General features: G+C 44.2%; 5 protein-coding genes across 5 annotated transcripts in view; 3 read left to right on the top strand and 2 right to left on the bottom strand.

Annotated features, from left to right (window-relative positions):
* Positions 1–4,939: 4,939 nt before the first annotated feature.
* On the top strand, positions 4,940–17,075 carry LOC134466098 (uncharacterized). The gene is made up of 6 exons (XM_063219997.1): positions 4,940–5,230; positions 5,819–5,873; positions 6,363–6,550; positions 7,446–7,613; positions 15,180–15,290; positions 16,794–17,075. The coding sequence occupies exons 1-6, from the start codon at positions 4,943–4,945 to the stop codon at positions 16,905–16,907; spliced, it is 924 nt and encodes a 307-aa protein (XP_063076067.1). The 5' UTR covers positions 4,940–4,942; the 3' UTR covers positions 16,908–17,075.
* Positions 17,076–19,870: 2,795 nt separating this feature from the next.
* On the top strand, positions 19,871–34,382 carry LOC134466090 (C-signal-like). The gene is made up of 6 exons (XM_063219989.1): positions 19,871–20,194; positions 21,329–21,383; positions 22,261–22,448; positions 28,965–29,132; positions 30,938–31,048; positions 33,616–34,382. Exons 1-6 carry the CDS (start codon positions 20,057–20,059, stop codon positions 33,727–33,729), a joined length of 774 nt encoding a protein of 257 aa, XP_063076059.1. The 5' UTR covers positions 19,871–20,056; the 3' UTR covers positions 33,730–34,382.
* A 3,007-nt stretch (positions 34,383–37,389) lies between these two features.
* On the top strand, positions 37,390–44,103 carry LOC134466081 (C-signal-like). Its single transcript, XM_063219981.1, has 6 exons — positions 37,390–37,690; positions 38,019–38,073; positions 38,867–39,054; positions 39,501–39,668; positions 42,622–42,732; positions 43,613–44,103. The coding sequence occupies exons 1-6, from the start codon at positions 37,553–37,555 to the stop codon at positions 43,724–43,726; spliced, it is 774 nt and encodes a 257-aa protein (XP_063076051.1). The 5' UTR covers positions 37,390–37,552; the 3' UTR covers positions 43,727–44,103.
* A 3,253-nt stretch (positions 44,104–47,356) lies between these two features.
* Positions 47,357–56,438, bottom strand: trim35-12 (tripartite motif containing 35-12). The gene is made up of 9 exons (XM_063193165.1): positions 56,007–56,438; positions 55,143–55,338; positions 54,588–54,751; positions 52,012–52,107; positions 50,851–51,081; positions 49,742–49,764; positions 49,379–49,500; positions 48,615–48,796; positions 47,357–47,815 (listed from the first exon to the last, which is right to left on the bottom strand). The coding sequence occupies exons 1-9, from the start codon at positions 56,268–56,270 to the stop codon at positions 47,447–47,449; spliced, it is 1,647 nt and encodes a 548-aa protein (XP_063049235.1). The 5' UTR covers positions 56,271–56,438; the 3' UTR covers positions 47,357–47,446.
* A 7,883-nt stretch (positions 56,439–64,321) lies between these two features.
* Positions 64,322–71,300, bottom strand: part of gipc1 (GIPC PDZ domain containing family, member 1) — an 18,431-nt gene continuing 11,452 nt past the window's right edge. The window contains exons 6-7 of the mRNA XM_063219972.1: positions 65,983–66,064; positions 64,322–65,459 (exon numbers count right to left, since the gene is read on the bottom strand). Coding sequence (XP_063076042.1) covers positions 65,308–65,459; positions 65,983–66,064 — 234 coding nt within the window. The 3' untranslated portion in view covers positions 64,322–65,307. The remainder of the gene's footprint in view (positions 65,460–65,982; positions 66,065–71,300) is intronic.

Genomic DNA, 71,300 nt, shown 5'->3' with positions numbered 1-71,300 from the left:
CACTCTCTTGAAACCACTTGTTCACAGCCGGTACCTCGGATGGTTCGCCTGTCCATGGAAACATGGGGGGCTGATGTCCTAGCACACATTGAAAGAGAGTCAGGCCTGTGGTGGGTTGGGCTGGAGTGAACTTTGAGCGTATTCGGCCCAGGGTAGGAATTGGCTCCAGCTCTCAGGGTGGTGATGGCAGTAGGTTCAGAGGAAGCGGCTAATCTCCTGGATCTTGCGTTCGGTTTGCCCATTTGTTTGAGGATGGTAACCAGACGGTAGACTCACAGTTACTCTCAGCAGGCGGAGAAAGGCTCTCCAGAACCGGGATATGAATTGCGGACCCCTATCAGACATAATATCTTCAGGCAGTCCAAAGTTCCAGAAGACATGGTTGAAGAGGGCCTCTGCGGTTTCCGGTGCTGTAGGGACTCCATGCATGGGTATTAATTTGCAGGCCTTGGAGAAGCAATCCACCACTACCAGTATGCTGGTGTTGCCATTCCAATTTCGATTGCATAATCAATGAGACCATGGTCGGCGTGGAATGGGAAGAGGTAGCAATTTCCCAGCGGGCAGATGACGGGGAGTCTTCGCCATGGCACAATCAATGCATTTACGGGTTAACTGTTGAACACAGGGCTCTACAGAGCGAGCATTTTGCTTGCTTGCATATGCCCCTAAAATAAATGATTGTGCGAACGAAATAATAGAAAGGGCGCACGTGTGCGAGTAGATATTTCAACCCTTTCAATCGTATTTTGCTCCTAAAATAAATACACCCCATAGAGAAACGCAGGAACATGTGAACGAGAGAAGGCGCAAAAGACAGCGTGCGCGCCGCGCACAGAGAGACAGAGGCAGACAGACAGACAGACAAATAGTCGGAGGAGTTTTGAAATAAGATAAGCGTCGGGAGTATCAGGCACTTCCAATGACGGAGAAGAGGTGGAGAGAAACTTCAGCGCTAGAATGGCTAATTCTCCGCTTAGCACAAATGCTCAACCTGTTAACTTTGTGAGAAGAAATAGCTTCGGTTTGTACATACACTTATCTTGTAAGTACGTGGCTTGTACTGTTTATGTTACTCCTCCTGAGACGTTGGCAAGGGAGGACACATAGCAGGCTCTCTCTGTGCGCTCACTTGCTCAACTGTCATCATCATCACGTCACGTCATGTGAAGTCAGTATTTTCTTGGACAGTCTCGGGGTGTAGCCTAGGGCACGTTTTTGATGTGCAAGCCTTCAATATTGTCAAATTGTTATTTAGAGGAAATGTATTTGGTCATCCACTCTTTTTTGTTTCATTTCTAAAATGCAAGTATAGAACAATTATATTTTCAAAGGGTAATGTTCAGATTACTGAGTTGCTGTTACTGTGGTACCAAATGCAATTTTAAAAAAAGTGTAACCCATGGGTAGGCTGATTATAGCCTCATAGGCTACATAGCATACCCATATGGAGTCATTGTATTTTCAGGACAGAAGTGTAATTGCCTCTCTGGTCTCTCTTGTAAAAAATCTGCCCCCCTGACCAATTTCATCCCAGCACCCTGCCAGATCCTGCTGTGTAGGCCTAAATTGAAGCACCAGCTCTGTATAGAAATGAATGCGATAGATATAAATGTGTAATATTTAGTGTATATATTTAGTTAAATGTGTATATATTTAGTCCTTTTACTGGGGGGAATTTGGAAAAGTGGCCCGAAGTGATTTTAATTGTAGGCCTACCCCTCTAGAATGTGTATTTGTGTGTGGAAAGAGTATATTCTCTGTATCTGTGTGTTAATAATGAAGCTGCGTCACAAAAACTGACTGTGCTCCTAAATTTTTATCTGTGCCCCTAATTTTTTTCACTTAGGGGCACAGGTGCAGAGCATGGCAACCCGACCGAAGCCCGACGGGCCTGGTCGGAACCCGACGGGCCGGGCCGGACTCGGACAAAAAAAATAGAATATCTGTCGGGCTCAGGTCAGACTAGGGCTCGAAGCAAACAGACAATGTGAAAATGATAAACAACCAGAGGGCACGTTTCATTTCTTGCAAACACCAGTTTTTGTGTTTTAAAAAAAGTAATTGAATATGCATAAATTAAAATATTGGTAGGCTATTTGTGCGAGTGATTATTATTAGCTGTATGCACGCGCCAGTTACCAGTGGCAACATGGACGTCGCTCACTCCCAGTCAGCCGAGCAGGAATGCAGAGTCAACTTGCTTTCTTAATAAGTGCCAAATCAACAGTTGTCAGTGAACGCGTGGTCTTTTGTTGTAGGCCTAGTGTAGGCCATGTTTTAGCATGCCTTCGATGCTGTCTTAAATGTTGAACATAAAATGACAAAGTTTGTCACTGCATTGTTCGCCAAGGATTACATTTCCAGCATGCGGTAGCAAGGAGCATAATATGGATAACTAAGAAGACGCACACGCTACGTGGAGTTGCCTAAGGTAGGGGCGGAGCGGTTTCCTGTTACTGTTTTGTCCGCTGTGACATTTCATGTCCTTCAAGTAGGTTCTTAATTGTTGTCACTTTTACTGTACAGTTGTAACTATGCGCGTGCAACCTTTCCTGATTTCATATTGACCGCATGGACATCAGGGGAAATGACATTCTCTTGGAGGGCCGAACAGGCTACTGTTCTTCGGGGTGAACTTCTAGCCTATCCTTCTTTACGACAAGGAGCGGCATCTTCACGGGGCTCGCGGGGATTTATTTGCACTAACAGTAACGTAACAAATGTTTCGATAGCCGCGCTGACTGCATCCAAAATGTATTTGTTAGTTTTTGCCTTTCTTATCCTCTCACGCCCCTCCCATGCATTTGATCACCGCACCCAACATCTCTGATTAGTCTAACCGAAAGAAACATAAGGTGCGATGTCACGTGTGTGTGTGTGTTTATACTTACTATGCGTGTGTAACTAAATTAGGCTACTGCAAATTGCCTCATCCTAACGTCTTTGCCTATCCTGGCTATTTATCACGTGCTATTTTGAGTATGGAGGAGCCCACATAGAAAATCTTGCTTGCGCACAGGTTCTGTTGCTATTACAGTGGTCTCGGGCTTCGGACGGGTTCGGACACAAACATTTTAATTACTCTTGGGCTCGGGTCGGGGTCGATCACTTTTCTGTCGGCTGAGGGCCAGTCTCGGACAGAAAAACCCGGCCCGAGCCACACTCTACACAGGTGCTCCTATTGAAAAAGCTAAGCGTAGAGCCCTGGTCGAACATCCATCCATCTTGGCGATGAAGAAGAACGATGATGCAGCAGGGGATTTTGAGGGGCCATTGCGAAGGGCTTCTTCGATGTATGTCTCCATGGCAGCTTGTTCTGAGAGAGAGAGAGAGAGAGAGAGAGAGAGAGAGAGAGAGAGAGAGTAGATCTTGCCCCTTGGTAGAGGTTGTTCAGGAATGAGGTCTATTGCACAGTCCCAAGGGCGATGAGGAGGAAGCTCGGTGGCACGCTGTGGGCTGAACACATCCTGGAAACTTGCATACTGAGGTGGAATGTGGACTTGGTGTTGGCTACTGGGACTCTCTACTGATGTGGCGCCTAGAGTGGCTACCCTCGTAAGTGGAAGTTGGGGAAAGCACTGGTTTCTGCAGGTCTCGCCCCAGCGTGTGATCTCTCCAGTGCTCCAGGAGATGACTGGAGAGTGTCTCATCAGCCAGGGTCTTCCCAACACTAGATCCACTAGAGTCTCTGAAGGCCGTGACAATCACGCACAACACTATTTTTTTGTGTAATTGTGAATACAACACACTGCATCATCCACAATTTCCAAATGATCAATACACTCCTAGACTTCTATAATTTCCTCATAATGACATGCTTTTTGAATAGAGAAACCAAGAGGCAAAGTGAGTTTTATTTTTTTTACCTCTAGTTGCTGCAATGTGTGTTAGTAATATAATGTGTGTGTTTAGGATTTGGGACAAAAACAGCTCATTTTACAACTGTGTGTAGAGTTAAGCAAACCCTGTTGGGTTTTCTTCACTCTGTTGGGTATTCTGTTCTCCTGATCTGGTGTGAAGTTCTGTTCGTTTGAAGAGTTCTGCAAAAAAAAGGTGTTTTAGCGGTTTTAGAAACAAGTTCGACAGGCGGACAAATATGCATCCGTCTATGCCAGGGTTGGGGAACCTTCATTCGAGGGCCACTTCAAATTCATCCGAGGGCCGTTAAAGTCCTCCAAGGGCCGTACTATGAACACAAACCAGGATTTCCCCCTGCACTTTAGGCCTACTGTATTGAAGGCAGCCACTTTTAGAACAGACCCCAGCTTCTCTGGGTCCCCTGAACATAACATGGCCTTCGAGACATAGGTTCCCCACTCCTGGTCTATGCAGATACTCTGCCGCCTTGTAGACACAGGAGGGAATTAAAATTTAAGAACGCGTTTCAGACGGACGGATGGACATACCCTCCTATGGAGATGCTAGGACACATCTAAATGACCAGGATCTCAGAAAAGGCTGAACAAAAAAAATGCTGCGTCATCGTCATTGGTAGTCGAGGCTTGTGTGTCAAGGGTGTGAGTACAACTTCATGTTGAAAGTGGAAACCCAACTGGGAAACTTATTGTGACAGTACTCCACATTACACATGTGAACGCTGCAAACAACAAAATTGCATTTATACCTCACTCGTGCAAGGAGGCAGCTCCCAATGGCGGCCCAAAGGGAGCAGAGTGGCTGGACGGTACCATGCTCCTCAGTCATGGAGGAGGATGGGGGAGAGCACTGGTTAAGTACCTGCCTACACCATTTCATGGCACAGAAAATGGCAATAATGAGAGGGAAAGGAAAAGATTAAATTGACAATATCCTTACTTGTACTCTAGGTACACCGGTTACATAACCTCCCTCTGTAGTATAATTCGCTTACATTGTAATAACTGCCCCACCACTAACTCCACCCCACTCCAACAATGGGAGACCAAAGTTGAATGAGTGCATGTGTGAGAGCATGCTTTTAGAAGGAGTGGTCCAGGACTATATCAACAGGCACTCCTTCATTTCAGAGCTGTTGAAGGATTTAAGCCACACACTCTCTTCTCCACACTGCACTACACTGCTGATCGTCCTAATAGTGAACGACCACGACATGGCAGGAAAGACTTGCAACATCCTGGTCACTGGGGCCAACCGTGGCCTGGGGCTGGAGTTTATTAAACAGCTGGCCGAGAAGCCATGTCCTGGACGCAGGATCTTCGCCGGCTGTCGGGACCCCAGTAAGGCAGAGGTGAGAAGGCAGGTCATTCAGTTAGGCCCCTACTTTCTTTCGGTAACAATGGTTCACTATTACCGGGGATCTATCATAATATTTAATACAATGTAATACCAGTGTAACACACCATGTACCAATTTTATACATCATGTATTTGTGTTACACTGGTAATACATTGTATTAAATATTGTTACACTGGTATTACACATTAAATATTGTTACACTGGTTATTACACTGTACCTAATGTGGTAGATCCACTGTAATGGTGAACCATTAAAATAAAGTGTTAAATTTCTTTCTTTCTTTCTTTCTTTCTTTCTTTCTTTCTTGAAGGGAAAGCTGCACACAAAGCAACAACTAAATAGATATTAGTCAGGTGTTTTTTTGTTTTCTATTGCATTCTTTTCTTTCTTTTGTTCTTTCTTTCTTTCTTGAAAGGCGAGCTGCACACAAAACTGCAACTAAGTTGAAATTAAGTCAGGTGTTTTTGTTTTCTATTGTATTCTTTTCTTTCCTTCTTTCTTTCTTTCTTGAAGGGAAATCTGTCAACCGCTACACTACAGTATGTGACAGTTCACATTTTTTCCTTCATGTGTGTGCAGGGTTTGGAGAAGCTGTCAAAGAAGCACCCAGGAGTCATCCACGCCATTCGCCTTGGTAAATAAGTAAATAAATGAAAAAAATATTACATTACATGAGTACATAAGTAACCAGGGCCTATACATTCCTCATTTTCCTACATTCCAGCATTTGGTGGTGCTTTCACACACAGTGTTGTACATGTAAACCATCACTTGTGGAAAAAATGTACGTTTTACTGCATTATTAGTTCATTGAATGCATTGTTTTTGACACACAAAAAAAGAAATGCTGCAACACTATTGCAGTATTACGGCATCCAGTTTTGTGCTGCAGTTTTTCCATACTGAAGGGCTCACAGAAAAACTGCAGTACAAATGCAACACGGGGTGGGTGGGTGCGTTGGTGACTGACTTTGTAATGCTACTGTTTCCCGTCCTGGGATCTTGTTTATATATAAATAATAAAAAACTGTGAATCCAAAACTAAAAAGAACTGCGACAGTAAGCTGGGACGAATGGATCTTTTGTACAAGGAAGAGAAAAACAAGTGACTTGTGGCTTGCAGATGTTGGAGACAGTGCCAGCGTGCTGGAGGCGGCCAAGCAGGTGAGCTCCATCGTGGGGGGCGATGGACTGAACCTGCTGGTCAACAACGCAGGCATGATGTACTACAGCAACATGAAGGAAACCGTTCCCTCAGAGATGGAGAACACCTTCAACATTAACGTCATGGGACCCATGAGGATGACAAAGGTAGCATTACACTACACTACATTACATGATACTACACTACACTACACTTGGCTGACACTTTCATCTAAAGCCATTTCAAGTCACTGATAGGCAATTTGGATTTGTTAGTTACAATCCTCATGTAATATTCCAAATGATCTTGTTTTACCTGTCCAATTAAACCAGGTGATTAACCAATGAGCCTTCAACCAGCCTGGCTGCAGTAGACTGGTAAAGCCAAGTCATTGTAAATATATGGCAATAGAGTGTACGGTCACTAATGAATTTGTTTTGCCCATCACTGCTTAAGGTACAGTAATAGGTACAAGGTGTAGGTTATAATCTGAGGATGTAGAATTGAGGTGCCTCAGTCAAGGGCAGGGCCACTGATGGCTTTCGCTGGGCTCAGGACAAAGTCACCTTAAAGGGCCCCCCTACCCAATACATACAATGTAATGGGGATCCAATTCTGGGCCCCCTATCTCCCTTGGCCCGGGACAACATACCCCTTAGTCCCCCTGCCGACAGGCCTGGTCAAGGGCATTTCAGGCATTCTTGTTTGGACACAGACCAGTGCCTTATGATCCCCAGGTACACTCCCTAACCATTCAGGTATAGATGCCATGGCCCGTGGCACATGTTGCTATAAAGGTGCTAGCAGTGGTAGGCCTACTGTACATAGCATATAGGCTACCTACGTACACTAATGACTGTGGCAGTTCTTGATACTGTTTGACATTATTTCATAGTGTCATAATAACCTAAAGTGCATGTGTCTGGCGTCCTCTTTTTCACATGCTAAGAAGATGGAATTGAAATCTCTCTCTCTCTCTCTCTCTCTCTCTCTCTCTCTCTCTCTCTCTCTCTCTCTCTCTCTCTCTCTCTCTCTCTCTCCCTCTCTCCTTTCTGCTATCAGGAGTTCCTGCCATTGCTTCAGAAGGCTGCCAAAAAGACTAATGAGTCTGGCATGTCCTGTGGAAAAGCTGCGGTTATCAACATTTCCACACTGCTGGCCTGCATCGCGCAAGTTTCTGCCACATACAGCTTCTTCCCTGTCCTCGCTCTCCCTTATCGCGTCAGCAAGGTACTCACGTGCTGTTCTATCTTTGAATAATTACGTTGATGACGGTTATTATTATCATTACATTAACAAGGTACTGAGGTTTTCATGCTGTGTTTTATGATGATGATGATGATGATGATGATGATGGTGACTGTGGTGGTGGTGGTGGTAATGGGGATTAATATTACTATTTTCTATTTTTATTTTATTTGTCCTCTATTTTACTAGAGTAGTCACATTGAGGCAATTGCCTCTTTTCCAAGTAAGCCCTACTATTATTACTATGTCTTTAACACATTTTTTAAAAATTAACTCTGCATATAGTATAACAATGGTGTTAGGGAGGCTTTGTTGTTTGTGGTCCATGAGTTCCTCCCCTGAAAATCTGAAAATACAGTTTTAAGTGTAATTTAAACACAAATATAGACCTGTAATTACGTGTTTTTCTGTAGTGCGGAGACTTGGTCTTCAGGGCCCCCTTGGCCTTTGGACCCCTAAGCCTGGGACCAGTAGACCTGTGTAGTAATCTGTCCTTGTTTAAAGGTGCACTGTGTAATATTTTAGTAGGTCATTTCCAGAATTCACAAAGTCCATTCACAAACCTTACCTTTTTAACAAACACTTACCACCACCATTAAATTCTTTTAATGAATTCATTGAATTCTTATTCATCATGGGAAAATTGCATTTTTCATACATAAAAAGGGGGATCTTCTCCATGGTCCGCCATTTTGAATTTCCAGAAATGGGCATTTTTAGCGGCAAAGCTCACCGTCCTTTGGTCATACTAGAAAATACTTTTTTCTTGTTTATTAATATTCATGTAAATATCAAATTTGGCAATAGGCTGGCACAGGAAGACAGATGCTGAGGCACTCAAGGTTGCAATTTGCTTTATTTTTTTATTTGGCTACAATGCCTACGCGTTTCGGCCCTTATGGCCTTCTTCAGGGCGTATCGTAGGCATTGTAGCCAAATAAAAAAGTAAAAAAATGCAATCTTGAGTGCCTCAGCATCTGTCTTCCTGGACCAAGTTTGAGAACCCCTACACTGATGAGCACCAAGGGAAAAAGGTGAAGACCCAGAAGCACTCCAATTACCTGCTTGTGTTTAATAGGCTGGCACAATTTCAATGAGGAGCATAGTTGCAATACCTACAGTACTCTGTCAACAATTTTACATGGTGCTCCTTTAAGAGACCCTCAACTTGATGTGAGATGATGTGGAGTTCACTGTCTAGCACTAGCGCCCATCTATCTGCTGCGACAGGCAGCAATGCCAAGCAGGAATTAAGATCTTCCTGTACAATCCTGAAGTTCTGGAAAACCCAGTGACTACTGTGAATAGGGCAGTTGGAGTCCAGGGAAGACTGGTGGACATCCAGGAAAGACTGAATGACGGCAGGGAAAGACCGCACCGGGCGTGGGCGGCTAGTTACCCAACCCACGGGTCTCTCACCAGAGAGACACCCAACTCTGACTACGAAGGACAAAAAGAAGCAACAACCCGTGGGCCCTCCGAGAGGCAGGATGAAAGATGGGCCCAACAGGACGGACTACACGGTGACGACGGCAATGGAAAAGGACAACGAGAAACCCAGAACACCAGGAAAAGAGGAAAAGATCCTCCGAAAGTGTGCATGCAGATGGGAGAAGGGGACCACGTTTAGGGGAGTACGGATCCACCAGGGGAAAGCAAAGTGTGGACAGAATGGCCAGCAGCAACCTTGTGTAACCGAGTGAATATTTTTGACATTATTATCCAAAATAAGATTTAACACTTTAGATAATCTTGCACGACTACGCCACTGGGGGACTTCCACCACCCAGAGTATTGAAACCAAGGCACCACAGGTCCGTCAAGGAACACAGAAACAGGGTTAAGGGAACAATGATTCTTCTTTTTTAATTTGCCAAAAGGGGGGGGGGGGGTTCACAATTTACACAATGTTTTAAAATAAAACCCAAGACATGGACAAGATGCTATTTACATGGAACCGCACTGGTAGGCTATGCCTATGGCCCACTGATTCTCAAGCTCATGTAGTTTCGGTTATTTAAAAGTTAACACGTTAGTAACATAAATACACAGCAAACACGTCTAGGTTAATAATAACATACAATAAACAACAATAAACATGCAAGGAAGATACAGCACACAATAGCACACTGGCACCATAGGCACCTTTACTCTGTAACACAGCAAACGTCTATGAAACTATTGGGCATGAGGTGATAGGCGTTGGACTGGCCCACTTACAAGTGCGGTGCGCACTGACAAAGAAAATACATACACGAGAAAAGAAACAAAACAGAGAACTCTCACTTTCTCAGATAACACTTCACGAACGAAAATAAAGGTGACCAACACACACACACTCGCACGCACTCCAACCACTATTACGCACACGGTCAATATAGCCTGAACAAAACAGCAACCCGCTGGCCTGACAGCCGCAGGTACGGGAGATGGCCAGGCTACCTACAGGCAGAAGTACAGAAAATACATGAGACACTTGTCGCTGTATAATTTAGGAGATAATAGGAGAAACGGGTGGCGACATACCAAGGGAAGCGTGGCGCCATCATCTCAAGCAGCAACAAGGAAGGGAAGGACACGCACACCGCAATTAAGGTACCTGGCGAGGTAATGAGCTAGTCGATATACTGCACGTATTATACAACATTATTTACTTTAGCGAGAAATTGTGCTACGTACCCAAGCACCATGTGGCACAAGACGCCCATAAGCAACGCAATCAGGTTCACGGCCAGGAGATGCGCCCCAGTCACGGATTACCCCACACAAACTGGCATATTCAGTGGAGTGCAGATTTACATGCACAAACTCCACACCAACACCTGGCGATTATGGCCACTAAGACCGCCCTGTGTGCCGCCCTGCTGTAGTCGGCAAAATGCCTTTTATAAGGAAATAAAATGCATATACTTACAGGGCTTGACACTGGCACCTGCCAACCGGCCAAATGCTGGTAAAACTTGGCTGTGGCTGGTAACAATTTCAGTGTCACTAGCCAATTTGGCCATTAGCTATGGTATTGCATATCAGAATGGCGAATATTCTGCACTTTGTCCCTTGTGTATAAATTGTTTGTATTCAAGTTCAAGTAAAAGCTCAGCCCTCGTCTTCTTTCTTTAAGCACCTCATCTTCTGAGCTTAGATGTACTACAGCAACATCATGATTTAAAAAAAAAAAAAAAAATTGTTGCTAATAGAATAGCTGGATGGCTAGTGACTCGGGAAAATCACTAGCCACAGTGGCCGGCAAGTGGAAAAGTTAATGTCAAGCCCTGTATACTTAGTGTGCGTCAGACCACCTGACAACCCCGGCCTGCTGTGCTTAAAGGCACATGCACCCATGCTACACTTGCACTGCAGCAGCAGGTGAGACAAGAGGGACCAAAAGCCAAGGCAAAAACCACAGAGCCAATGGACCCAACGTTGCTGAAGGCCAAGTTGAATCAGATGGGCGAGATCATATACCAGACCTGCAAAGACAGGTTTGGAGAGATCGCTTCAAGACAGAGGTCCATCCAAAGTGAGAAGGGGAGAAGAGAGAGGGAAATCCTCCAGCTGGTACAAAGGCGTCGCCAACTGGACAAAGGCCACTCTCGCAGAGAAAGAAGGTTTGAAAGCCCTGTGGGAGGAGGTCAGGAAAAGACTAGCCATGCTTCGCAGAGCTGAACGCATCCGAAAACGCAGCAAGCGGAAGCAGAAAGAGCGAGCCAGTTTCTTCCAGGATCCTTTCAAGCATGCCAGACAGCTGCTGGAGGAGAAGACGACTGGCAAGCTCGAAACCACCAGGGAGCAATTGGAACAGCATGTCAGAAAGCAGTACAGCGATCCACAAAGGAACGTCCCCTTAGGAACACCAGGATATGTACCGCGGCCGGCACTACCAACTGCTGAGTTTAACACCATGCCTCCCAAGCTCAGCGAGGTCAGGCAAGTCGTAGAGAAGGCAAGGTCTTCTTCTGCACCAGGCCCCAATGGAGTCCCCTACAAGCTCTATAAGAACTGCCCCAAGGTACTAGAGCTGCTATGGTACCTAATGAGAACTGTCTGGAAAAAACAACTTATTCCATCAGAGTGGCAAAGAGTGATTGCGGTTTTCATACCCAAGGAAACAAACTCCAAAGACATTGGGCAGTTCCGTAACATCGCCCTGCTGAATGTAGAAGGAAAGGTCTTTTTCTCAGTGCTAGCCAGAAGGATGACAAACTACCTTCTCCAGAACAGCTACATTGACACCAACTGCCAGAAGGCCGGAGTACCAGGGTTCCCAGGATGCGTGGAGCACTCCACAATGATCTGGGACCAGATCCAGAGGGCTAAGCGGGACAAGACGGACCTGCATGTCATCTGGCTTGACCTGGAGTGGCTTGGAGTTCTTCCACATGCCCACCTGCATCAGAAGCATGGTCGAAAGCTACTTCAACAACCTGCAGATGTGCTTCTCCGCCCAGGACTTCACTACTGGATGGCAGCGGCTTGAAGTCGGAATAGCGATGGGGTGTGCCATTTCGCCTACACTGTTCGTAGCAGCGTTTGAGATAATCCTCATTGGCGCAAGGCAAATGGCAGGGGGAATCAAACTACCAACTGGCCAGAGGCTTCCCCCTCTAAGGAGCTATATGGACGACGTCACCACCCTCCTTCAGACAGCAGCATGTACAGCAAGACTGCTGAGGAGGATTGATGAGCTGATGTCATGGGCAAGAATGAAAATCAAGTCACTCAGGAGAGGAGTCAGGAACGACAACACCACCTTCGTCGTTGGAGGAGAAAAAATCCCACTCCTTGCAGAGCATCCCATCAAAAGCCTGGGGAGGCAGTACATGGCCGAGCTCTCTGACAAGCAAATGGGGAAAATCGTCATGAAGCAGCTCTCTGACGGCCTGAAGAGAATCGATCAAAGCCAACTCCCGGGCAAATACAAGGTCTGGTGTTACCAATTCACACTCTACCAGAGACTGCTGTGGCCCCTGAAAATGAGCGAGATCCCCTCATTAACCGTGAGTAGGATGGATGGGAAAGCCAACTCATTCATTCGAAAGTGGTTGGGGCTGCCACGGTGCCTCTCTGAAGCCGGCCTTTTTGGGAAAAACATGCTCCAGCTACCTCTGAGATCGCTACAGCTGGGCTACATGCAAGAAAAGACCAGGTTGGTGCTCGAGCTTCGGGAGTCCACAGACGAGTCGGTTAGGAATGCTAACGCCAGGGTCCTGACTGGCCGCAAGTGGAACGCCCAGACCGAGGTCGACCAAGCTGTGAGCCGGCTGCAGCACAAGGAGATCGTGGGCAGAGTGCAAGTAGGAAGAGCAGGCCTAGGATGGGGAGAAGCACCACGCTTCTGGTCCAAGGCCCACCACAAGGAAAGAAAGGAGATGGTGGTGGCGGAGGTGACGAGGATGGAGGAAGACCGCTATAAGATCAAGGCCGTGTCTCAGGGACGGCAAGGAAGCTGGACAACTTGGCAGGGAATCTCAAACAGGAACATCAGTTGGTCAGACGTGTGGAAGATCCCACAGGCAAGACTCAGCTTCCTTATTCGCTCAACCTATGACACGCTTCCCTGTCCCCGGAACCTCCACCAGTGGTTTGGAAATGAGGAATGTTGTGCACTCTGCAATGCCCCAAACGTAAGCCTCCAGCACATCTTGTCAGGCTGCAAAGTCGCCCTCTCTCAGGGCCGCTATAGATGGCGCCATGACCAGGTTTTGAGAAAGCTAGCCGAAGTGCTGGAGGAGTGCAGACAGGGAAGCAGAACACCATCGCCGGCAGAGCAACCCACCACCTTTGTCAAGGAAGGAGGGATCAGAAGCATCAGGCAAAGAGAAACCGCAAGGCCCTTCACACCTGGCCAGGAGTGGAGCATGAAGGTTGACCTGGGCAAGAAGCTTCAGTTTCCCACAGAGATTACCACCACATCTCTCCGACCAGACATAGTGGCGTGGTCTGTAAAGGTTAGAGCGGTATCCCTCATAGAGCTCACTGTGCCAATGGAGGAAGGGATTGAGGCTGCCTTTGAGCGAAAGAAGGCCAAGTACTCTGAGCTGGCTGCTGAGTGCCGGGAGGCGGGCTGGAAGACTACCATCTACCCAGTGGAGGTCGGATGCCGAGGCTTCATGGGGTTGTCAACCATACGCCTCCTGAAGGATGTGGGAGTCAACGGAGGAAGGCTAAGGAAGGCAATAAAGGAACTGGCAGAGGAGGCGGAGAAAGGGAGCTTTTGGCTCTGGCTGCGGAGGAAGGACAGAACCTGGGGGAATAACACCTAACCCCCAGACAACAGTTGCAGGGAACAACACCTATCAGCTGCAGGGGGTGACAGGGAGACGTCCCTGTCGCTTCTCCGCCACATGCTAGACGTTTCAGGATTAAAGGAGCGAAACGTTGATAAAGCAGTGGTTCCTGACTGACGACCCTGCAGCTGACCCATGGGCACCGGAGGAGGTGCGACAGGCAGCAATGCCAAGCAGGAATTAACATCTTCATTGCTCCCCGGGCGCCGCTCAGCAGGCAGCCCACTGCTACGGACTAGTGTGTGTACTTCAATGTGATTCACTAGTCCAAATGGGATAAATGCAGAGAAAGAATTTCCCCTACCTAGGGGACCAAAATTGGCTCCAATCCAAATTGGCTCCAATTGGCTTCATTCATTCCTGTACAATCCTTTGATTCACCTGTGTGGACGAGCTGTCTCAAATTCTAGGTAGTAGGCAGTGAAAGACAGACTCAGCTCATTTCTGCCAGCTGGCTGATTTTCGAGCTGAGTCAAGCTGTGTCGTGCTCAATCGAAATGCAACAATTGGCGTCAGAGTCTTGCTGTGTCGAGCTGTACTGGGTAGAAAACGAGCAGTGGAAAAGAGCCTTCTGATGTGCCAGAATGCCCTCCCCACACGGACTGTGGAGGAGAGTAGAGGGGAAGTCAAACAAGCCATTGTTTTTAAAGATGGCTTGTTTGAGCTTTTTTTGATGGGACAGTCAAGAAATACAGGAAGTGAGTGGGGATAGAGAGACAGGGAAAGACTGGGTAAGGAGCCAGGTCAGAGTCGAACCCGGGTCACCGGTGTAGCAGTGTAGTGCAAACTGTTTGAGCCACGGCAAGGTCACAAGCTATTGTTATCGCCTATGTTGCCTCACCACTTGGCCCCAGATATACTATATTCACACAGGAAGTGGTTGGATCGAGTCAGACGTGAGTCAGCCGTAATATTGACAATATGGTTCTTTCACTTTGATAGCCCGCTTGTAGAGACTGCTGACTGGCAATAACTGTTCAAAAATCATCACCTTCAAACCTAGACCCATAGGTATAATTATGGTTTCCACTTGAGATAAAATTTCAGTTGCTTTTTAATCTAAGTGTATTTAGGGGGGTTCAAATTAATGATTAGGCTACTCCTAACTTATTCCGTGGTGCCTGCTTGACTCAGCTGAAGCTGCATGTGCGCACTGCATCACACCGGCCCTCGTTAACCTCCTTCAAAAAATGAAACATTTATCTTTCACGCTCACTCGCACATTCTCTCCCCCCCCCCCCCCTCTCTCTCTCTCTCTCAGGCAGCTCTGAACATGATGACGGTGTGTAACGCGGAGGAATTCAAGGGGGACGGGATCCTCTTCACTCTCCTGCACCCCGGATGGGTGCGCACAGACATGGGTGGAGCTGACGTAAGTACCGCTGCAAACTCCCTCTCCTTCTCCCCCTCCCTCTCCCTCTCCCTCTCCCTCTCCCAAACTGGTCCCTCTCCCTACCAAACTGGTCCCTCTCCAGGACCAGCTGCAGTTCTGACCATTTGGGGGCCCTAGGCAAACTACTGACATGAGGCCGCTTGAAATGTTCATGCTGGTATATTAACCATGGTGGGGCTGACCGTTGGGGGCCCTACAGGTGGCAGATTTGGATGGGCCCTGGTCAATTGCCTAGTCAGCCTATTGGTAAACCGACTCTGCCAGGAGACTGCCATGGGAGGGTGTGGGGCTGAAAGGGGATGGGTGTGGGGTGACTGATGGGAGTTATCGAGAACTGGGATCTCTCTAACACCAGGGCATGGGAAGGGGTATGCACGAGCATGGGGGGTGCTGACGGGACTAACAACCACAGGGCAATGATATGGGAGGCTGACGTGAGTCACTCACATTCTGCCCTCTCCAATACCCGGAGTGATACTGTGTCAAGTCAGGTCATGTCTGTGGCACACTTGGATAACCAACACTAACCAAAGTGCTGTAGGTAGCCTACATAAAAATTATCACTGCAGAATTCTGGCAAAGGATCGCAAAGAACATTTAGAAGCAAATAAGGAAGACATTCACAGCACTAAAACATACACTTAGGCCAGCAGCACACTGGCTCCGACAGCACTGCGGCGCACTTTTGCTTCCGACAGAATTCGGACCCCCAAACCCAATTTCACACGAACATTGCATTGATAGTCAATGGGCGGCGCAGACAAAATAGAACTTGTCTCTAATTGCTATCCGACATCGGCAATGTTCGCGGACATTGGCGCCAGTGTGCGTGGTTCTATTGAAAACAATGGAATCGAATTTTAGCTGAGCAGTGCTCAGCACTTTGTCGGAGCAGGTGTGCGGAAGCCCTTAGTTACAATAAGAACACAGTGTATATAATAAAGCAATTAATGAAAAAGAGAAGTACTGATTTTATTTTTATTTTGTATATTACTTGTAAGTACCTGCCATTGACAGTGTGGCAGTAGGCTATCTGTTGTAGGCTACTGTTTAATAATTTAGTGGCACACAAGGTTCTGATTGCATAGGCTACATAGTGTAACGGTAACAGCATGGACTGTAGGCCTACACTATATGATACTATATGATACCTGATTGACCTGTTAACAACATATAGCCACTTAAATTTGTTGTTCACTCATAAAAAATCAAAATACAGCCATTAATGTTTTACAACATCTAACAAAGGTGAGTACACCCCAAGTTAAAATCCTGTAATGAGTGTTTGAGAAGGGGCCGTGTTGGCCCGAAATGTCCTGAAATGAAAAGGGATTGAAAGGGTGTGCGTTACAACCTTGCTTTACATTGACCTTTTACATTTTAAGTCTGTGACTAAAATAGTTGGGTGTGAGAAAGCCTAGTATAAAATACACCTGTAATGGCATGTAAGGCTCTGACTGTGTTTCTTTTATTGTCCACAAGGGGGAGATAGATGCTGCTGAGAGTGTGAGTGGCATGCTGGGAGTCATGGAGACGCTGACAGAGAAGCACAACGGAGCCTTCCTGGACTACAAAGGACAACCTATGTCCTGGTGAAACACTAATGAAGAAGAAGAAGAAGACGAACAAAGCACCTATCAACCTGTCTTAAATATTTAGTGGCAACCTCACAGCCTCCATTTATTTTGTTGGCTTGTTGCTGCTGTTTTGTTACATTAGGATGCATTACATGTTATCATAATAAAGATGATGAGTCACTGGAAATTCTGCACGTTTTTTTAGTATTTTTAGAATTCTTGCACACCTCCTTTTGCCAGGTGCATAGGAGTGGAACCACTGGGTCACAAACATTGAGACATAAAAGCTCCCGCTGCCTGTTCACATTTGCATATTTTTTTACTTGCGACATTTCGGTCTATGACCTTCTTCAAGCAATTCTTTCAAGTAGTATTATTTTGAAATGCATTATAACATGATTATAGATACAGAATTACAATCTGACTTCATTTAGACCATTGATTTACTGATGTGTTCTGTCTGATTTTCTGGGCAGTTTAAAGATAGTATGCACTTGCATTGCTCACGCTAAGCTTGACCTAGGCCTATAAGTACCCGACAACACTGCATTTTTTCCTTCAGCCCTACAACAGACACCTTACAACACAGCAATAACTATTAGGATAAGATGGGGGGGGGAAGAAAAAGAAAGAAAGAAAGAAAGAAAGAATAAAGCTGTAAACTAACCCATGCCCATGTACAGTTTCTTGCCCATTTACAATTTTTGTAACTTTGACTGCTTTTTCACACAGATGCACAACCCTATAACCAAATTAGCCAAACCATAGCATAAAAACAATAGGACATGAACATGTCCCCGGTTCTTTGAGTACGATGAGGGAGCCATCTCTATGGCTAGACGCTCATTGGCTGTCGACCTGACGAAGACAATATAAAACCTATCCTGATTGGGCCAGTTGCGATGGGGCGGGACGCCATTTGCCAAAACTCCATCGCTCAGGCGTTTTCCCTCATTTTCAAGTCACACTCTCTTCGGATGAAGCAAGAAGGGTGCAGTAGAGAAATGGCTCCCTCATCTCACTCAAAGAAACGGTTACATATTTATGTCCTATTGTTCTTTTGTGTAAGAATCAGTTCACCATCTCCATGGGAGCCTACAAAGAAATTATGCGGTAGGGATGAAGGTGTCGGAATTGCGACGTGTCAGAATAGCGGCATATCGGTACAGTTGGATGTCGGAATAGCGGTATGTCGGAATGGCACTTGCCCCCCCCCCCCAGGGGCTGGCCCAGCCTAGCCAGCACACCTCCGAAAAAGGCGGCACCTCTGAAGAGGGCCCAGGATGTGAAAACCGTGTGCGTAGAGTGCGCCCTGACCTGAGTAGGGGGTGGAAGGGCGCACTCTACGTGCACGGTTTTCACATCCTTAACTCATAAGCATGTATAATGGCTTGAACCAGCCATTTAGATAGCCTCTGTTTAGACAATGCAAGCCCTTTGGAGGGGTTAGCAAAGCACACAAACAGCTGCTTAGTCTTTCTGAAAGAGTGAGTCCTATCCATGTAAATGCATAATGCGCACACAGGGCACAGGTTGTGCTTGTGCTGCTGCACTGCAGACAGGAGGAGCGCGAAAGGCTTGACATGCCTTTCTTGAAGCGACACACCGGTGAGTGACATCCCAGAGTGTTATGGTGCATTCCCCAGAGGTAGGAGCTTCCTAGTAGGCAATCAGAAGGCAGCTACCTCCCACTTGAAAGCGTTCCAACCTGCAAGCCAACCAAACTACAAACATGGAGGGACAAAAATACATATCCACTTCTCTAAGATGTCAGCAATGTAAACAATGAGGTGTAAACAACACCATGCGTTCTATCCACATGTAGCCGCATTTCATCTTTGAAAGAGGCCATGCCAATAACTAGGCCTACACCTTAAGCCGGGCATACACTGTGCGATATTTTCACTCGTGGGTCTTAAGCTTCTGCTCACACTGCACGACGGAATTTCACAGTTTAAAAGTTCACAACTCACGACGCACGTCCTCACACTACACGAGCCGACAGTCGGGTGCGAGCGAAATGCTTCCACCATACGACGCGACAGGCATGTTTCCCCGGTCTGCAGAGGAGGGAACATGCGCACCTGAGGTGGAGATGAGGTCGCGCTCAACAGCGAATCGCACGGCCCTATTCATTTGTGCATGTGAAGTGTCAATTCGGGTCGTAGCACTGCTTTAACTGTGCGATTTACGCACGAGCCACGACCAGAATTTCAAACCGTTTTGATTTTCTTGCGACCCTGCGATTGCACGATCGTGAGGCGAAATCGCTTGTCGTTACCCCATGTACACTGCACGATGCGAGACTCACGATTGACCTGCGATTGAGCAAGAAATCGGCCCGACTCTCAAAAAGTCGTGCGAGTGCCAAATCCGGGCAAAATTGGGGCAAAAGTCGCACAGTGTAAGCCCAGCTTTAGAAAGGTTCATGGGCGGTTTTGCAACTGTTAACCTGTCCAAATCAACTCTATTTGTCCATAGAATGGTGATTGCTGAGTAATGTGCAACATAAACTATTCCTAATACTGTGCGCTGCCATTGCTGTGATGACATCACGATTGTCAATCGGAAGCAAAGTCGGTTTGCTTGGCTTTTGCCCCAGCTCGTGACTTGAACATTCCGCTTCAACTGGCGTTCCAAATGCAGTTCAGCAAGTAGGAGGTCAGAAACATCCCATCTCCCAATCCTGGGGAACGCACCATTAGTACCGAGCCCCACATGGCATGCAGAAATCGTGGCCAGGTAAAGCTTGAGGGTAGAGAAGGCTTTGCCTTCATTCAATTGCTCTTGTAGGAATGCCAAAACCGAAAGCGAAATGTTGGGAGGTAACAAAGAAATACTTGTTTAACCCGTTTGTCCACTACTGCACACAGCTGATGTAGGACAAAATTCCGGTAAATGACATAAAATGACGTTTCATGCTCTGTGCATGCGCAGTGGGGCTTTGTAGGATGAAATTACATGTAGGATTAGTTTCCCCTTGCCTGATTATCATGACTTTCATTTCTGAGTGTAGCTGAGTCGAAGGTGTCACTGTGAGGGCGGAGCCTGGGTACATTTCCCTAGAACACCTGTTCGATCAAGACCAGAGCAGACAGTAGTTGGTGAGCCTGGATAGATGTGCAAGTGCCTGCACTGCTGATTGTCCTAATAGTGAACGACCACAACATGGCAGGAAAGACTTGCAACATCCTGGTCACTGGGGCCAACCGTGGCCTGGGGCTGGAGATTATTAAACAGCTGGCCGAGAAGCCATGTCCTGGACGCAGGATCTTCGCCGGCTGTCGGGACCCCAGTAAGGCAGAGGTGAGAAGGCAGCTCATTCAGTTAGGCCCCTACTATCTTTCTTTGTTTCTTTCTTTCTTTCTTTCTTTCTTTCTTGGAGGAAAAGGTGCACACAAAACTGCTTGCTAAATTGATATTAGTCAGGTGTTTTTGTTTTCTATTGTATTCTTTTCTTTCCCTCTTTCTGTCTTTCTTTCTTTCTTTCTTTCTTTCTTGAAGGGAGAGCTGCGCACAAAGCTGCAAATAAATTGATGTTGTTGATATATGAGTCATAATTTAGCATTGAAATCAATTTAATGACGTAATTAATTACTCAATTGAAAATATTTTACTAGTAAATAATTTCACTGAATATGTATGTGTAATAGTCAAAATATTTTAGAAGTATTATTCGGGAAACAGAATACTTTGTATTGGACTAAGGAGTATGGTCTTAAACACGATATGAATTTAAGAGAAATGTAATGCATCGAGTGTGTGAGAGAAGAGAGTGTGTTCTTATCTGTGTGCTAGAGTGTGTCCAGAGTTCCCTACCCCCACACTGACCACCTCAAAGGTCAGAAAGGTCACAAGGAGCTGTCAAGGTCTACATTGTGAATACTCAATTGGTCTGAGAGGTTTGGGCATCACCTTAGTATGTGTAAACGTTAACCAGGAAGATGGACCAAGAACCAGACCCCACCAAGTAAACATCACTCATGCACACCCAAGAAAACCGTTTTAAGCAAGAACACAGGGAAAGATAGTCAGTTCTGATCTGTTGGTGGTTAAGGTAAGATGGATGCTACAGAACTCTGGCAATGCTTTAATCATTTAACCTGAACTTGTATTTTTGATATATTGGATAAATAAACCGGCTTAATTCGAGAATTGGACACCGCGTTCTCCAACTCTTTTTTAAAAACACACAGGATTCCAGTTAACACATAGTAAGTCTTAAGGATGGTTTATAAACTGATATTCAGGATTTTGAGTAGAATAGCTGGAATCCAACAATATCTGTAAGATGTTTTTGTTTTCTATTGTATTCTTTTTCTTTCTTTCTTTCTTTCTTTCTTTCTTTCTTTCTTTCTTTCTTTCTGTCTTGAAGGGAAATCTGCCAACCTCTACATACAGTATGTGACGATTCACATTCTTTCCTTTGTGTGTGTGCAGGGTTTGGAGAAGTTGTCAAAGAAGCACTCTGGAGTCATCCACATCATTCGCCTTGGTAAGAAAAACAAAAAAAAAACCCATAGATATTACAGTAGCCCCATAATGCACGCCGTACCATCTGGGGCACGTTGTAATAGTCATTGAATAGACATTCCCTTAGTATTACTCAGGGCTCCAAATTCACTTTTTTCATCACCAGCCAAAATGGCTGGTAGATGTCAATCTTACTAGCCAAACAGACACTCACCACTGGGACAGAGGGGCCTGTAAGTTGGTCTTTTCTACTAACAAACTGAAATTTCACCAGTATTTGGGTGGTTGGCTGGTGTTAATTTAGAGCCCTGGTACTACTCTGCTTCTATGACGTAACACATGGCCTCTAGTAAAGCACTGTGAGTATTTACCAGGTTAAATGAGTAATTGAGTAATCAGGGCCTACATTCCTCTGAGCATTTGGTGGTGCTTTCACGTACCTGAAACCATCCCTTTTTTACTGCAATATTAGTGCATTGAATGCAGTGTTTTGTCCATAAGAAATGAAATACTGCAACAGCTTGGGATGATGTTTATAACTAGCAAAAAACAGTGTCCCTTGAGTCACCTCTGGCAAAGAGCACAGGAAAGACAGTTGACTTCCAAAAAGGAAGGAAAAAGCAGAGGCACTCTGAGATTTGGGGGAAATATTTTAAAAAACCTTTAATTTAAAAAAACAAATCTGTTTACAAAACACATGGCCTGACGGTAGGGCACTGGGTTACTACGCCTTTCCCATCTCTCTCTGTCCACTCATTGTCTGTCTGTCCTCCACTGTCCTGTCAGAAATAAAGGTCCGGGCATAGACAAAGAAAATAGGTCAAAACAAAGTTAAAATGGCACCCATAGGTGCCAAAATTGACTTGTTCACCGCAGGCGATGCTGCATGTGGCTTACAGATGTTGGAGACAATGCCAGCGTGCTGGAGGCGGCCAAGCAGGTGAGCTCCATCGTGGGGGGCGATGGACTGAACCTGCTGGTCAACAACGCAGCCATGATGTACTACAGCAACATGAAGGAAAGCGTTCCCTCAGAGATGGAGAACACCTTCAACGTAAACGTCATGGGACCCATGAGGATGACAAAGGTATAACCTACATTACATTACACTGCACTGGCAGACACTTTTAACTAAAGCCTGAAGTCAGTGACAGGCTAAATGGATTCATTAGTTCCAATCCAGTGCCACTTACCGTATTCCAAATGATCTTGCTTTACCTGTTTTACCTGTTTTACCTGTCCAGCATTCAACCAGCCTGGCTGAAGTGGACTGGAAAAGCCAAGTCATTATATGGTAATAGAGTGTAACCAATGAGTCCATTTTGCCCATCACTGCTTAACCCTTCTGTTGAGTTCGGGTCATTTTTGTGTCAAGTTTTAGTGTGAAAAAACACACTTTCCTTTATTTTCTTGGAATGAGGGTTCATGAGGGTTGGGTTGGTTTGGACCCAAACACCACAAATGTCACTATTGATGATATTTTTCAATATTAGAGAAAAACTAATAAAAGAAATTTGGGGGTTGTTGTACTCTCATATCAGCTGTAATACATGGACAACATAATCACTAATTGTATCACTTTAGGAGGTATTAATAGTGAATTTATGCAGGTTTTGATAGTTTTGGTCATCAAAAACGATTTGCATAATGTAAGATAAAAGACCTGTGAAGTCAAAAAGATGAATAAATAAAGTAGTATTTCCATGGATATGAATACATACCTAGTTAGCTATGAGAGGAAAAACAATATTTGATGAGAACTAGTGTTTTTAGGTATTTTGTGGCTGAGTTTTAATATCACGGGTCAAAACTGACCCGAACACTACAGGTGTATGCAGCTTATGAACACAACACAAGGGTTAAAGTGCTATACTGTAGGTACAGGGTGTACATTATAATCTGAGGATTGAGGTACCTTAGTCAAGGGCACTTTATACAGTCTTATTTTGGATACAAACAGGGCTGCGTCTCCCAAAAAGTCTTAAGTAGTTAAAGGACCAGTTCAGTCAATTTCAATATGCTGTTGTATTGCTCACGCTACCCTTGATTTGTCAGTACCCGGTGATGCCCTTTCCGAGATATGAGCTATTCTAATGGGGGAAGCGTTTGTTTACATTTTTTTTTAAATCCTTTCGGATGTTTTTGGCAATAAATGTAAACAAAGCCCTGCCCAATGACCAAGATCTCGGAAAAGGCTGAAGAAGAAGGGGAAAAAACGGAGGTAGGCCTACTGACAAGTCCAGGGTACTGTGAGCATTACAACTGCATGTTGAAGTTGACGGAACTGGTCCTTAAAGTATGAGGTGCCCCATTTGCAATATAGGAGAAATAGGTCTCACATCCTCACTAAAAGTTTATACATACACTATGTTACCTTGCACATGCACTTTGCACAAACATTTTATTTGCGTATGTGAGAAAAAAAATATTGTATGTAGGCTAGGCCTATAAAATTATTGTGTAGGCCTATGTATTCACTTTTAGTGACGTGATATACCTCATACTTACTCTATTCAGACATACCGCTATTCCGACATCCGACATACCGTAGGCGTAGGGTTAGGGTCAGGGGTTTAGGGTTAGGGTAACTGTATGCACTATCCCATGTTAGAAACATGTTAGAAATAGGAAGCGTTGTGTTCTGCTTTTGTAGAGTAGAGTAGAGTAGAGTAGAGTACTTTTATTAACCCAGAAGGAAATTAAGGTGAATATCATCTTACATAAATACACAAATTCAAAACATACACAAAGACCTTATACACATAATTATACATTACAGTAAAAGTATAGCACACTCTTGAGTAGGTGGTAGGTCCAAGGCCGTGGTAGGTATCATGATGCATACACACATACTCACAGAAGTAAAAATAAACATGTTCAGTGGACATATAAAGCCAAATTAGTATTGCCCGTGCAAGAAGTCCCTCAGTTCAATAAGAGTAAACATGCAAAAGCAAAGTAGTTCAAGGCAGCTATTCCAGGGGGTGAGGTGAGGTAGCTGAGCTGGGGTGTAGTGGGTTATTGTCCTGTGTTATGTCAGCAAAAAACACTCACACTCACACGCGTTCTCTCCCTTTCTTTGTTGATAGTCTGTCAATGGTATTTCAATGACAAGATGAGCTTAACAAGAACGCAATATCATGCCGAGAACGTGGTTCACAAGTGGCAGGATGTCCTGGTAGTGCAAACTGGTAGCGAAATTACCGTCACATGAACGAAATATCGCCCACTTTACAATTAATGCACATTTTAAAGCATGTCAGTTTATATATTTTTTCATAGCTCAATGTAGTAAACTCTGATGCCCTTTCCCTCTCCCTTAAGGAAGAAAAATCCGCACTCACAAACTGCGTCTATTTTATCGCGCACCCAAAGATGTTTTTCCATGAAGTTGAGCGCGTCCTTTGCCTAAACTTTCCCTCTCCCTTCCCTGCCAGGGAGGCATAGGCACAAACATGCATTGGTGCACACTCTCTTTCTCTGTCAACAGTCCGTTAATGATATTTATGTGATTAGAAAATATGAAGTATTTTATAAGTTAAGTGACTGTTCAGAGGGGGGCGGCAGGTCCGCGTTTCTTCGGATACCAAGCGTTAGATCAGATCTGTGCTGGAGTGAATACGTGGGCTCTGGAATCTTCAAATCATTCCCCACGTGTACTCATTTTTCAGTATTTTAGTGTAGCTAAATGAACAGTGCATTTGCGATTGATATGATATAGACACAAATCAGTGTAAATTGGCCCTTGGGCAACCCTTAAAGTGCCTGAGGTAGTGCAGGGCAGGGCACTTGTGCCATGGTGTGGGGTGGGATGAAGTGTAGCTGCTCCATAGAGAAAAAGAATCAGGGGCTACAGATTGAGTGTGCACGTGTGGGGGAGTTTTTTATGCAGTCCAGTCACCAATGACAATGGCTGTGTCTCAAATCACGCACTTGTGCACTTTGGACACTGATTTTAAGTGCCTAGGGCGCTCATGCTGAAAATTTCAGTTGAGCCAGTGCGCTGAAAGTGCCAGGATGATCCCCTAACAATGGCGGACAAATGCAGTGCTTGAATGATGGACACTGCACGCACTAAACGGCGGCCAAGTTGACTATGACACGGAGGAAATGTCAGTTCAGTAGAAGAGTTTGGTCAACAGTCTCCTAATTCTGTAAGTAATGTTGATGGGACACCAACCTTTTCATGCAAACCAAAGTATTGTATGTGTGATTGTTGTCCTTTGGGGTGAAGGACATGGAAATACAAGCACCAGACGCTGTGCATTGTAAACAGTAGCCAACTCATATTTTGGCAAGCTAATGCCATGCTCAGCCGTCACTTCCAGCGAGGGCACAGTGCATAGTGCTCAAATTTTTCCACGACACTATGCACAAAAGACCTCAGTACACTGTGTACACTGTGCACTGACTGTCAGTGCACTGACACAAGTGTGTGGTTTGAGACATAGCCTCACTCTTTCATTGTACCTTTCTGTTTGGTGTTGAAGAGCTGGATGGCCCTGGGAACAAAAGACTTTCGGGTAACACTTTATAATACCTACTCCTTGTTAAGCATTAGTTATGCATTTGTTAAGCATTATTCAAACCTTAGATAAGCCTTTGTAAAACATTTGTTAACCATTATCTCTATCATTTCCCATTACTTAATCATTAACATACACTGTTAATGGTTTTTGATACTGATGCATGTGTGTGAGAGAGTCAGGGAAGGATTGGCAAATGATGAATGGTTTCTGTATCATTTGCCAGGTTTCTGTATCATTTGCCAGGATCCCAGTAAGGTAGTCAGTTATCCAGGTCACCAGTCCTGTTTCCACTCCCATCTGCAGCAGTATGTCCCTCAGCATGAGTGGCTGGATGGTGTTGAAGGCACTTGAGAAATCAAAGAACATGATTCTCACAGCCCTGTCTCTCTTGTCCAGGTGAGAATGCACCCTGTGTAGCAGATACAGGATAGCATCCTCAACTCCCACATTCTCCTGGTAGGCAAACTGTAAGGGATCTAGTGCATGGCGAAACTGGGACTTCAGTAAGTTGAGCAGCACACGTTCAAAAGTCTTCACTACATGAGAGGTTAGGGCAACTGGTCTGAAATCATTCAGTTCTTTGGGGTGTGGCTTTCTGGGAACTGGGATGAGACAGGACGTCTTCCACTGTGTTGCTACTTTCCCCTCGTGTAGGGTTCTGTTGAAAATGAATTGTAGTGGCAGAGCTAGCTCCTCAGCACAGGTTTTCAGTAGTTTGGCACAGACACCATCAGGCCCAGAAGCCTTCAGTTTGAGCCTCTTAAGTGTGCCTCTGACCTGATCAGCTGTGACACTGGGGGGTTGCTGAGTTTGCTGAGAGTGGTAGGAGAGCCCATGGCAGGGTCAAAGTCTAATGGAGTAGGGGGGTGCTGTGCTGTGCTGTGGAGTGAAGTTTTCCGTGGTAGGTGTGTAGGGTGAGCTGGAGGTGTTATTAATAGGTGCGATCGAGATGTTGTCAACGCATACATGCGCATGTAGACAGCAATGAATGCACCCTGGATGAAAATGCTGCATGACGGTTAGATTTTCTGTCAAACTTTGAAATTTGCGTTGCGTTGACTAGGTGACATGTCACATGGTGTCAAACTATCGCGGGATGAATGCGGCTGCAGTCAGATCTTGCAACCTCTGCAGTTGCTTATCCCCTTCAACGCTCGTCTGCGGACTGCCTCCGAGGTCACGCGCCCATGAACTGGTTGGTCAACAACTCACTCACGTGTGTATATGGGTCTTGTCTCACACCTCTACACAAGTTTGCGCAGGTCCCCACTTCAGCTCCTCCTCACTGCCTGTCCCCCCACTCCTCACACGTGGTGTGTTAGTAGAGCAAATCGGTGCGAGCTCATCGTCTCGTTCATATTTGTGGCCGACTGTAAATGCGCTGTATTTAATAACACCCACATCGTGACAACAAGTTCTCGCTCACATGCTTCGTCAATGTTGGTCGACAGCAACACAAGTCGTATGGGCCTATTGTCTGTCCCATTGCTGCCAGCATTCACAATATCCCCCACCTCCTCACCCACCAGGACAATTAAAGTGATTATAGAAGTTATTGAGATCGTCTGCCCTGCTCTTGTCGCCGTCTGCTCCTCGACTCTTGGCTCCACACCCGGTCATTGTTTTTAGGCCCTGCCACAGTTCTTTTGGATTGTTGTCCATCTTCTTCTCCACCTTCCTGCCATATGCATCCTTGGCCTCCTTCAGTCTTTTCTTGAGATCCTTCTGCACATGTTTGAGCTCTACTGTGTTGCCATTTCTAAAGGCCTTTTCCTTTCTGTCCAGCAGCTCTTTCACATCTCGTGTCACCCAGGGTTAATGGTTAGGGACGGGTAGCAGCACACAGTCTTGGTGGGTACTGCAACATCCCTAAAGAATTTGAGGTAGTCAGTTGTGTATTCTGTGATCTCTTCCAGGTTTCCATGGTCTTGCTACACTCCAGTCAGTTGACCCAAAGCAGACTCTCAATACCTCCTCTGCTTCTGGTATCCACATCCTGACAGTGGTGATGGGTAGACTTTGTACTTTTGAAAGTGAAAGCCCATTGGGAAACTCCAACTCGTATTGTCATTGTGACACAGCACTCCACAGCACCCAAGTGAACACTGCACACAATGAAATTGCATTTATGACTCACCAGTGTAAGGGGGAAGCCCTCAGTGACGCCACTAGGGAGCAGTGCGGCGGGACGGTACCATGCTCAAGGTATCTCAGTCATGGAGGAGGATGGGGGAGAGCACTGGTTGATTACTTCCCCCCACCAACCTGGCGGGTCGGGAGTCGAACCGGCAACCTTTGGGCTACAACTCTGACGCCCTAACCGCTTATCCATGACTGCCCTTGGCTTGTACACAGGCTTCAGATGTATGAGGTTGTGGTCAGAGCAGCCCAGTGGGGGGAGAGGACTAAGTTGCTAGACCAAGTGAGAGTCAAGATCGGTTTGCTATGAGACAGAGCTTGCTGTCTCTCTCCCTATGTCCAAAGTTTAAAATCTTACTTTTTTTGTCCGTGTCTGTTTATTGGTAATTGTACACAAAATAGTCTAATTTTCCTGACAGAAACGCAGCCAAGGCTCGTGACACATGCAGCTTTAAAGGTGCTAGCACCAGTAGGCCTACTGTAGGCCTACATACTGTACTTGCAGTAATGATTGTGGCATGTTCTTGATGCTGGTTGCGCTTTTTAGATGTGTCCTAGCATCTCTATAAGAGGTTCTGTCCGTCAGACTGTCCGTCTGAAACACATTCTTAAAATAGTCCAAAACACGATCTTCACCACCATTTTTCGCGTTACTCTCTCTTCATATTTGTGCTTTTCTTCTACTACGGGATCGTGATAAGGAACAAGTGGACGCATATTTGTCTGCCTGTCGGACTTGTTTGACATTGCTTCATTGCTGATTCAACTGTGTGCCCCTCCAATAGCCTACAAACTCACTTTATTACCTATCGCCATGGTCCTGCCCCCCCCTCTCATTTCCTTAGAGTTAACAGGAGTTCCAGTCTAAATATTTTATAGTATTAACTCTCTCTCTCTCTCTGTCTCTCTTTCTCTGCCTCTCTCTCTCTCACCAGGAGTTCCTGCCGTTGCTTCAGATGGCGGTCAAGAAGAGCAGTGAATCCAGCATGTCCTGTAGGAGAGCTGCGGTCATCAACATTTCTGGGATGATGGGATGCATCGAGCAAGTACCCGCCACATACGGCCTCTTCCCTTTCGTCGGTCTCCCTTATCGCGTTAGCAAGGTACCTGATGTGCTGTTCTGTTTCACTCAAGAAAGGTTGCCAGATGCCTATCCCAAAGGGCTGGAATATAATCCGTGCATGTGCGAGTTCTGAGGTAGGCCTACACTCTGACCATTTCCTAATGTCAAGTGTTCTTGCCTTGGTAGTGCGTGAAACGCATAGTGATTGGAAACTCTTTGGTAAGCTCCACGGAGTATCCAATCACTAGGCGTTTCACACACTACCAAGGCTAGTGTGACGGAGGTCATCTTGCACCTGTTCATCCCCCTCGAGGATCAAACCTGCAACCTCCTCAACTACAACGGTCTGGCAATGGGAGGCACAGTACGATACCGCTGGACCAAGAGACCAGTCTCCCAGTCCAACGGCATCAACACTGTATAAGGCTTTGGGAGGGAGGTTTACTAACGTTCCACGCCAACTCTGCTAGTTAGCCTCCGTTACACTAGAACACTTGACATTGGGAAATAGTGTGTCAAAACATCATCGTGCGAGTGTGCCGTGCTACTGTATACAGAATGTAAGCCCCAGCGCGGCGCACTTCATCTTCTTTAATCCCTCACGCGATCTGATAAGGTGGTACTAGGCCTACTGGTAACGAGGTGCCTACTGACAGTTAGCTGTCCAAGAGTTGGTGACTATTGTTGCCCCCCTCCAGGCTATTGTTATCAGATTATTATTATCTCCACCACCTTACAAGTGTGCTATCGCCACTTATTGATTAAGTTGCTTTCTCCCTCATCCTCGTGGCTTGTTGTGCTACCTGCATGTGAAGCTACTCTTATGGAATCTCCAATGCTCAAATCCACCTGAAGTTCAGCTGAAGATAAATAATTTTATTTTTTTAAAGGGACACTGTGTGAGATTTTTAGTTGTTTATTTCCAGAATTCATGCTGCCTATTCACTAATGTTACCTTTTTCATGAATACTTACCACCACTGTCAAATTCTAAGTATTCATTATGACTGGAAAATTTGCTCTTTTCATACATGAAAAGGAGGATCTTCTCCATGGTCCGCCATTGTGAATTTCAAAAAATAGCCATTTTTAGCTGCAAAAATGACTCTACTTGGACCATACTAGAAAATATTTGTTAATTACTTAGTAAACTCTCATGTAAAGATCAAATTTGGCAATAGGCAGCCCAGTTTCAATGAGCAGCATAGCTGCAGTACCTTTTTTGACCATTTCCTGCACAGTGTCCCTTTAAGTATTTTTGGGGATCTTTTTGGCCTTTACTATTACAGGAATATGTGAGAGTAGACAGGAAATGACTGGGAGAGAGAGATGTGATAAACCATGTTTTTTTTAATATATATATTGTTTGGGTGGGTGTGTGGGTGGATGGGATGCAGAGGGCATGCATGAGTGATATGGGTTTTTTTGTTGTGTGTATTTTCATATTTTTTTTGATTGCTTTACTTTATTATTCTATTGTATCTTATTTTATCTTAATGGCAGGGCCTACAGATGCAAATTAGCCTAAGGCTAACTGGTACAGTTAGTGCATGAAATGGAAACATTTATGTTTTAATTGTACATGGTCCTAAACTGAATTGAATTGAATTGAATTGAATTGAATTGACTCAACTGGATGCTGCATGCGTGCGCCGCAAATTATTTCATCACACCTGTCCTTCAAGCTCCTTCGAGATGAAACATTGATCTTTCACACTCAGTCACTCACACATTCTCTCTCTCTCTCTCTCTCTCTCTCTCTCTCTCTCTCTCTCTCTCTCTCTCTTCTTTCTCTCTCTCTCTCTCTCTCTCTCTCTCTCTCTCTCTCTCTCGTCTCTCCTCTCAGGCAGCTCTGAACATGATGACAGTGTGTAACGCGGAGGAATTCAAGGGGGACGGGATCCTCTTCACTCTCCTGCACCCCGGATGGGTGCGCACAGACATGGGTGGACCTGACGTGAGTACCGCTGCAAACTCCCTCTCCCTCTCCCAAACTGGTCCCTCTCCATAACACTAATATGGGAGGGTGTTATGTTGAAGGGGGATGCGTCTGGGGTGACTGATAGGAGTTATCGAAAACTGAGATCTCTTTAACAGCAGGCCACTGACATGGGGAGGGGTATGCACCGGACTCACAACCACAGGCCAATGGCATGGGAGGCTGACGGGAGTACAATCAGGCGATACTGTGTCAGCAGTCAGGTCATGTCTGTAGCACACATGCCAACCAAAATGCTGTAGGTAAAAGAAAATTACCCCTGCAGAATTCTGGCAAAGGATCACAAAGAACATTTAGAAGCAATTAAGGAAGACATTTACGGTAGTAAAACATACACTTAGTTACAATAATAACACAGTATATAATATACACAATATAATGGCATGCAAGACTCTGAGAGCTTGTACTGTATACAGCAGTGGTCTCCAAATGGCGGCACGTGAGCCAAATCCGGCCCGGGCATGGCAAGCATTTGGCCAGGCGCGTAACTATAGGCGGTGCAGCCGGTGCAGCCGCACCGGGGCCCGCGACCACTGGGGGGCCCGCGAACGGGTCCTCCGAAGTGGATCGCGGGCCCCCCCATATAGCTCTATAACCGTTGGTTACGAGTTAAAATATGGATAGGTATTGTATCCTACGCGCTACATTGACCTAACGTCCAGACACTATTTATAGACCGTGTCAGACTCCCACAAGACGGTGGGGATTTACAGCATTAAATAAATTGCAAATTGACACTTTTAGTTATTGCTACAGGTCATTACATGGGCAGTGAAATTGTTCAGACAAATGTTTCAAATAGCAATAAAGGTAACACATGAACGCTATATGTGTGCATTTTATTTTTTACATTGCGGCCAGGGATTGTGGGATATATATTTTCATACACTATCATTGGCTGTATGTAAACAGGGAGCGCGAGTCGCCAGTGGTAACGTTCTGTTTGGAATTACCACATGATTGATTCCCTTACCAAATTAAATGCATGCTGGTCAGTCGAACGTGGACTCTTTTGTTCTCATCTTATCCATGTTGTAGTAGTAGGCTATGCGTTGTTGGCTTGAAGGCGGAATATAAAATGAGTTTAGTCACTTCATTCGCCAAGAATAGAGATGGCTACTGGCTAGCAAGAACATCCTATGGATATTAGACCTCCTTGGATATTATCTGAGAAGATTTCAAAGACGCTACGAAGAAGGTAAGGACAGGTTTCCCTATGTCCGCCGTGACATTATATTGATTTCATATCACTCATCTCCTTCAGGTATTTTCCAATTGTTGTCACATTTCTAGTCCAGTAGTCTGGGTTCGGCAGGGTCTGGCTAAACGAAAGAGACGAGGCACATTTTTAACGGTGTCCATTCTAGTTTGTAATCTGTGACAGCGGTATTGCTGTAGTTATTCCCAGCGTTGTAACATGGTTGTGTGTTCTCCAATTGACAACTAGTTGTGCTGACTTGCTAACAGCACCTCCACTCCATGTTGATTTTATCATCTAGCGTTTCTCCTGTTAGCATTATATAAGTTAAGTTCTTCTGTTAGCTTGGCTATGTTACGAAGTGGACTCTGGAGTTGTCAGCTAGGGGAGGGGAGAAAGAAATCTAAATAAGTGGACGATTCTGTGTGCGTGTGTAGAGCTCTATCTGCGTATGTTTTACTGGTGGGCTGTCACCAATGTGTTGTCATGGTTGTCTTGGATGTTGTGTATTCACTCCTTGGTATCCACCCATGCACCGTCTCCATCTTTTTTCCCATGTTTTTGGTAGCCGGGACCGTCTCCCATAACCAGCGTTGCATATGGTGCCGTTATTTGATGATGCCAAAGGACGCAAAACTACTTTGCAATGGCACCTTGTGTATGTGGGGTAGTGGAATATTGAAATCATTATGAAGGCATATTCTGTTGATTGTGCCATCTATCTTTTAAGTCCTTAGTGTTATTTTTTTGATGAAGTTTAAACTGGGGTGCTTAAGATCAGCATGGTTGACTCCCTCGTCTGTGTAGCCTGCTGTCAGCAGGCACCGTGCGCTTGCAAGCACACACGCAGCCCCCTGTCCCTGTCTCAACCGGTCTCTCTAGACACATATTCCGAAAGCCTTTCTTTGCGTTTGTTTTGGCACAGATAACTTAAATACTCTATGATGTACAGTAAATATGCACATCGTTGCAGCATTCACAATGCTGTTGCAATTGCAAAGAAAATAGCCCACCCTTTCACCCGTAATGGCTAGATAAAATATCCTAAAATTAGCACAACCTCCGGGGGCCCGTGCTGGATACTCGCACCGGGGCCCGTGACCGAGTTGTTACGCCGCTGCATTTGGCCCACCATTAGGTTGGAAAAAATGAAAACATGGATGCGTGTTATCTGTGACCACACAGCCAGGCGATTTGTTTGGCTCTCAGCCTGATTTGTGCAACATAATTTGGCCCTTGAGGAAAATTAATTTGACGCCACTGATATACAGTATTAAAACATAATTGCATGCAAGGTTCTGACTGCGTTTCCTTTATCGTCCACAAGGGGAAGATAGAGGCTGCTGAGAGTGTGAGTGGCATGCTGGGCGTCATTGAGAAGCTGACAGAGGAGCACAACGGAGCCTTCCTGAACTACAAAGGACAACCTATGTCCTGGTGAAACACTAATGAAGAAGAAGAAGAAGAAGAACGAAGCACCTATCAACCTGTCTTAAATATTTAGTGGCAACCTCACAGCCTCCATTTATTTTGTTGGCTTGTTGCTGCTTTTTTGTTACATTAGGATAGCCTGATTATCATCGACGTTCAAATCTCTTCGAGACTTGGTCTGACCAAGAGCATAACAATTATTTTCCCAAATTTCCTTAACGGCATGGCTGACCCGCCTCCCTTGGTTTGCTTGTTTAAATACCAACAAAGTGGGAGGAGTTCCCATATTTTCAGGAACTCAGAAAGTACTTGCTCTTGACCTGATTAGTTGCAACGCTAAAAGTGTTGCGTCACTAGGAAGGCATTAGGATGCATTGCATGTTATAATATTAAAAATGATGAGTCACTGGAAATTCTGCACGTTTTTTAAGTTACTAATAACAGTTGTATTATTTTGCAATGCATGTATAATAATGTGATTATAGATACAGAATTACAAACTGACCTCATTTAGACCATTGGACTGACACCGATCCAACATCACACTGAGCGCCTAACTGCAGTCAAGTAATTTTATTCGGCCCGTGAGATCATTTCAAATGTGTATGATAGTTGACATTTGGTGTCACAGGAATATGATTGGGCCCAGGCTAATGAATCAGCTCACACTCATATGCAACACAGTAGGCCTAGGCTATGTGCAGGCAGATGCACGCACAGTGTTAGTCTATTTTTTAAATAGGCCTATATCTTGCCCGACTTCATTCCAGATTTTGATTTTGGCCCTCAGTCAATTTGAGTTTGACACAGGCCAACTGCGTACTGAAACACAAAGAAAGATTTCCGTAAATAGTCACTCTGCCACTATCCTGAGCTGTCACTGGCTCTCTCTGATGTTGTTTTACCTGATTGTCCCAGATTTAATAGTCCATCCCGGGAAATGTATATATTTTCCTAGGGCAGTAAATGAAGGATGGTATTGCTTACAAGCAAACTGGGCAATTTGGATCAAAATGCCTAGTTTTTTGTTAGACAGAGGTGGTTATCATAGGCTTAAGTGTTGAATTAAATTGCAACTAATTGTAGAATTAATATGGGGAGTGTAGCTGAGTGTATGTTCTCTCTCTCTCTCTCTCTCTCTCTCTCTCTCTCTCTCTCTCTCTCTCTCTCTCTCTCTCTCTCTCCTGACAATATCACCTCTGTAACGTTTGTCCGTTTTCCCATAGCGTCCTTTCCTGTGAGATTAGTTCCTGCTGTGAGCTACATCACTGCCAAGCAGGCAGAACACTGAGTGGGCAGCAGGGTTGCCAGATGAGACTGAGCCCAAAAAAATGGCTGGAAGCACTAAATCCCACCCATTTTTTATTGATTTCTATGGCCACAAATCTGCAGAAAAACCTGCCTAAATGTCCTTTTTTAACCCGTTTTTACCCGCAGACGGGCATCCTAACCAATCTGGCAACAATGGTGGGCAGTGGCCATACATGTCCTTCATCATTGAGCAGTCATGTCCCTCAGCAGTGGCCAGACATGTCCTTTAGCAAGGCTGTGGTGGTGACCCATGCCTCCCCCACTGTAAACATCAGGTCAGGAGTTAGGCCTGTAGGGCGGGGAAAGGTGCTAGTTACAATTATATTGTATATATAATATGTATGCTATTTTCAAAAAACTATTTAAACATCTGTTTTATCTGTGTAAACACATGTGAATAAAAATAAAAACTTCATTGTTGCACTTGCACAGGTGTATTTTTGTCTCCTCAATGGGATATTTTTTTATAACCAGGGCATTCTAAAACTATGTTTGTGTAACCAAGAGGCCAAAACCGTTTGCGTTTTCAAAGTCATCATATATAAGCTTTTCAGACTATACGGGTCCAGCATTAATAGGAGCCTATTAGAATACGATTTTGAACACGAGTGACCCACACAGGGCTGTTTGAAATGAGTAGAATATTGGCCGTGGTGGAAATGAAAGAGAGCATCCACAGTCCACACAAACAGTTGTCTGATGATGCGATTGTGCATGGAATGAATGTTGTGTGCAGTGGTCACTGCCATGTGGCTGTGACGCAGATGTAAACAAATCCGTTTTGGCTTGAACAATGGCAATGCGAACGACTGCGTTCCTAGATTCTCCCACTCTGGAACCCATTCTCCAAAAAGATTGTTCTAGGCTACCCAGAACGACGGCATCATATAGCTAGGACAGGAGAACGAGTCGTAAATCTATTGTTAGCTTAGAAAAACATTTCCGTATAACCAGGGCTTTTGAACTTGAGACTTGTTTGTGCAGAGGGCATTACAAATTGCTCATGTTTGAGGGCTGCAACATTCAGAGAGCGAAATATGCCTTTACAATTGAACAAAGGCAAAACACACTCCGCACTTCTAAAGTAACAATCCAGTGAAACCAGAGCAGGACTTGATCATACATAAAAAGGAAGAAAAATCGGGTGCAACACGGATGTCTATCCGTTGTTTACTTTTTCAGTGCAATCAGTCTAACGTTTTGACATGCGTCTTCATCAGAGTCTGTATGGCACCAGATTGGTTCATTTTTATTTATGACTTTATTATTGTTGCCTTCAGATAAGCAGGGGTAGACCCTGGACTTATTGATTATCGGGGTATATTAATTTACAACATACAACAACGGTTGGGTTCCTTCACTCATGCATTACTAAGATGCAGAGTAGCTAGGCCTGTGTGAATGTGACGGAGGTCATCTTGCACCTGTTCACCCCCCTCGGGGATCGAACGTGCGACCTCGTCAACTACAACGGTTCGGCAATGGAAGACACAGTACGATACCGCTGGGCCAAGAGACTAGTCTCTCGGCCCAACGGCACGAGACTGTATGAGGCTTTTGGAGGGAGGTTTGCTAATGTTCCACGCCAACTCTGCTAGTTAGCCTCCGTTACACTCTCCCCCTAAAACCTCACTCCTATCCGGGTCATGGCACCACTGCGACGGAGGTCATCTTGCACCTGTTCGTCCCCCTAGGGGATCTCACTTGCAACCTCGTCAACTACAACGGTTCGGCAATGGGAGACACAGTACGATACCGCTGGACCAAGAGACTAGTCTCCCGGCCCAACGGCACGAGACTCTATGAGGCTATCGGAGGGAGGTTTACCAACGTTCCACGCCAACTCTGTGCTAGTTAGCCTCCGTTACATGAGGAGCATCTTTTAGTCTCTGGTCTGTCCAGGCACAGGGTCCAAGTCGAACAAGTAGGCTACCTCCTGTCCTTGTTCTGCTGATTAGGTGTGAAGTGTGAAGAGCTCGGCAAAAAAGTGTAAGTTACAAAAAAAATGTGGTTTAGTGGTTTTAGTGGAGTTAAAAAAAATGCTGTCATCATCAAAGGTAGTCAAGGGCAGTGTGTCAAGAGTGTGAGTAATACAACTGCATGTTGAAACTGGAAGACATTCTCCTTTACGTGTACAAGGAATTCTCCTTTTTTCTGCACACACCATTCTATGCCACAGAAAATAACATAATGAGAGGAAAAGGAAAAGATTAAATTGACAATATCCTTACTTGCATTCTAGGTACACCGGTTACATAAACTCCCCTAGAGATTGTATCATTACATTGTAATAACTTCCTGTCCCACCACTAACTCCACCCCACCCCCAACAGCGGGAGACCAAACTTGTGTGAGTGCGTGCGTGGGAGCATGCTTTTAGAAATATGAAGGAGTGGTCCAGGACTATGTAAAAACAGGCACTCCTTCGTGTCAGAGCTGTTGAGGGAGTGAGGCAACACACTGTCTTCTTCACACTGCACTGCACTGCACTGCTGATCGTCCTAATAGTGAACGACCACAACATGGCAGGAAAGACTTGCAACATCCTGGTCACTGGGGCCAACCGTGGCCTGGGGCTGGAGTTTATTAAACAGCTGGCCGAGAAGCCATGTCCTGGACGCAGGATCTTTGCAGGCTGTCGGGACCCCAGTAAGGCAGAGGTGAGAAGGCAGCTCATTCAGTTTGGCCCCTACTTCCATTCTGTTTTTCTTTCTTTCTTGAAGGGAGAGCTGCACACAAAACTGAAACTAGGGATATCAGTGAGTGTGTTTTTGTATTATATTGTATTCTTTTCTTTCCTTCTATCTTTCTTTCTTTCTTTTTTTCTTTCTTGAAAGGCCAGCTGCACGCAAAACTGCAACTAAGTTGAAATCAGTAAGGTGTTTTTATTTTCTATTGTATTCTTTTCTTTCCTTCTTGAAGGGAAATCTGTCAACCTCTACACTACAGTATGTGACAGTTCCCCTTTTTTCCCTCATGTGTCTGCAGGGTTTGGAGAAGCTGTCAAAGAAACACCCAGGAGTCATCCACATCATTCGCCTTGGTAAAAAACATTTTTATTAAATAAAGAAAATAAGCATTACATTAAAAATAAGTAATCTAGGCCTACATTCCTCTGAGCATTTGGGGGTGTTCTCACACAATATGTTGTACATGTAAACCATCCCTTGTGAAAAATGTTTTTAATTTTGCTGCAATATTAGAACTGCAGTGAATGCAGTGTTTTTTACACAAAAAAAATTAATACTCCAACACTATTGCACAGGGCTGGACTGGGTGTGAAAGACGGGCTGGGCATTTTGTGTGATTATCGGTTCACTGGGCATTGAGAAAGACAACATTTTGGTAATCTAATATCTATCTAATATCTAATAATATCTTTTGACCACAACACCCAAAATGCTTCATTTCTCTCTGTTTAGGATAGACCTGCTGTAGCAGCATGAGGACTGATACGTTTGAGGATAGGGTCAGGCCAAAATGATCAACAGTCCACTGGGCAAATGCTCTGTATGCCTTATGGCCAATCCAACCATGCTATTGCAGTATAATGTGGCATGCAGTTGTGTGCTGCAGTTTTTCCATACTGAAGGGCTTGCAGAAAAACTGCAGTATATGCAACAGTAGGGGGTGTGCGGGTGTGTTGGTGACTGACTTTGAAATGTTACTATTTCCCATCTTAGACCTTGTTTATAATTAACAAAAACAACTGTGAATCCAAAACGAAAAATGAAATACAACGGTAGTAAGCATGGGATGAGTGGGTGTTTTGTGCAAGGAGGACAAGAAAGACAATTGACTTGTTCACCGTGGGCGGTGCTACATGTGACTTACAGATGTTGGAGACAGTGCCAGCGTGCTGGAGGCGGCCAAGCAGGTGAGCTCCATCGTGGGGGGCGATGGACTGAACCTGCTGGTCAACAACGCAGGCATGGCCTACCACAGCAACATGAAGGAAGCCGTTCCCTCAGAGATGGAGAACACCTTCAACGTAAACGTCATGGGACCCATGAGGATGACAAAGGTAGCACTACACTACACTAGGCTGACACTTCAATTAAAGCCATGTAGCCTCTTAGTGTAGACGGGGTTGTCGGCCCGGCAGGCCTTTTCACTATTTGCTGACAATGCTAAACTGCATTATAACAACATTTCTATGACATTGCTGAGAGCCTAAGTAACAGATTAAGACATATGCATTACACTTTTGGTGACAGTAAGGTTATAACATTGGCTCTGCGCACAGGGGTTAACGTCAGTCGGCAACTTGGATTCATTAGTTCAAATCCAGTGGCACTTACCGTATTCCAAATGATCTTGTTTTACATGTCCAATTAAACCAGGTTATCATTCAACCAGCATTCAACCAGCCTGGCTGGAGTGGACAGCTAAAGCCAAGTCATTATGTGGTAATAGAGTGTAACTAATTATCCGTTTTGCTCTCTCTCTCTCTCTCCTTTCTGCTATCAGGAGTTCCTGCCGTTGCTTCAGGCGGCGGCCAAGAAGAGTAGTGAGTCTGGCATGTCCTGCAGGAGAGCTGCGGTCATCAACATTTCCACTCTGCTGGGATGCATCGAGAAAGTGCCCGCCACATACGGCTTCTTCCCTGTCCTCGCTCTCCCTTATCGCGTTAGCAAGGTACACACATGCTGTTTTTTATGATGATGATGATGATGATGATGATTATTTTAATTATTATTATCATTGTGTTACAAATGTGCTAAGGTCTACACTACCTGCTGAGTTTCCTTTCATGATGATCATGATGATGATGGTAATGTTGGTGACCCATTGATGCCTAAGGCACCTGCAAAAAAAGGGTGCTGAATGCCTGAGCCTTTTTAAAGAAAAGCTGCCCTCAGCCTATAAAAACCTAAATATGTCAGCTTCTGTAGCACATTAAAATGTGCACTAAGTTGCATTTAAACGCTAAGACTCTCATCTCTTAGAAGGAATGTGTTCATACATCTCAAGCAAACAGAGATTTTTAATAAAGTTGTGCATACCATTTTATTAGACTCTCAACGTGATGTGACGATCACCATCCCAGTTAAATTCGGAATAAACTTCAAAATCCTGCTTCACACCTTCAAGGCTATCCACAACATTGCACCTCCATACCTGTCTGATCTTCTCCACATAGGTACCCCCTCCTGCTCCCTCAGATCCTCCTCCTCCTCTATCATCCTCAATTTCCCCTCTGCTTGCCTCTCTACATTGTGGAGAAGAGCTTTCGGTTCTCCCCAGCTCTTATCTGGAACTCTCTTCCCCCTGACGTCCTTAACATCAACCCTTTTTCCCTCTTTAAATCCAGACTGAAAACCCATCTGTTCCAGTTAGCCTATTATCTAGTATGATTGCAATGTTCATTTCCAGGGCAATTTTCCCTCCTCTTTCTTTACTTTTATGTGCTATTGTGTCTGCTTTTACCGATATTTTAATGTTGTACAGTGACCTTGAGTGTTCAGAAAGGCACTTCCAAATAAAAGTGGGATGATGTGGAGTTCACTAACCCCCAGTCACTAGCGCCCATATGGCCGAGGGATGGCAGCTTTGATGTGCCAGAATGCCCTCCGCACACAGACTACAGGGGAAGTCAAACAAGCTATTGTTGTCGCCTGTGTGCCTCACTACTTGGCCACAGACAGGCCTGCCGACAGGGGGGACAAACGGGTATGTTGTCCCGGGTGTAAGTGAGATAGGGGGCCCAGAATTGGGTCCCCATTACATTGTATGTATTGCATTGGTGTCCCTTTCATGTGACTTTGTCCTAGGGCCAGCAAAAGCTGCCAGCGACCCTGGCCCCAGATATAATACAATTCACACTCACTGTAAGGGAGTGGTTGGATCGAGTCAGACGTAATATTGACAATATGGGCCTTTCACTTTGATAGCCGACTTGTACAAACCCCAACTCCGATGAAGTTGGGACGTTTGGTAAACAGTGAATAAAATCAAAATGCTATCATTTTCAAACCATTCAATCTATTCATTAGATGGAGAATAGTGAAAAGACAACATATTAAGTGTTAAAACCGAGAAAAAATATTGTTTTGGGGGACATATGTACTCATTTCTAATTTGATAAATCCAACACGTCTCAAAAGAGTTGGGACGGGGACAATAAATGGCAGCAAATGTCGAGGAAGACTAAAAACAAAACAAAAGACAACACTTAACAGTTAAATACATTAAACGATGAGATGATTTTATATAAAAAACAGTGTTAATTCCTATCTTGGACATGATTTCACCAGCTTAAATGGTGGGTGTATTCCTTGTCATGTTTTGCAATGTTTTCCTTTCTGTAGTGCTTACAGTGTGACAGGTCTTGACCAAAAACCCACCATTTTATCACCTGCTGGTCCTTATGATGGAGCCAAACTGTTAAAACATAGTAGAGAATGCAATTTGACCTTACTATGTGGCAGTAATCGAAGATCTCCCTTCAAAATATAATACATGAGTGGCTTTTCATGCTGTTTAAAACCCATTTATACCATTCAGCACTGTATTTAACTCTACAGATGAGTGAGAACATCTTAACCAATGCACTACTGCATCCGCATGCCATCATGGAGGCTGACTTTTGAAGCTAGCACTAACACAAGTTGGATGGTCCATTTTCACTGTAGCACAGGATGTGCAATGCTCTATTATTGTCAAAAAGAATGGACTTCTACAACTTCTGCTGACTTCTGTAAGCAAAGGACAGTTTCCCATGTCTTCTGGGTCTATTTCAAGTGAGCTCAGGTGTTTAGGAGAATGTTAAACCCCTGTATCATTTTCATGCATTAAGCATTCTTAATATGGTCAATTTTCAATAGCTCTAGCACTCCAGGAATTAGAGTGAGACTACAGCCAATATATATTTCATGATGTCATGAACCTATACAATGATTTTATTAACAAAAATATGTCTTATATACACTCAATCGTGGTAAATCAAAGGGAATTCAAAAATGTATGTAATAACTATGGTAATTATTCCCTTTGCAGCTTTAATTCTGAGTGACTCAGCCTCTCTGTGATGATCTTATACCTGGACACCTATATTGTCCGTCAGTACAATTCATTTTGAAATGTTCTTCTTTGTTGTTTTATCTTATTTGGATGTTTACTAAATTTCACTGATCCCCGTCCCAACTCTTTTGAGACATGTTGGATTTATCAAATTAGAAATGAGTACATATGTCCCCCAAAACAATATTTTTTCTCGGTTTTAACACTTAATATGTTGTCTTTTCACTATTCTCCAACTAATGAATAGATTGAATGTTTTGAAAATGATAGCATTTTGATTTTATTCACTGTTTACCAAACGTCCCAACTTCATCGGAGTTGGGGTTTGTAGACACTGCTGACTGGAAATTACTGTGGGGCATTTAAATTAATTATTACTCTTAACTTCTTCCTTCATGCCTGTATGACTCAACTGGAACCTGCATGCTTGAGCTCCCCATGATTTCATCACACCTGCCCTTATCGACCTCCTTCAAAATGAAACATTGATCTTTCACGCTCACTCGCACATTCTCTCTCATTCTCTCTCTCTCTCTCTCTCTCTCTCTCTCTCGTCTCTCTCTCTCAGGCAGGTCTGAACATGATGACAGTGTGTAACGCGGAGGAATTCAAGGGGGACAGGATCCTCTTCACTCTCCTGCACCCCGGATGGGTGCGCACAGACATGGGTGGACCTGACGTAAGTACTACAAACTGGTCCCTCTCCCCCTCCCCCCCTCCCAAACTGGTCCCTCTCCCCATCTCCCCCTTCCTCCCTCTCCAGGACCAGTAGCAGTTCTAACCATTTGTAGGCCCTAAGCAAAATATGGGGCCTTGGGGTTGGTGACTGATGGTAGTTATCCAAACTTCTCTCTAACACCAGGGCGCGGACATGGGGAGGGGTATGCACAGGCATGGGGGGTGCTGACGGGACTAACAACCACAGGGCAATGATATGGGAGGCTGACATGAGTCACTCACATTCGGCCCTCTCCAATACCCGGAGTGATACTGTGTCAAGTCAGGTCATGTCTGTGGCACACTTGGATAACCAACACTAACCAAAGTGCTGTAGGTACATGAAAATTATCACTGCAGAATTCTGGAAAAGGATCACAATTTTTATTTTTATTTTATTATATGTATAGGCCTACAGTATATGATATGGCAAAGGATGTGTATGAAATTTAACTGAGTATTAAGTGCATGCACACACAATGTTAGTCCTGTTTTAAAGTGTTTATGGCGTTTTGGAACCAAACTCGATACTGTATGATATGATGCCATACAAGGCCCTGACTGCTTGGACTGCATAGTATAATGTTGCATGCAAGGCTGTGACATGCTTGTACTGTATACAGTATTAAAATATAATGCCATGCAAGGCCCTGACAGCTTGAACTGTACACAGTGTTATAATATAATGTCACACAAGGCTCTGTTTGCACTGGATATTATGACATGATGTCATACAAGGCCTTCACTGCTTGGATTGTATAGTATAATAAAGTGGGCTGCAAGGCCCTGGGTTTTTGTACTGTTAAAAAGGCCCTGACTGCGTTTCCTTGATTGTCCACAAGGGGGAGATAGAGGCTGCTGAGAGTGTGAGTGGCATGCTGAGTGTCATGGAGACACTGACAGAGAAGCACAACGGAGCCTTCCTGGACTACAAAGGACAACCCCTGTCCTGGTGAAACACTAATGAAGAAGAAGAAGACGAAGTACGAAGCACCTATCAACCTGTCTTAAATATTTAGTAGCAGCCACAGCCTCCATTTATTTTGTTGGCTTGGTGCTGCTGTTGTGTTACATTAGAATGCATTATGCCTCCATATGTTATAATAAAAAACGATGAGTCACTGGAAATTCTGCATGTTTTTAATAGGCCTAACATAAGAGTGGTGGTATTATTTTGCAATACAGTACATGACCAAGTGCATGCACACATAATGTTGGTCCTTCTTAAAAAAATAAATCTTGAGTCCAGCTGGTTTCATTCCTATTTTTGATTTTGGCTCTCAGTCACTTTGAGGTCCTTGGGCACTAAATGAAAGATGCTATTGCTTACAAGGGAAAAGGGCAATTTGGTTCAAAATGTCTAGCTTTTTGTCAGAAGTGGAGTGTAGCCTACGCAATCTAGATCTACAATAGAAGTATTAGGTCTACATACAGTAATTGTTGCATTTCAATTCACAGTTCTCTGTCTCTGTCTCTGTCTCTGTCTCTGTCTCTCTCTCTCTCTCTCTCTCTCCCTCTCCCTCTCCCTCTCTCTCTCTCTCTCTCCTGACAATATCACCTCTGTAACCTTAATCCGTTTTCCCATAGTGTCCTTTCCTGTGAGATTAGGAGTTCCTGCTGTGGGCTACATCACTGCCAAGCAGGCAGAGAAGTGAGTGGGCAGGAGGGTTGCCAAATGAGACTGATGATGTCCAGCCCAAAAAAATGCTCAAAACCCGCCTGGAAGCACTAAGTCCTGCCCAAATTGAACTAAATTCATAAAAGTAAATACATAAATCTGCTGAAAAACTCGCCGAAATTTGGGCAGGTTTTTACCTGCAAACGGCATTCAAAGCAGCCCAATTGGACAGGAAAACGCCCACTCTGGCAACACTGGCACTGGGCAGTGGCTAGGCATGTCCCTCATCAGTGAGTCCCTCAGCAGTGGCCAGTCATGTCCTTTAGCAAGGCTGTGGTGGTGACCCATGCCTCCCCCACTGCAAACATCAGGTCAGGAGTTAGGCCTGTAGGGCGGGGAAAAGTGCTGTTTACACATAAGCAGATATTTTAAATTGCGGACATTTTTAAAATCTATTTAAACATCTGTTTTATCTGACATCTAACATGGATATAAGTAAATCTTTATTGTTACAGGTGCGTTTTATCCCCTTAAATGGGATATTTTTTATAACCAGAGATTTTTTATGTGCATTCTAAAACTCAGTTTGTGTAAATGAGAGGCAAAAAAAAATGAGTTTTCAAAAATATCCATTTACGTGTAACAGCTTCTGACACTAGAGGTCCAGCATTAACAGGGGCCAATGACGATATGTTAATTTTTATTTTTATTTTTATTTTAATCAATATTACACTTAGCAGAACCCTTTTCTCCAAGATGACTTTAACCCTCTGGTTGTGTTAGAAACATGGTTACGTGCATGGTGTTAACGGTCAAAATTGACCGCCTACACAAAAAAGGTAATAATACATTGATTAAAAATCTGATTTGCATATTTTGTGATTAATTCCTTTTAGACATCCTTTTGAAACATTTCCAATGTGATTTAAATGTTATTCTGCTTTGTTTTAGTGATTTGTAGGCTTTTTTTCTTATCTTGCACCAATTCGTTTTATTAGTATTTCAACTAACTGTAAACATCTATACTTATGTGGCACATATGGTTGTATTCTGAAAAGCCTAACAAAAAAGAATATGAGAGTAAAGTGAATGTTATATAGGCCTAACTGTATATAACTTTGGGATATGTAAATTTATCTTCCACAATTCTTTAAGAATTTCATTATATTTCATTTTGACCATTTGAATAGGTTAGCTGGAGGATATCATGAAGTGTCATTTGTGTATGATGAAAAATAGAGAAGTTATTTAAGAATGAAGTTTCAAAACGGTCATTTTTGACCGTAACACAACCAGAGGGTTAAAGGGAGGAGGTAAACCGGCTACAGTCATGTTATGAAGTAAGCAAAGTGGAGTGGAGATTAAGTTTGTTATGAGTGGAAGAATCTGGTGCCACATGAATGTCTCTTTTCTGTTGTTTATTTTTTCAACGATTCAACATGTGTCTTCATCAGAGTTCGTGTGGCACCAGATGTCTTCATTTTTATATATGCCTTTACTATTGTTGCCTTCAGATAAGCATGGTAGACCCTGGACTTATTGATGATCGGGGCATGTTACAACAACAGTAGGGTTCCTTCACGCATGCAGTACTAAAATCCACAGTAGCTATGTGACGTATGTGTCGTAAAATAATCCATTTCATTTCATTCAATATAATCAATCACATTAACTGAACACTACTTATGGACAGTACCATATACCTATACTGATTAGATAAATCAGCAACTCACCCTCATATTAAAGGTGAAAACAATATACAAAGAATGGAATTGGTGTAGCCTAAGAATACAATACACAGTGACACTTTATTTGAATAGCATAGTTGATTACATCTTTCTACAGAACCTGAGACAGTTCAGACACCATGTTTTGAAACTGTGTGCTGATGGTTAGTGATTTGGCTTGGTTATGACAATAAGTCAGTCTCATCATGAACAATGATGACCAAAAAGGAAATGAAATGAGAACATGTGTAAGTCTCTGTGGTCTGTCCAGGTAAGGTGTCCAAGTCAAACTAGTACATAACTAACCTGACTCTCGCGCAGGTGCGAGCTCACGAAGTGTAACGAAGATGCACGAAGCACTCGGGGTCTCGCGAGAGCCAGGCTAGTACATAACATCCTTTGCTTTTGCTTATGGTCTCTTGCCTCAGGGTTGCCCCACCTCCGTGGAGAAGACAATAAAGTGTCCTCGCTGTCAACTCGGCAGAGCAACATTTGGGGGTGTGGGGGGGTTTCTCCATTCATTATCCTCATTGCAAATAGGAGTATGACATTTGAATTATAATTTTACAAGATATTTAATAAAAACGTCAACAACACAGAGCCTTGTATTATGAAGCTACAAGCAACAGGAAAGAATGGGAGGTACCCACTGACATGTACTGTACATTATTCAGGTCAGTGGAGTTACAAAGTCTAAAATATCACTCTTTGGGAGTGAAAATTGCTCATGTTATGTTGGCCCTTTCTCACTCTCTCACTCCACACCCTTGCATTTTTCACTCTGGGGAATTGTCATATTAAAGTCCAATTTTCATGTGGTTTGTTTTGTTTGCTTGTTTGATTGTTTGTTTACAACATTCCATAGACTTCCCTGCATTTCATTTGACCCAAGGTGCTTCTGTGAGGCACGTGTTCCAAATGAACCAGAAAACTAAATGCACAAACCTAATAGCTCAACTGGATCTGTTGGGCATAGGGCTAAGTTACACAAGCACACATCCGCTATCGTGTTACCATACTTCTGAACAGTACATTAAAGGAAAATGCACGCCATGCCAGTATGAGCCAGGTGAAGTATTGATGAGAATTGATGGGGGTGTGGGGCTGGGTGTCAGTAGAGCAGTAAGTTTAACGCGATCCCCGGCCCCCCCTACATAAAAAAATCCCATATCAGGTCAAAACTTGAGAGCTCTGATAAGTCCTTTTCTTTTGCTTACGGCCTCTTGCCAGCCTGTGTCAGCCTTGCATCATGAGGCTACAGGCAACAGGAAAGGGCGGCAGGTACTAGTTTGACGACTTGACAGTATTGTCGGCACAATAAGTCCTCCAGATCACCAGGTGGCGCTGTTCCAGACGGCCACCTTCACAGGGCACAGCTTCAGCGGGCTGTTGATGTTGGCCCCGGGGCAGAAGAAGGGGAACATCTTCTCGCTGAACGCGTGACCGCTGAAGGTGTAGATGGGCGCCATGGCGACGGGGTCTGAGAAGCTGACCTCCCCGGCCTCGTAGTCCAGCTGCACGCGGACCCTGCGGGGGGGCCGCGGGAGGTGAAGGGTCGTGCGCGGCCGCGTCATAGCCGTGTACTCGCCGTCCGAGAAGGAGACGATCCAGAAGCCGCCGTCAGGGCAGCCGGAGATCTTGCCCTTCCGCTCCACGCTCTCGTTCACCACGCCCAGCACCCAGTCCTGGTTGTCGCCCACCTGTAACATCAATCAATATGTATATGAGTCAGTGACTTATTTGGGAGGGCTCAGATGCCAGGTGGTACAACCACAGCTAATAGGCATCAATTAATTAGTAATTGGTAATTAATGCACTACAATGAATGTGCTTTTTAGATAATCTGCTAACAACAAAATAATTTAATCTGTACAATAGTGGGATTTAGCTGTGGTTGCACCACCCTGGTCCGTGCTATGACTAAATCATCATTGACCCATATATAGTCAAATGTTCTATCAAACAGCTTCCTTGGCGGAGGTCCACACTCTTTAAGTGCATTTCTAGTTATTTTGACTCCTCTTTTTATCTATTTTTTAATCTTTACAGAGCAACCTGGAACACAGATTTCCCCATGGAAATGAATAAAGATTATATCTATCGATTTATCTATCTACTAACTCTACTACCTCCACTTCCCAGCTGAGTGTAATGTAATACAGTGGTTCTCAACTGGAACAGTCTCAACTGGACCCACCATTTTCCACTCTCATTCGGTCGCGACACAATTTTTTTTAGCGACACTCGAATGACTGGTTGCTACTATCCTGCTACTATCTCGCATAAACATTCTGATTTTATCTATGATGACAGATGACCTGTTCAATCGCCTATCAAGTTGTAATTTTTTTTTTTTTTGCGAATCAATGAATTACGATTTTTTTTCTTACACCACGGCTCGGCGACCCACCCATGACCCCTCCGCGACCCCCACCCCTTTTGGGTCGCGACCCACCAGTTGAGAAACACTGGTGATCTATCTACTACTCTGCTACGTACCTCCACTTCCCAGGCATGACGCCCGCTCTCGTAGCCCTCGGATCCCAGCAGGAAGACGAAGTGGTCGAAGCGCTCGGGGTTGTCTGGAAGCTTCCGATCCACGCCACTGTTGGTGACGGCCGTCAGGTCCCGGTTGAGGGTCAACCAACTGTAGGCCGTGTTGGGGTCAAGGGTCACCGGAGCTGGTGGAAAACGAGCACGCACACGGTGCGCACACACACACATAATCACACACACACATAATCACACACACACACACACAGTCACACATACACATGCACGCACGCTCTCACACACACACACACACACACACACGCACACACACACACACACACACACACACACACACACACACACACACACACACACACACACACACACACACACACACACACACACAAACGAAAAATGAAAATGTAGCTCAAGCCTGACTTTTGCCTGTATGACTGTTCTTATTAACTAATAAATACATTAAATATATACTTTAAAGTATCCAGCTGTAGTGAAGTGTAATGAAGTGCCCTTTACATTAAGTGGTAAAAACATGAATCCATTTCTAATCCTTTTGATAAAAATATGAATCAATTCTAATCCATTTCGGATTTTTTTTTAAAACACAACAAAATCCACATCCAAAATATTCCATTCATTTCAAACTTAACAAAATAATTTGACATAAGCCCAACCCTAATTTTTGAATCAATGACTGTGCTTATTTACAAATAAAACACTTTAAAAAATAATATACCAATGTCCAGACTCACTGTATTCCACAATGGCCTGCATCTTCTCCCAGACCCTGTACTTGAGGGAGCCGGTGTGCTTGGCAACGTTGATGAGCACTCCTGGAACTCCCTTCTCTGGCATCTCCTGGGAAACGGCAGCCCTGCAACGCAACCAGGGGAGAGCAGAGTCAAGCGGGAAGGTGTGTGTGTGTGTGTTTGTGTGTGTGTGTGTGTGTGCGTGCGTGCGTGCTTGTGTGTGCGTGTGCGTGCTTGTGTGTGCGTGCTTGTGTGTGCGTGTGTGTGTGTGCGTGCTTGCGTGCGTGTGCATGTGTGCGTGTGTGTGCATGCTTGTGTAATCAAAACAAACCCTTCAAAGAAGCACAGGTCGAGTGAGTTACTTACCTCTTGCTGGTATTCTTGTAATTCTATAATTGGGAGAAAAAAGATGTGAATAAGTACAAACATACCAGAGGAGGATAATAATTCAAGTGGACAAAATAATTATTAATAAAAAAATAACCTCTGTTATAGGCTTGTTATTATCAAAGTGGTAATGACTAAATATGCTACGCATCACTATGACCTTTTTTGTTCAACACGCTGCGTCTCTACCCTACCGAGACATATTAACTTGTGTGTGTGTGCATGTGCGAGTGTGTGTGTGTGTGTGTGTGTGTGTGTGTGTGTGTGTGTGTGTGTGTGTGTGTGTGTGTGTGTGTGTGTGTGTGTGTGTGTGTGTGTGTGTGTGTGTGTGTGTGTGTGTGTGTGTGTGTGTGTGAAAGATTGTAATTTATTCTTTTTTTTTTTTAGCAAACTTGAAGGAACTGTATGTAATGGCATAGCAATGTTTGAATGTTTGAGTTTGAGTTTTGAAGTTGAGTAGATGAGTGCGGTTGTATTTAGTAAACCTGAAGGAACTGTTGGCTTATCAAATGTTCTACCAAATGTATCAAATCTGTAGTGGTGTGCATTGGCACTGCCCTCACGATTCGATTCGATTACGATTCGGGAGGTAGCGATTCGATTCGATTCAATTCTATAATGCATTGCAATGCATTACATTTCTACTGAAAGTAAAGCAAATGTTTCATCAGTCATGATGAGGCAATACAAGTAGTCAGATACTGAGCAACATTTTATTGGCTGTTTTCTGTATCAGCCTTGCAGTTTTCAATGCTTTGACGTGCTTTTATTTATTTTAACATTCATTTACTCCTGAAACATCCACGGAAGTAATTGAAACTTAACAAAATTTGCCGCATTGATTATGGAACTTGCCGCATTGAATTGAATTGTCCATGCCTTGCATTGCATTGCATTGCCGAATCGATTATTGTTGACACCGCTACAAATCTGTTGTTTATTATCGCTGACTTTTCTGTTGGAAGCTGAGTGGGGTTTTTTAACAAACCTGAAGGAACTGTATCAAATGTATCACCAAATGTATCAAATCTGTTACTAATCACTGGCATTACTGTTGGTAGCTGAGTGGGTTTTTTCTTTTAGCAAACCTGGAGGAACTTTATGTCGCATACTGCCATTTCGTTGTCGATGGCCCTGACGGCGGTGGAGAGCGTGAGGATGTCCCGCGTGATGCCGTCTGTCTTCTTCTTCATTATCTGTTTCTTGTCCTCCTCTTCCTCCTCCAGAACAGCAAGGCGTGCAGCCTCTTCCTTCTTAAGGAACTCGTACATCTCCGCAAACTCCTCCCGGATCAGACGCTCCGTAGTCTGCTTCTGGTTCTGGCAGAAGAGAAGAGAAGAGAAGAGAAGAGAAGAGAAGAGAAGAGAAGAGAAGAGAAGAGAAGAGAAGAGAAGAGAAGAGGAAACGAGACGAGACGAGACGAGACGAGACGAGACGAGAAGAGAAGAGAAGAGAAGAGAAGAGAAGAGAGGAGAAGAGAAGAGAAGAGACTGATATTTTAGTGTAGGTGTACATTATTTACTGCAGACTAGGAAGAAAGCTATTTTTTTAAAAAGTGATTTGTTTTTGTTAAGTTTTTATGGCTTTATTTCAACCGGACAGTAAAGAGTAGAAAGGAAACAATGGAGGTAGGGAGATGGGGTGTGGTCAGGATATGACTCAGGCCAGATTCAAACCTGGCTTCTCCATAGTTCAATGTTTCCCGTAGTAGAAATGGGTCACAGCCTCCCCATCTTATGTTAAGAATTTTGCAAGAATACAGGTAGCATCGACATTCAGCCTTCATCAGACAGCAACAACAAGTCATTCAAGGCACCAACCAGCACACGGAGCAGCAGGGTAAACGATTAACTTTTTTTTTAACAATTTATAAACAATTAATTAACAATTAACAATTAACTTTTTTCATTCAATGGCTAATAGACGTTAATCTTACTAGCCAAACACACACTCACTAATGGCTAATAAGTTTCCTTTCTCTACCACCCAAACTGAAATTTCATCAGCATTTGGCCTATTGGTGGGTGTTACTTTAGAGCCCTGGGGAACAGTATGAAGTTTAGTATCAGGCTTAAACACACTTAGACCAACACCAGACACAATCCAACCAAAACTCCTGTCATCTCCTCTGCTATATCTATTAAGCCACTGTTGGTCACACAGTTTGCCTGTATTGACATACTGGCTGGCGTCCTTTTGCCCGTGTGTTGTGTAAACTTCCTGGAAAGCACATTATTTACTGTTGATACCTTGATATACACACTGGTGTCCTCACACTTCTGCTTTGCCTCATAGAGCCCTCGAAGAGTTTTCTTCAAGGGGAGCACCTCTTTTTTCAACTCCTCCTGTGGAAAAACACACGACAGAATAAACAGGTTAAAATATGTTGGTTAACCATAAGTAGTCATTATTTATACATGTTTTTACTGCTTATTGTATATAACTGCACATGTCATTTTACATTAAGCATTTTAAGCACCTGATAGTACTAATAATATCCTAATAAAAAATGTCTATAGGCTATTTTACACACTTTATCTATTATTGCACAGTAAGATGTGGAATACAAATGACAAGGCTGCTATGAAGGCTGCTATGTTTAACTGTCTTCAGAACAGTGACAAGACAAAAGAAACACATTTAGGAAAGCACCCTTTGCTTGATTCCTAATTTGCGGGAGAAATGACATTTTCATAACACCAGGTTTGTCACCAATTCATTTGTTTTTTTTTCTTCATTTTGTCAAAAACTCATTTCCACATGACAATGAGGCACCAGATGAGCATGGGTAATAATGTCACATGCGCCTGGCTGTCACTCTGAGGGGGCAAGGGCAGAAATGAGAAGGTCAGCTGGGTAATAAGACAAGTCCATTAGGCCTAACCTGTGCTCCACAACGCCTGTCACAGGTGAAGCATGGTTTTAGCATGGTTTTGGTCAGGGCACAATTTCAGCACAATTTCACAATTTCCCTTGCTTGTTTCGCTGTTCTTGGCAAAAGTAAAGCAGCAGAAACATTGCTTTAGGCTACTGACAGGTTAAGGTAAGGCATGGTTTTGGTCAGGGCACGGCAGAGCATTTTTGCTTTTAGCAACAGAAATTCACGGAAAACTGTACGAACCTCGCCACGTGACAAAGGGCTTTCCCGCAGCGTTGAGGACCACAACTTAACTTGCAGAGCCGTCACACCTCAATGCGGAATACACTCTTTTGCAATTGCCTGAAATAAATATGCCTTTGCATAGTCTGCCTACAGTAGCCTATATCCTGCCACAGCACTACAACACTACTACAGTAGCCTACAGTATATCCTGCTACAGCACTACAACACTACTACAGTAGCCTACAGTATATCCTGCTACAGCACTACAACACTACTACAGTAGCCTACAGTATATCCTGCTACAGCACTACAACACTACTACAGTAGCCTACAGCACTACAACACTACTACAGTAGCCTATCTTGCTACAGCACTACAACACTACTACAGTAGCCTATCTTGCTTGACTCAGTCCGCTGTTAATACTGAAGATGGACCAATGGGTTGCTGCTTCTAAACTGTGGAGCAGTCTCTATGGAAAAAACAAAACAAATAAACAAACAAAAAACAACAGTATGGGACTGTCGGCACACAGGAAAAATGTCCTATATGCCAGAGTACCATTCCAGCCCTGCCTCACATGTCCTGGCAGTCTATTTCTCTCCCAGGGCTGGACCTAGGCATAGAGGCGATTCTAGGGTCAGGTGGGGCCCCAAGCGAAAATGCAAAAAAATGAGCATTTGAATCAAAATCACCACTACTGTGGTAAAATGTGGGCTGTTATTCACTATCTAGGGGCTTGGGGGCTCCAAGCGGCTGCCTGCCTTGCCTGGTGACAAGATGCACCTCTGGCTAGGCATAGACAGATAAGGCCATCTCCTAGGGCACCAAATGACTTGGGGATCACCATAGTAACGCCTGAAAGTCCCACAGAATTAGAATCATGTGGACTACACCCACAATTCATGTCAGCTTCATGAATGCCAATCAGGGTAGATTACCGATGGCATGGAGGAGGTCCCAAGCAGTTGCTGTGAGGTAGCTGGTCCACTGCTTAGCAAAAAAAATTGTTCCCACGATGACTTAACCCAATGTGACATGACTGCCGCGCAGAGGTCACTCTCATATGCCACATTGTGGACAGAAATTCTAACCAGGATGCTTCACACGGGTCACAGTGGGAATGCTCGCTACCTAGCAAACTTGCTGCCGGGCAGCACTGCTTCATCATGAATGACCTTAATGTCTTGCGGGCACCATAGTAACGCCTGAAAGTCACGCAGTATTAGAACATCAAGCAAAATAAAAACATTTAATTTTTTATTGACAATGATTGCTTGTGGGCACTCAGCTGCATTTGATCAGATGTTTGATGCTATACTTACAGATGCCAATTTCTAAACGCATAAAACAAAGGGGGTGCTCGTCCAGGGCACCAAACTGACCAGAATCCTAAAGTATCTCTTGCAGCAGCGCCTGGCCGCCAGGGATCTTTTAGACTTTTCTGTCATCTCTTTCGTCTATCTTTCTTACTTTACTGTACATTAATTTTGTAGATGCTGTTTCTTTCTGTTGCACTCTCTTTCTAACACATTCTCTCTCTCCCTCCATCTGTCTCACCTTAAGTGTATCTCTCAGTCTCACCTTCTCTCTCTCCCTCTCTCTCTCTCTCTCTCTCTCTCTCTCTCTCTCTCTATCTCTCTCTCTCTCTCTCTCTCCCTCTCTCTCTCTCTCTCTCTCTCTCTCTCTCTCTCTCTCTCTCACTCTCCCTCTCTCTCTCACCTTCAGCTCCTGTGCCGCCTCCTCCACAGGGCAGATGTTGTGGCCCTGGTGTTTCCTGGACGTGTGGCAGACGCAGCACAGTGCCTCGGCGTCCTCCTGGCAGTACAGCTTGATGGGCTCCCCGTGCGTTGAACACAGCTCCTCCAGCCCTCTGCCTCCTCCACCTCAATCAACCAATCAATCAATCAGTCAAACAATCGATATGTATTTACATAGCACAGTATCACCAACTTAACAACTCAAAGGGCTTTCAAATACACATACAAACACACACTAGCTCTGGACACTGCCAAGAAGTTGCCCATTGTCTGCGTTCACGTGAGAAAGTGCTCCCACACACACACGCGCGCACACACACACGCGTGCGGGGACACACACACACACACACACACACACACACACACACACACACACACACACACACACACACACACACACACACACACACACACACACACACACACACACACACACACACACACACACACACACACACACACACACACACACACACACACAAATAGTAATAATACTGTAGTCATATTAGACCTCCACCTCCAGCTCCTACTCCAGCTCCCACAGCACCTCCTCCTCCTCCTCCTCCTCCTCCAGCGCCATCTGCTCCCCCTCCCCCTCTTCCTCCAGAGGAGGCCGCGGCCTCAGTTGCGGCGCGCATCATGGCCTGCTCCCTCAGCATGGTGTCACACACGTTCTTCAGCGTCAGGCTGACGGTGGGCTCCTGCAGCGACACCTTGGAGTAGGGGAGTAAATAATGAGCGTTTTGTATTGATGCATCGATCCTACAGCTGGCGATTCAATGAATTGATTCGTCCACCAGAGAATCAATTAATCATTATTAATCGATTCATCGATTTTTGTTCTTATTTCACTCATTTTGTAAGGCATTTTATTTTTCTCATGCAGCAATAATAATACTGAGTGTAATAATGATGTTCATGAAATAAAGTCCATGTAGATATTTCAGCTTTTGTTATTGAACATTTCACACATGAGTCAAGCCTGCAGGGTAAAAAATATGAACTGTTGATTTGAATCAAGTATTCCTTTATAGTATTGAATAGGAGTATTCCTGAGTATCGAAAATAATCAAATCGCTGGCCTAAGAAATCGCTATCGAATCGCCACGAAGGCTCTGATTTACCAGCCAGACAGTGCCCTCCTAGAGGCACAACACCTTCAGCGTTGCTTCTAGTCAGGCCAAGAGCAATACAATATTGTTTCTGAGCTCCCGAAAAATTGGGAACTCCTCCCACTTTGTCGGAAAACATATAACCATTAGCAGACCAAGGGGGGCAGGTCGACCATGCCATTTGGGAAACGTTAATCGTTATGCTCAGACCAAGTCTCAAAGAGATTTGAAAGTCGATGATAATCAGGCTACTGATTTTACACCCCTACCTTGGAGCGGCAGACGGGGCACTCGCGCATGGACTTCTTCTTGCTCCAGAACTGCTGCAGGCAGGCCTTGCAGAAGCTGTGGGTGCACTTGAGCACCACCGGGTCGGTGAAGATCTCGCAGCACACAGGGCAGGACAGCTCGTCCTCCAGCATGGACTTGGAGCGTGAGGAGAGCGCCCGCGGCCGAGACTCCTCCGCGGACTTGGGACTCAGCAGGTTGCTGGCCCTCAGGGGCTGCGACAGCGCTCTCGGGCGCAGAGGCATGGCGGCGAAGCAGCACAGTACACAGGACAGACAGAGGACAGGCTGTAGAGACAGCACAGACACAGAGGACAGAGGCAGTGGCCTACAGACACACACAGACACTACAGACAGAGGATAGAGACAGTGGCCTACAGACAACACACACTACAGACAGAGGATAGAGGCAGTGGCCTACAGACACACAGAGATACTCCAGACAGAGGATAGAGGCAGTGGCCTACAGACACACAGAGATACTCTAGACAGAGGATAGAGGCAGTGGCCTACAGACACACACAGACACTACAGACAGAGGATAGAGGCAGTGGCCTACAGATAACACACTACAGACAGAGCACAGAGGAAGTACAGACACCACAGAAAGAGGACAGAAGAAGTAGAGTTGGAGGACAGAGGCTGTTCAGCTCGTATAGACTGGAGAGAGAGCGTACACAGTACACACAGACAGAGGATAGAGGCAGTACAGACAAAAGACAGAGGCTCTAGGGACAGCACAGACAGAGGGACTACAGAGAGGACAGACAAAGGACAGAGGTAGTATAGACAGCACAGAAGGTGGACAGAGTGAAGATGGAGGACAGAGGTCGGTACAGGCAGTACTGACAGAGGACAGAGAGTCTGTAACCTACAGACAACACAAACACTACAGACAATAGACCATACAGAGAGTACACCCAGTCCAGATGAGGAACAGAGGCTCCACAGACAGTCCAAATGGAGACCGACCTCAGAACTCTTCAGCTTCCTCTTCAATGAAAGAAAATTCTGTTTCCCCAAATGTTCAAATGTAGTATCCTTCAAAGGCTGAACACCAAGACCTCACTGTAAGTCCTGTGCCTTGTCACAACCTTTCCAACCTGTACCACCACACCTGATGTTTTGACTTTGTTTTCAGCAGACACTGCCATTGGCCAATCCCTAAGGGTAGCTGTCAGAATCATCATGGTATTGGTTGACCACTATACTGGAAGAACTGGTCTGACGCCCAAAGTGGCTCTGCTTTGAATGTCTCCCTCCCGTCTCCTCTCTCTTGGTCCTTAGAACAAAACAGAAGGCAGACGCTCTGTCACCAGGGACGGGTTAGCACACAGGCTGGATGTGGCAGTAGCCTAGGGGCCCCCAGCTGCCAGAGGGGGCCTGATTGGCCACAATGAAACAAACAAGCAAAAAAAAAAACTTTCTTGTAAAACTGCAAAAATACACAATATTGAATAAATTAGTCATGTTGAATAGAGTACCAAATGTTGATACCCTCCTTCACTAGTTGGAAAATGTGTTATCCTTCATTCTGTCTATGTAGTCTTGTTACAGACCTTCTCTCGAACCGGGGCCTACAGAAATGTGTAGCCTAGGGCCCCCTGGCATATTCATACCAACCCTGTGTCACCATCACACTCCCGTCATTAAGCACATACTACCCACATCATCTCATCCTTGAAAACGCCACCAACACTATCAGCGGTACAGCCAAAGCACTTCTGCATTGTTTGCAGTCAACAGCACTGTTTTGGGGACTCGGGCAAGGTTGAGTTTGCCGCCCAAATTAGAACGTCAAGTCACTTTTATTTACACAGCACATCCTGGAATGCAAACAAGTGAAAATGTGATTTCATGTTATTTTATTTTACATTCTTTTGTCTTACTTTACTGTACAGAACATTGAATTGCATTGAATTACATATGTATGAAATGCGCTATACAGTTAAAATGGCCTTGCCTTGCCTAGATAGTAGATTTATACTGCCTTTATATCTCAAAGGGCAAATTTGTTTGAGTTGTTTTGTTGTTGCTGTTCTTGATAACTGGATAACTTGCTTATACCAGCTGCCATTGATATTGACGCTACTAAACCTGTTAAATGATTTGAAGTCACTGTATTCATAGGAGAATAATCCAAGAAGGTGGTTCCATCAGTGGCAGAACAATTGCACATAGGGCAACCCGTTTTTTACAAGATCAAGATAGGGCCCCCACCCAGAGACACTGGATAAAGTAGTGATGAATCAAGCCTGTACTTTTCTGGGATTCATGTGACGTCAGGTGAATGCACAGGACAGGAGGCCCTTGGAGGTTGCGAAATAGAGTTCCTTTAGCGCTGTAGATGGAGTTAGCGCACATCTTATGCAAAATGCCACCAAACACCTAAGAAAAGAAAAAAGGAGGGGACAACATCCCCCTTAGGACACAGCTTGAGCACACTCCTTTGCATTGGGTAGGCGTGGTTTGATTTATCTTAGTCTACCAGAACTGAGGCGCTTAACTTTTTTTTTTTTAAATCACCCCCTTACCTGTGCCCAAGACAAGCAGTGCATCCCCAACACAAAAGTCTACACATATGTACGCAAAAATGATTGAAGTGATGAATTACAATGCTTCTTGCTTGAGATATTAATCAACACCTCAATTACTTTAAATGGGTACCAAAACATGTAGGCCTATTTATACAGGTATTTATTTGGCCTAATTATAATGTTCGCAAGCAGAATTTTGGTCACAACCTCAACACAAACAAAAGCCTGCAGACCCCCTGCATTGCGCACCCCAGGTTAAGGACCACTGACTGTACTAGAAACTCTCAACCTCACTATCAACACGGGGAGGGGCCTGGGCCCTGCGGCAATAGCTTCGCTGACTACCCCTATAGCTCCGCCCCTGGGTTCTGTGGTAAACCAGTTAAGTTAACCTGGAGACACTCGTAAATCAGATGATAAGAGGGCCAAGTTTTCTTAACTAAATTAGGCCTGCAGGCCATCTGTTAGGTTTACCACTTGCCGTAGTTCATCACTCAACCAGGTTCATCTCCCAACTATAATTGTGGAATAGCCCCATGCAGTGTAGGTGGCAAGAAATTCTTCTCATATGAGGAAAAACTATGAATTACAGAGGAGATTATGTGCTTTCTTTGAAATTTATGAATATTTTAATAGGTGGTGGGTGGTGAGGTAAATGCATCTCACCACACATCCCTGACATGGTATTCATGACAGGCCAATCACAACCAGGCAAGCAAACTAAGCAATTGCCTATAGGTTAACGATTGCTTCTAAACTTGCATTTAAATGACTGCAATTACAACTTTTCTAAGTGTGGCAGCGCACTTTCCTAAATTGAGTGACTGAAAAGTGCAATGATACTGCCAAAGAAATCTCTTGAGGGGGGTTGAGTCTCTGTCTTCCTAGATCTTCTCCTTGTGTTTAGTCCTTCTCTCCGCATGAGCCAAGTCACCTGAGACCTCAAGAGGATTAATGTCTACAGTCTCTAACTAAGGACCCTAACTTCATGAAAAGATCTGATGGTCTGTTTCAGACCATGTGTACTTGGTCTAGTTTGTTCCGATGACACACACACACACACACACATACAGTTGTGCTCAGAGTAGTCTACCCTACCCCTACAGGGATGTCAAACTCAGGCCCAGGGGCCGGCCTGCAAGATAATTTCAAATGCGTATTAAAATTGGCCCTCATACACCATTAATGTACAGTGTAACAAGACTTGAACATGACATTTGGTGTCACAGGAATGTGAGTGGGCCCAGGCCAATGAAACAGTTCACACTCATATGCAACACAATATGTGCCAGCATGTTTTAACTGACATATATGATGGGAGAGTCTATGTGAAATGTAACTTATTAAGTGCATGCACGCACAATTTCGGTCAGCTTTGAAAAATAGATATCGAGTTCGACCCTTGACTTTGTATCAGATTTTGATTTTGCCCCTTAGTCAATTTGAGGTTGACATCCCTGCCCTACACTCAGGAGGAAATGCTTTTGAAGTGGATGTTTCAACAAGACAATGACCCCAAACACACCAACAACCTAGCAAAACCATGGTTCCAGACAAACGTCATCCAACTCATGGAGTGGCCAGCACAATTCCCAGACCTTAATCCCATTGAAAACTTGCAAATGCTGTTCATGAAGTAAAACAAAAAAAACAGACAGAGGAATTATGGAATGTAGTACAATCTGGGCTGCAATACCCATTGACCAGTGCCAGACTTTGGCACCACATGCACCACAGATGCAAAGCAGTTATATCAGAAACCATGGTTATGCAACAAAATATTAATTTAAGGATGCTACGTTCAATTTTCCAGAACTTGTTAGTTCATACAGAACATTTTGAGTTTCTAAAGACAGATGTCAACACTGCAATTTTTATGAACACAGCATTTCTTCATTTCTATGAAATATTGTAAGATTCCCAGTTTTTCCCCAGCTTTCTTGCTTTGAAATAGAATGTGCAGCGAATGTGCAGTGTCCCCAATAAAAGTTTGCTCATGAAAGTACAATCTACGTACTTGAAGAATTTATGACATTTAATCACCTTTGTAAAGACACTGTTATTATTTTGAGCACAACTGTATGCAAAGCGCCTTCACACACCTGGGTGCACTGGAAGAGGGCTAATGTCGAATGTCGCATCTGAAAACAGACACAACTTGACCCATATGCTAACAGATGTACAGCAACATTCACTTCTCAGTGCACAAGAAAACAAACACCACAAACCGTTTCATTTTCATTTCTGTTTTAATGCATTTTTGTTCAGTTACCACTCATATCAACCATTTGAGAAATGGTGTGCTGATAATTTGTCTTTATTTTTGTAACATGATTTCAAAAGAGAAATGAGGTCTTCAAAAATCAGTCCCATTTTCATTATTGCCTCTATGGTCTGCATTGACGGAAAACAGTGTAAAAAGAAACCTCTTCTTCAGACAAATAAAACCTTCATATCAGTGTTACAGCTTCTAACATTGACCTATTATACCAGTAATACTCAGTTATGTACTGTATAGCAGAAAATGCACTAAGTAACAATAACAAAAAGAGACAAACCAAGAATCAACCAATACAAAACTATCGTCAGAGAGTGTATGCTGGTATATAAAGTAACTGCACTATTTATATAAAAGATTCTGAGTCACGCTCAGTTCTATGATCAGTGTTTTTTTTCCTGCTTTTTTGTTTGTTTGCTTCATTTTAGTTTTTTTGCTGCGATACATTTTCTTCTGTTTATCACTTATCACAAGTTGCTGACCTGCGCTAGTCAGCATTTGGTTGTTGTCCCAGCCTCAGGCTGTACAGCATCACTGCATATACTCGACACTCGGATAGGACTTGAGGTTGGGACTGAGCTCAGTCTTATCAATGGAGGTGCTTTTTGGCCACAGCATGGCCCAAGGAGAAACATGGGGTGATATCCACCATCCCATCTCAGGTCCTTCCCTTTGCTTGTGGCCTCGTGATGAGGTCGCAAGACGTCAGTGACGACAGACGTTTAATTGAATCTTGCAAAAGCGCAATTCAAAAGGTCATTTTCTCATTTGCAATCGGGATGTTGGATGGGGAAAAGTCTCCTAAATGTTGCTGTGGCGAAACTGACAGCTAGGAAACTTTGTTTTCTCCACGGAGCCAGGCCGTCAGTGAAGCACCAGGCAACAAGCAGAGGTGGAGGACGGGAGTTAGGATAGTGGAAGGTACCCATGGAATGAAGGAGGGAGGTAGGTGGTGATTAGCCCTTTTCATGTGACGTCAGACACCTTCTATTCAATGCACTTGGACAAGGAGAAGTAACATCTGGTTAGCCTGGTTTCACCAGACCAAATTCATTACTTTGTAATTCATTTTTGGTCTGGATCCACAAGGCCCTGGAGCGCTTGGGTGAGAGGAGTGAGCTCAGCCCTGGTTTGAAATGAGTGGACCAATCGTTGACAGTTGACGTTCATGACATATGTTCTTGTTTTTTAGGGCCTTTTTGTGCCTTTATTGATAGGAAAGACATTATGACAGGAAGTGAGTGTGGGGAGAGAAATGGGGGAAAGATCGTCAAATGACCCGGGCCGGAATCAAACCCGGTTTGCCAACATAGTATCCTAGTGCCCTACCGTTAGGCCACGGCAGGGACATGACATATGTTGTTATGCGCCCAAGTGCGTTCGCCTATTTGCCAGTCATCTGTTGGACGACTAAACCCTCCCCAGAGAAGCGTAATCAGACCATTTGTGAATTAGGAAGTAATTCAAAATGAATGGTCTGGGGTGAGTTTCTCAAAACCAAAGTTGCTAACTACATTAGCTACTTTGTTGTTTTCAATGCATTTTCCCATTGGCAACTACCGAAGTTGCTAACAGGCTAACAACTTCTCTTTTGAGAAACTCACCCCTGGCCTGTCAGGTTAGCACCGGGTGGCATAGACATAAACTTACACCCCACTGTTTTCTCTGGAATCCAGCAGCCGTTTTCCCTGCTTGACTTCAAAAACTGAAGTTATTTTGTCTGACGTCACGATGAAAAGGGCTAATAAGAGGGGCATTGAGATCAAAATCTAACCACCAACAACACATCACATCAACACCATCTGGCCTCGACAGGAGGACGACAATACAAGACACATTATTCTGCTCACCAGAGGCCACAAGTAAACACATCGTAAACCTTTCTTCAAAAGGAAACACACTGGAAATACTGATAGCATAATACTGTAGTTAAAAAACGACTCTTAAGAGTGAGTTTTTCCTTCGGTTTGGCATGAGGAGATTGGTTGTGCAACACCCTGACGTGTAACGAGGGAGTATATTTAGTGTAAGAAAGGGGGAAAGTCAGTTTGAGAGAGTTGTTTTCTTTACAGTTGTTCGCCACCATACCTGGAATGTCTATGGAAGAAAGTTGCCGTGTGATGAAGTGGCAAAGTAAACAAACGCACAAGGTCCATCAAGGCCTCAAAACACTCTCTCTTTCGATCTTCCACTCACTCATTCTCATTCTTTCATTTTCTCTGTGCTCCATCATTTACATGATTTTCTCCTCTACAATAAAACTCAATTATAAAAAATCTAAAAAGGGAAGTCCTGAAGAACAAAGAAAAAGAAAAAAAACGGTAATTGCTAAAATCTGGTGCTTGGTTTCTACTGTGGGTTCAAGAAGCTGCACTGGTAGCATGCTTGGCTCAAGGTCACCACACTGCACTGCACTGCACTGCACTTGTAGAATTCTTGGCTCAAGGCCGCTGCACAGCACTGAAGGGGTCACATGCTTAGCTCAATTTCACAGCACAGCACTGCACAGGTAGCATGCTTGGATCACTGCACAGGTAGCATGCTTGGATCACTGCACAGTACTGCAGTGGGACTCTGGTCTGGTCTAGCTCTAGTGTCTGGTTTATGATGGGATCACACAAATGCATCTAGTATTTTTATATCCAATTTACACTGGTTGTCAATTGCTACCACTAAGCTGCAAATCCATCGTATCGCATGGAATATCACGCCTCACTCAAAATGTGCAACTTTGTGACAGGTCACGGCGGATCATGCAGTGCTCTCGCTAAGGCCCTGTGCAACACGCCCAACATCATGCCTTAAAGGATGCATATGTGTGACTGAGGTGTCAAGTCTGGGGTGCATTTCTGGAACGCGTAGTAGTTAGCAGTTAGCAACTTTGGTAGTTGCCAATGGGAAATTGCATTGCAACCAACAAAGTAGCTAACATAGTTAGCCAGTACGCTTTCCAGAAATGCACCCCGGGTTTGATCTGGCCCTACCGTGGCTCTAACGGTAGGGCACTGGGCTGCTACGCTGCCGACCTGGGTTCGATTCCAGAGTCATATGCCGACCCCTTCCTGTCTCTCGCCCCATTCGCTTTCTGTCTACCTCTCCTACTATCCTGTCATCAATAAAGTTGGAAAAGACCAAAGAAGAAATCTTTAAAAGTCAAGTTTGATCTGTGCTGTGCAGTGCATGTAAGCATGGAGAGCAGCAGCTGTGCTGATCTAGCGGTAAGTACAAAGATCCTCCAGCCCCTGTGCAGTGGTATGCTGTTGTATGCTGTTGTGTGGTGTGGTGTGGTGTGGTGTGGTGTGTGCAGTGGTATGATGTGGTGTGGTGTGGTATGGTGTTGTGTGGTGTGTTGTGTGCAGTGGTGTGTGCAGTGGTATGATGTTGTGTTGTGTGGCATGGTGTGGTGTGGTGTGGTGTTGTGTGTTGTGTGCAGTGGTATGATGTTGTGTGGTGTGGTGTGTTGTGTGCGGTGTGGTGTGGTGTGTGCAGTGGTATAATGTGGTGTGGTGTGGTATGGTGTGGTGTGGTGTGGTGTTGTGTGTTGTGTGCAGTGGTATGATGTTGTGTGGTGTGGTGTGTTGTGTGCGGTGGTGTGTGCAGTGGTATGGTGTTGTGTGCAGTGGTATGGTGTTGTGTTGTGTGGTGTGGTGTGTGCAGTGGTATGGTGTTTAGTGCAGTAGAGTGCAGTGCGGGTTAGCATGGAGAGCAGCAGCAGTGCAGCTTGTACAGCGCTGTGTGAGTGCAAAACGTACAAAAGGGGGAAAACAAGGAATAAAATGGAAGATAAAATGGAACAAGTCACAGTTTGTAGAAGCCAGCATCCAAGGCCCAACAACGCCTCCCTAGAGCAATTCACATCTTTTCGTGTCTCTTTCTGCATTTTGCTTTTGATTAGACACAAAATGATGCTTTTAAAAAGATGGGGTTGTGGAGTGGGAATGGATTAGAATTAACTGGTCACCCAAGTTACTGTATGGTATGCATCAAACACAGTTTGAGATAAAACAAACAAGAGACAACTTCATGCTCTCAACCGACATCACGTCAGCCACAAATGGCTTGGAATTTAAAAACCAGAAGAAGAAGAAGAAGAGGAAGAAGAAGAAGAAGAAAAAAAAGAAAGAAAAAAGAAAGAAAAAAGGCAGATAGATAAAGTGGTGTTAAAGGGCCAGAGACAACTCTCCCATACAGTGGTAACAAGCTCCCACATATACCCTCCCAAATGGACCGTGCTCCCATCAGATAGAAAGGCGACGCACGCGGATAGAGAGAGAGCCAACTCATCAAAGAGAGAGCCAACAAATATTCATAAGAGTTACTATACTGGAGCGACTTCCTAGTAGCAATTCTTCATACACGCACACCGCTACAGCATAACAGAGACAAGCATCTCTACTTCCTTCCAATACCTGCTCCCTGCCTGCCCGTCCGGTCACCGCATGACCAACCCCCCCCCCACCCCCCACCCTCACACTCGGCCGACCTTCGCATCTCCGATGGCACCCCACACGTCGAACACAAACTCGTCCGGGAAGGCAAAGTCTCCCAGCGTCTCGTCTAGCGCCTCAGCAAACTCATCTGGGTTCTTCTTGTCTTTACCCAGCTCCACCATGGTGGCCGCTGTTAAAACAAAAGCAAAACATAAACATGGACATTTAATGGGAAAGAAGTTAAAGGTACTGGAGGTGTCATTCACAATTGGTCACCACTGATGTTCAGTACCAATCTTGCTGTCGGATCAAAATAACGTCATCTACCGTAGAGTGCTAATACAAGCATTGGTGTTCAGCAGGGCTTGACATTGGCACCTGCAAAATACTGGAAAAAGCTTGGTTGTGGCTAGTAGCAATTTCAGTCTCACAAGCCAATTTGAAAGATAACTGTTATTTGGCGTGACAAATCACAGTAATTGCATAAATGGTTTGCATTTAAATGCAAGAATATTCTACACGAAATAAACAGACAACAAAACGCTGGCTAGCAGAAAGACTAAACAGCTAGTGACTTGGTAAAACCACTAGCCACAGTGGCCGGCGAGCAACAAAGTTAATGGCGAGTTCTGGTGTTTAGTACCGAGCTTGCCATCTCTCGGATCAAATTAACATCTAGAGTGTTAATAAAAGCACTGGTGTTCAGTACCTACCGAGCTCACTGTCTCGGATCCCCATGTAACTCTCCAGCAGGTCATCCACCTTCTCAATGGCCTTCTCCTCAAACGCAGACGGCTAGAACACACACACACGCACACACACACACGCACGCACACACACACACACACACACACACACACACACACACACACACACACACACACACACACACACACACACACACACACACACACACACACACACACACACACGGGGACATAAAAAAAGTAAAATTCTGAACATTGGCACGAATTACTCTGTAGAATTGACTAATTCCAAATATAATATCAATCTGAACCATAACATAAAGGAGATGAGGGGCTAAGTAAATAAACAAAAGTCTCACAAACTATTTGAATGACATTTAATTAATTGTGGGCTTAATTTGTCAGCCCAAAATTGCCCAGTCATATTATAAGCCTTATTATGCTGTGCTTAGGGAAGAAAGTCAGATGTTATTTTTAACCTTGAATTTAAAGTGAAAGGCCCCGAGTTTGAAAGCAAATTTGAGAGCAAATAAACGGAAGTGCTTTGGGTGCTACCATGCAATGTAATAATTCATTTGCCAGGGTCAAAGCAGCACATAGTTTTACAAACATATCATCATCAATCAAAGTCAATGACATGACAATACAGTGTCATCAGAAAGTTTGGGCACCCTTTTGGAAAATCATACATCGTTTTTTTTCCTCGATGAGCTTTTAAAGTAGAAACTACATTTTTTTTCTTTTTTCTCTCATTTTTTTTTTTATTGAACATAGACAGAATTACATGTTATGACAGTTGGCATCAGACAGGCACAATAATACTTCAATACAAAAAAAAGAAAGAAAGTGCAAGGAATGTACAGACACAAACATACTGTATATGGACAACACATATTATTCTCTCCATGCCAATCCACATACCCCTTTTGTTAGCGTTTCTAAACAGTTCGGGCCTAGGTAGGTCATAAATGGCCCCCAGATTTTGTCAAACTTGTAAGGTTCCTCTTTTAAGTAAAAACTGAGGGCCTCAAGAGGCATGAATTCCAACACCCCATTTATCCACTGTGTTACATTGGGCGACTCTTCTGACACCCACTTTAACAGAATACATCTTCTGGCACAGAAGAGCAAAATATTTACAAGTGTCAACTTGGTGGTAGAGATATCTGGGGGGTCCATACCCAGGATGCAAAATAAAGGAGAGATAGAAACTGTTTCCCCCACAATGACATTGATTTCTTTGAGCACATCTCCCCAAAACTTGTTAATGTGAACACAATCCCATAGGCAGTGAATGTATGAACCTTCTTCAATTTTACACTTGTTACAAAACTTTGATAGACCTGGGTTCATTTTGTTACGTCGCAAGGGGGTGATGTGTAGTCTGTGTGTGATTCTAAATTGTAACTCCTTCGCTCTATTAGTGGAAAAACATCCATTTAGATTAAACCATAGCTCGTCCCAATCCTCAGTTTCTATTTGTACACCAAAGTCAGTCTCCCATTTTAAACGCACTGTCGTTGTGTCCTCTTTCATTACGTTGCAGAACAGTACATAAATTCTAGTGACTAATTTTGAGTCATTTTCACCAGTGAATATTATCTCCAATGGTGAAGTTGTACAGCTAGTCTGGCACTTCTTGGCTGTGTTAACAACATAGCTACGCACTTGGAAATATCTGAAAAGTTGTGTGGCTGGTATTTGTTTTTCAGTCATCAGCTGATTAAAGCTTAACATTGAGCCATTTACCCATACATCCCCTAATGTCCTAATGCCTTTGTCATACCACACATTGAAAGAACCTTTCTCAAGACTGGGAGGGAAATCTGGATTTAGGAGCAGAGGGGTCAGTAAAGATGTGACTTTATCCTGGCCTTCTATTTTCCTTATCAACCTCCAAACTTTAAGTGTGTTTTGTAGAAGAAAATCACCCTTTATGGCTGAACTTGCCCGTTCCTTTGACGTGTATAGAATGTTCTTTAAAGGTATAGGGAATGTCTTCTCAGACTCTATATCCAGCCATGTGGATTCTGGATCCTCCTGAAACCAGTCTCGAATATATCTGCACTGACATGCCAATTGATATAACTTAATGTTGGGAACAGCTAGTCCACCCATCCCAACAGGGAGTTGTAATCTTGATAATTTCAATCTTGAGCCTTTGTTGCGCCATAAAAATGATATGAGAGCACTATTTAACTCTTTATATGATGTGCGCGTCAGTAGTATTGGGACCATTTGAAAGGGGTACAATAGACGTGGGAGTATGTTCATTTTGAATAGGTGCACCCTACCAAATAGTGACAGTGGGAGACCAGTCCAGCGAGCAAGGTCTTGTTTAATACGGCGAACAAGTGGAACAAAATTAGCCTTGTACAGATCGGGTAAGAGAGGAGTGATGTGGATGCCTAGATATGTAAACCCTGAGGGGGACCACCGAAACGGGGATGCATCAGCAGATACACAGGGATTCTGCTTGGAAAGAGACATTGCCTCAGATTTGAGATAGTTGATCTTATATCCAGAGAATGTAGAGAACAAATCGATGAGTTCTATAAGGCGACGGATGGAGTTCACAGGTTTGCTTATATATAATAGAATGTCATCAGCATAGAGTGAAATTTTATGCTGTTTCGTTTGTGTCTGGATACCTTTGATGCAATCGTCTGTGCGAATAGCCTCTGCTAATGGCTCTATGGCTAGTGCAAAGAGGAGGGGAGACAATGGGCATCCTTGAGCAGTACCCCGCCCAAGTGGAAAGACATTAGAACGTTTGCCGTTAGTTAGCACACACGCCTTTGGCGCAGCATACAATACTTTTACCCATTGTATAAAATTATTTCCAAGCCCAAAACTCTCCAGTATATGAAATAAATAAGGCATTTCTATTCTGTCGAAGGCTTTTTCAGCATCAAGTGACACTACCAATGCTTTGTCCGTCATCCCACTGCCATACTGTACTAAATTTAAAAGTCTCCTCACGTTATTACAAGAGTTGCGACCCTTTATAAACCCTGTCTGGTCAGCAGACACTAGCTGTGGCATCACAATCTCAAGTCGCGTTGCTAATATTTTAGCTAACAATTTCCTATCTAGATTTAGCAGGGAAATTGGGCGGAAAGATGCACATTCATCTGCTGGTCTACCCTTCTTGTGAATCAGAGAGATGCAAGCCTCATATGCAGAGCTAGGCAAAGTACCATCCTCAAAGGACTGTCCCAGTGCAGAGAGTAGTGGCTCTACCAAGCAGTCTTTAAATTCTTTATAAAATTCTGCTGTTAGGCCATCAGGCCCTGGGGCCTTATTATTATTGAGCTGGCCTATTGCAATAAGGAGTTCTTCCTCACTAATTGGCTCGTTGAGTGATTTGCTCTCGTCTGGAGAGAGACAGGGCAACTCAATGGTAGACAGAAAACGCAGCATATGTTGTTTGGACTCGTGTGTCGTCTCAGATTTGTATAGAGTCTCGTAAAAGGACTGGAAGATAGCATTAATGTCCTTGTTATGATAATGCCTATTGCCGTGTTTGTCTTTTATAGCTGCTATAGCTTGCGTTTGTCTTTTTTCTCGCACTAAGTTTGCAAGGTATCTGCTAGGCTTGTTCCCATGCTCATACATCCTCTGCTTACAAAAAAGTAAAGATTTCTCAGCCTCTGAAGTAAGAATGGTCTCAAGAGCTGTTTTAGTTGCATCAAGCTGTAACCGTATTTCAGGTGATGGACTGACATTAAACTTCCTCTGTAAATCTGATAACTGATTTTCCAGCTCTAGTCGCTTATTGGCTTGAGTCTTTTTTTGGTGTGCCATGTATGAGATAATGCCCCCTCGTATGAATGCTTTAGCTGTGTCCCATAGGAGTTGAGGTCTTACCTCGGGTGTTTTATTGATTGACATAAAATATTGAAACTGTGCCCTGACAAATATTTTGAAATTAGGGTCTTTCAACAGATAATTTTTAAATCTCCATCCGCCATATTGTCTCTCAGCAGAACATGAAATTTCAAGAAATACTGGTGCATGGTCAGATATCAAAATATTTCCAATTGAGCATGAAGTAACATTCCCCATTGACACTTTAGCATTGGGATGTAATGTTCTCCAGGTGTCAAGTAGACCCAATTCAGAAAGGCATTGCAGGAGAGATTGACTGATTCTAGAATTAAGTTGCAGTTTGTGGGACTTATCAAGGCGATGTAGACAGCAATTGAGGTCTCCACCAACCACTGAGGAGGGAAACAACCAGTCTGAGAAAATAGAGAATACATGTGTGTGGAATGTTATTGGATGATTTGGAGGTGCATAAATATTCAAAAAAGATGTATATTCTCCATACAAAAGGCCTTTGATTAAAACGTATCGACCGCATTTATCTGTCTTAATCTCCACTTCGGTTAGTGGAAGGGACTTGTGTATCAAAATGGCAACACCTCTACTCCTACTGTTAAAAGATGCATGATATACTTGACCTACCCAGTCTTTTTTTAATTTTAGGTGTTCTGAGTCAGTTAAATGTGTTTCCTGCAACATAGCTATCTGGATCTTCTCTTTTTTAAGATAACTTAAGATTTTTTTCCGTTTAATTGGGTTATGAATGCCATGTACATTCCATGAGCACACCTTAAGGGCTGTTATAGCAATACTGACGAGTTGAAATGTAAGTAAAGAATTGTGGTGCACTTAAAAGAAGCATTTGTACCCTGTAATCTGCCATTACTACTACATAACAGGAAATTATTCTGTCCAAACAAGAAAAAGAAAAGAAAACATATCAATGAAAACACACAAACTAAACCCTTAGAAACAAAACCCACCTCCCCCCTGACACTCCCATTCCCAACGTCGAAGTGCACAAAGTGGTGCATTTAGCACAATAACCATTGCTCCTTAACACAGTATTATTGATCTGCAAACACTTGGAGCCCTGCCAAACCACAGTAACAACGTGTGATCTAGTGTCCAAAAGTGGTATTATTTTAAATCCTCCTGCATTTTTATAGCCGACATGACGTGCGCAGCGCTCTTGTTTTACTTATGCATCAGTCAGTTTCACTGTCATGGGCGACCTCAGCTTCATTTATTGTCTCTAGGGCAGGGGCGATAGTGTTGGCAAAGAAAATCTCCGCCTCCTCTGGCTTGTCAAAAACTCGTCCCTTACCTCGGAAGGTGATCTGTAGCTTAGCTGAGGGAGTCAGGCCATACCGTACACCAGGGAGATCTCTCATCTTCGCTTTGACATCCTTGAATGCAGCTCTCTTTTTCGCCACACTCGGGGGCCAGTCCTGGAAGATGTGGACTGTCTTGCCTCGGAAAGTCAGCTCGCCCTT

This window comes from Engraulis encrasicolus, chromosome 2 (genome assembly GCF_034702125.1).
Source record: "Engraulis encrasicolus isolate BLACKSEA-1 chromosome 2, IST_EnEncr_1.0, whole genome shotgun sequence".
NCBI classification, from domain to species: Eukaryota; Metazoa; Chordata; class Actinopteri; order Clupeiformes; family Engraulidae; genus Engraulis; species Engraulis encrasicolus.
This window is presented reverse-complemented; position numbering and strand designations above follow the sequence as displayed.

Coding starts and splice junctions, on each gene's coding strand:
- LOC134466098 (XM_063219997.1), top strand. CDS start 4,943: ATGTGTGAGAGCATGCTTTTAGAAGGAGTGGTCCAGGACTATATCAAC. Junction 6,551..7,445: donor GACCCATGAGGATGACAAAG/GTAGCATTACAC, acceptor TTCTGCTATCAG/GAGTTCCTGCCATTGCTTCA. Junction 7,614..15,179: donor TCCCTTATCGCGTCAGCAAG/GTACTCACGTGC, acceptor TCTCTCTCTCAG/GCAGCTCTGAACATGATGAC.
- LOC134466081 (XM_063219981.1), top strand. CDS start 37,553: ATGGCAGGAAAGACTTGCAACATCCTGGTCACTGGGGCCAACCGTGGC. Junction 38,074..38,866: donor CATCCACATCATTCGCCTTG/GTAAAAAACATT, acceptor TGTGACTTACAG/ATGTTGGAGACAGTGCCAGC. Junction 39,055..39,500: donor GACCCATGAGGATGACAAAG/GTAGCACTACAC, acceptor TTCTGCTATCAG/GAGTTCCTGCCGTTGCTTCA.
- LOC134466090 (XM_063219989.1), top strand. CDS start 20,057: ATGGCAGGAAAGACTTGCAACATCCTGGTCACTGGGGCCAACCGTGGC. Junction 20,195..21,328: donor GGGACCCCAGTAAGGCAGAG/GTGAGAAGGCAG, acceptor GTGTGTGTGCAG/GGTTTGGAGAAGTTGTCAAA. Junction 29,133..30,937: donor TCCCTTATCGCGTTAGCAAG/GTACCTGATGTG, acceptor CTCTCCTCTCAG/GCAGCTCTGAACATGATGAC.
- trim35-12 (XM_063193165.1), bottom strand. CDS start 56,270: ATGCCTCTGCGCCCGAGAGCGCTGTCGCAGCCCCTGAGGGCCAGCAAC. Junction 52,108..54,587: donor AGGCGGCACAGGAGCTGAAG/GTGAGAGAGAGA, acceptor GTTTTTCCACAG/GAGGAGTTGAAAAAAGAGGT. Junction 47,816..48,614: donor GTCATGCCTGGGAAGTGGAG/GTACGTAGCAGA, acceptor TTGATGTTACAG/GTGGGCGACAACCAGGACTG.